The sequence below is a fragment of the Parus major genome, chromosome 2 (genome assembly GCF_001522545.3).
Source record: "Parus major isolate Abel chromosome 2, Parus_major1.1, whole genome shotgun sequence".
Lineage (NCBI taxonomy): Eukaryota > Metazoa > Chordata > Aves > Passeriformes > Paridae > Parus > Parus major.
This window is the reverse complement of record NC_031769.1, coordinates 4,097,699-4,160,349: the sequence shown is the minus strand read 5'-3', so window position 1 is coordinate 4,160,349 and position 62,651 is coordinate 4,097,699. Positions and strand designations below refer to the sequence as shown.

At 46.0% G+C, this 62,651-nt stretch overlaps 1 protein-coding gene across 2 annotated transcripts; it reads left to right on the top strand.

The window, feature by feature from the left end:
- Window positions 1–11,020: 11,020 nt before the first annotated feature.
- PLCD1 (phospholipase C delta 1) lies at window positions 11,021–61,636 on the top strand. 2 transcript variants are annotated; one of them, XM_015619183.3, is made up of 15 exons: window positions 11,021–11,311; window positions 23,297–23,461; window positions 34,241–34,469; window positions 39,332–39,461; window positions 43,228–43,456; window positions 44,591–44,792; window positions 46,690–46,834; window positions 47,812–47,961; window positions 53,722–53,883; window positions 55,185–55,341; window positions 55,609–55,725; window positions 57,144–57,322; window positions 57,826–57,958; window positions 59,605–59,754; window positions 60,102–61,636. In XM_015619183.3, exons 1-15 carry the CDS (start codon window positions 11,278–11,280, stop codon window positions 60,191–60,193), a joined length of 2,274 nt encoding a protein of 757 aa, XP_015474669.1. In that variant the 5' UTR covers window positions 11,021–11,277; the 3' UTR covers window positions 60,194–61,636. The 2 variants fall into 2 exon arrangements, with proteins under 2 accessions (XP_015474669.1, XP_015474668.1); XM_015619182.3 differs by lacking the exon at window positions 11,021–11,311 and adding an exon at window positions 18,954–19,206.
- The last annotated feature ends 1,015 nt before the right edge of the window (window positions 61,637–62,651 follow it).

Below are 62,651 nucleotides of genomic sequence, written 5' to 3'. Positions count from 1 at the left end.
GATAGAGTGCAGGTGGGACAATGTTACTCTCAGGCAGAGCAGAACAAGGGGCTCCCACTCCACTGACATATTCCCAGATCCCTGGGTCAGAGAGGGCTACTTCATTACAGAGTCTAACCTCCTTTTCTCAAAAGTTATTACCTCTAACCCAAAACAATTTAACCCAGTGACATCTTTTGTTAAAATCAGAGATTCTCATTTTATGCTTTCATGATTATATGGAGTTCCACCAATTATTTGTAAGTAGTCTGTGAAAACTAACAAGGAAATAGATTTGCAAGCCAGTATTTGGCTTCTTCTTACACATATACCTTTTGTCCCCAAATTAAATAAGGCTAGCATTTTCACACTCCAGAATATTTTCCTCTGTGATCATAAAGACTCTACTCAGTGCTAGTTTTGGTAGAAATCCATTTCTTGGCACCTGGTGATGGATCGCAGTTTTCATCTCTTCAGATCTTAAAAGATTTTGCTGTAGAAAAATGTTTAACTGATGTTTAATAGTGTTCATCCACCCTTCAGGGTCATCACTGGGGAGATGTCTGTACCCCAGACCTGCACTGCAGATTAAACTGCAGTTTAAATATACATATATATCTACACACACATGGATTAGGTTTGTGTGAGCCTCTTCTGTCCTGGAAGCAATCTGGCATGCCATGGCAGAACTCCACAACAGCTAATTTATGCTGCTGGGAATAACCCAATGATTGACACTTTTTAGTAGGAAATATGGTTCTTTCTTCCCTTCTGGGTTTCAGTCCTTTTGGAAGTTCTTTCTACACAGCAGCCAGGATTTCTATAAATGCAAAAGTAAACCTCAGAAAAGGAGAAACTTTCAGTCTGTTCTTTCTGCTTTCCTCACCACCCTTGGGAGCTCCTGTTTGAGATCACCCTTTTTTGCCCTTGTGATTTACCTGTCTGGGCTCATTCATCCGAGCTCTGGCTGTCAGAAAACCACAGCTTGGGCCTGTCTTGTGCTTTGCCAGTGCCTCAGTACTTTACCAGGTTATTCCTCTTCTCCTGTAATCTTGTACACAAGGAATTAAACTCCCTTTTTCTTTTTATCTGGCAAGTCTTTTTTCAGCCTCCTGTCAGCAAACTGTCAGACTGGATGGGTTTGCACATATTCCCCTGCTCTCCTGGTTTGGGTGAGTGAATCAGGTGAATCAGCTAGAGGGAAAAATGCAAATTATTCTTCCATGCCTATCTGTGCTCCAGGTGTCTGTAATGTGAGGATGTGCTGAGCAAGGCCCTCAGCTGATGAAGGATGGGGTGAGGTCTGAATATTTGGAGTAGAAGATAGAGGAGATTCAAAATCTGCCTTCAGTAAGGTGTAGAGCAATGAGGAACTGCCACCTAACTGAGATGGAAAATGAATCCCAACCCCTCTAAAAAGAACATCAGGAGAAAAGCTTTTTACATTTTACCTTGAGTTATTTTCAGCTCCCAGAAAACTGCTAATTTAGGCCAAGCTTCAAACAATATAATTCCTGGCAATGTTTCAGGGTGATGAATAGAGTAGGTTTAAATGGATTTTCATCCCCTTATTTCCAGGATTTTGGGCACAGCTGAGTTAGGGCTGCACAAGTTATCAAGAACATCTTGCTCGAGTTTCAAAACATCATCTCAAGGAGGCTATTTATTCACTTGGGGGCAACACAAGTATAGCTTGCTAGAGCTATTTCCAAAAGCCCTTGCAAGGGTAGTTTGAGACATAAATAAATTCATCCCAGGAAACACCATGTCATGTGCTGCAAAGGGTTGGAGTGCAAGGAGAGGACAAGGAGAGGGCATGAAGCTGTTGCAACCTGGCATTGGTGACAAGAATGAAAAAGAAGAGATTTGGATTTACTAAAAAGGCCTGGTCTCATTTTTAATTTCTCCAAACTGTGCCCTAGCTCCTGTGGATTGGGAGGAATCTCACTGGAAATAGTGTTTGTAGGAGTCAAGATAACTCTCGGCATGAGAGAAAGAAAATCTCTCAAATGGGAGAGTGTGAGAGGTGGTGAGGGATTCCCTGAGGGCACACAGGGTCTGTCATCAGCAAAATGCACAGCTGTGTTATCACCTCGCTTTCCCAGTGTATTATTTCATTTTTGCTGGTAGGGAAAGATAAAGCTGGCTCAGGCTTGTATGTGCTTTTTCATGTGAGCCCTGCAGCAGATCAAAGGCAGCGAGTTCACCAGCCAGAGGAACTGGGACCTGCCTAGAAAATCAGCATCTTCTTTCCTGCCCAGGATAGCAGGACACAATCAGTGGTACCCTTTTACCATGCCCAGGAAATCATGAAACAAGGTACATGCTGTTTCCATTTAACTTCATTTAGTGCCATCTAACTGGCCTTCACTGCAGGCACTGAGACAAGGAACAGCCCCAGTGTGGAGGTCCCAAAATGACTGGTTTTCTCCCCATTATACCCTGCAGTAAATCACACCTAACAACCCATCCATTAAGCTGATTGTGTTTGTATCATATCTCTAGGCAGGCTAGTCTAGGAGCTACTTACATTATATTTTAACATTTTAGGGCTTATTTCTAACACAGGAGTTTTCTTAAGACTCTGAGTAAGGAAAAGTCTCCTGAGGGAAGCTTTTGCTCTTAGGACAATGCTGCCTATAGTTGCCCCCATGTCATGTAAGATGCCCAAGGATACTGAATACATGTACTAGGGTCTGGCAGGATCCACACATTGATCCAGGGGCTTTAGGGACTGGCAGCCTTGAGGAATAAAAACGGGTGACCAACTGAAACAACCTGCAGCACTTGAAATGACACGGAGGCTTCTGTGTTTATGCAGCCAAGCACTGTTTTCATAGTTGTTAAGTTCAAGGGGCAGCACTTTTCCCCCTTCCAGGAGCACCCAGAAATTGTCAGCAACCAATTAAAAAGTCAAAGTATGATCTAAAGTGTTACACTTTCACATGAAATTCATTACAGCGCTGATTTTGACCTGGAAAGAGACAGTCACCTAATACAAGAAGAAATGCTTGCATTTGGGGGCTCCTCCATTTTTTCCAGTATTCAGTGGAATGGGCAAATCCCTTTTTTTGGTTGCACTTGGCCTTAAAAATACACACTCCTGCATCACCTCAGCAGCACAGAATTATCCCTGATGCATTAAAAAGCACAAAAAAACCTTCAAAATCTCATTTTAATCCAAGCTGCAGCTGGCACCTTGGAATGAAATGCATCAGGCCTTCATCCTGATTGAAGAATCCAAGGCATAAACCAGTGAGAGCATGTCCCATCACGTCCTCCTGGTGTGTTGGTGTGCTGAAACTCCACAGGCTTTCAACACTTTTAAGTGAAACTGTTCATTAAGCAGCCAAAGCTGGTTTATCGGGTTGTCTTATGTTTTGGCAGAGCAGCCCTTTTTTACCTTTCATCCAAAGGAGATCCAACACCTATAAAAAGCAGGAGTCTGCCCCCTATTTCTGTAGAAAAATAGATGCCTGATGGGGATTCTTCCCTTCTGCTCCACCAAGCAAGTGGCCAGAGACAGCAAGGAGGGTGAAGTTTTCACAATTCAAGCATCACATGGTGGGCACAAGGAGAGGTGATGGCATAATTCAGACTAGGTGGACGAAGAAAGCCCTGGGGAGCTTAGGGAGGTGCCTGAGGTGCCACAAACTGAAAGGCAAAGCCCAGTCAGCAATTGCAGAGCTGTATTCTCTGGTTCTTGTACAGCCCACAGGCTCGGAGCTGGGATCCCACCAGCAGTGCTCAGAGCACTGGGGCAGCTCTGTGTGTGACTTTCCGGGAATTGTTCCCAAGGCACATCCGTGTGCAGTTGCACAAACCAGGGCTCCTCCGACCGGAGTGGGGACGTGTCTGTGGGAAGGATTTGATGGTTGAGGTGCTCGACAACAGGAGCAGGAAGGAAATGAGTCATTCAACCTTTCTGCTTTGGCTGCACCAGGCTTGCAAAGCTGATGAGGAGGCACCAAAACCCAACAAAATACTTCCTCAGTGGGCAACTTGTGTGGTTCTTTCTACATCCTGATACCCCCTTGGTGTTTTCTTTTCCAAAACCCAAATAACACCACTGGCCAGAGGAATGTGGCTGCATTCAACTCTGTCAAGTGTATAAATGTGTGATTTCAGAAGTGGCAGTTGTGCTTTTATATCTAAACTTAAGTTCTACTTTGCATTTAAAGCAAAGGTTCATTATTCCCTTTGTAAGATATAGAGTGTGATCTCAGACTTAAATCACCACCTCTCTGAAGGACATTTACTCTATTTTGAGATACTTCAGCATCTTAATTTGGTCTGCTTCATCCTTTTCAAAAGCTCCTCTCTCTTCAGTGACAGTTTATTGAACTGTGCTCCTAACTTTCATCTTATGAAATGAAACTAGATCCCATAAGAAGCTAAATCAGAGGTGAAGAATACTCTTTTTGAATACACTTGATGAGATTTTACAAGTTCATCCTTTTATTCATTTAAGAAATATCTTAATCTAAAAATTAATCTTTTAATAAATTGCTACCTAGTCTGGGTTGTTTTTTTTTTTCTGGCCCTAAGTTTCAGTTTGTGTCGTTCTCTTTGTTTCATGTTTGGCTGTTCAAAGGGGTTGGCTGATCATAAATTAATGCCAAAAATGGCTGTCCATTAGGACCAGGGAGACACAGGAATTCCTTGCATACCTTCTGCATAAGCATCTGCTCTGGAGATGTTAGGAGTTCAAGAACATTTTCTGATTCTGCATGATTTGTTCAGGTGGAGGTGGAGGGAAGTCTCATTTCACTGTGTTTATGTGAAGCATAGTTTTAACTCTTTGGGATCAGAAATAAAAGTGCATTATTTGTAACATCCCCGATTACCCATGTTGCACAATCTGGAATCATAAGATTCTCATGTGCAGTTTAAACTTGTGGGGCATTCTTATATCTAGTAGAATTTTCTATAATATAGATGTAGTTCAGACTTTCCATTTTTTCTGCACATTTAAAAGTCACATGAACCGGCTACAGTGAAAAAAACTGCAATTAGGTAATGATCTGAACAATTGCATCTGATTATTGTGATTATCCCAGTTGCAGGGAATTAAGTTGACAGATGAAGTACATTAAAAAGAGCCATTATGACATTAATCATCAACCCTCCCCCATAATTAACCTGTATACCCCAGTGCTATGGGCTGGAAAGAGGCAATGGTGCAAGAAAGAAGAGACACATGTCAAGCATTCCTGACAGCAGATGATTTGGCCTAAGGACTGTGATCTTTCAAGGTTAGAAATTAGTTTGCTGACCTGGAGATCAGTTGTTGTGGAGCTTGGGGTCTGTGCTTAGCTGTAACCTGGGATCAGAGAATCAGTGTCACTAAGGGTGGAAAAGCCTCCAAGAGCATTGAGCCCAGTTGTTACCCCAACACTCTGTCCACCACTAAACCCTGTCCCTGCCCCCTGCTGCCACATCCACATGGCTTTTGAACACTTCCAGGAATGCTGATTCCACAACTTCCCTGGGGAGTCTGTTCCAATGCCTGACCACCCTTTAAGTGGAAGATTTTTTCCTTATATCTAATCTGAACCTCCCCTGCTGGAACTCGAGGCCGTTTCCTCTCATCCTGTCAAACATCAGAAGGAGCCATTAATGGATAAAAGCGGCGGGACCCTGGGACCCATCTCCTGCTGTTCTTCTTTCCAAACAGAGATAATCACTCCATGTAATATTTTCATTGCAGCACGTCTAGTACATCATTAGTTTCCCCAATTAGGTTATTGTTTCTCATTCATGCAACAATAACTCCATGTTAATGGTCAGATTCACAAAATCATTCACACAGTTATAAATGATAACATTGTGTGGCTGATCCATGGTGTTTACTGATGCACTGAACTGAGAGAGGCTGATGAAATGAATGCACCATGTTTTCTTTGACCTTCTCATTCACTGTTAATAGATGAGCTTTTCAGAGCTTTAAAAGAAGTCTCTAGAGTCCCCTCCCCCAAAAAAGTCTTCCTATAAGTGTTTTAGACTAAATGTACTTTTCTGTACAGCTCTCTGGTAAAGACATTTTCATTCTCCCAGAATCAAAATATTTAAAGTCAGGGAATTTAACATAAGAGGGCCTACTTAAACCTACATTTGTTAAAGCATGGAAATGCATAAAAATTACTCTCAGAGACTCATAAAATCTGTCCTGTAGTGGGAGAAATGAGGTAAACAAATGTGAAATAAAACTTTCAGCACAAAATTAGTCTGGAGACAAATTGGTGAGATGTCCAAATACCAAGCACTGTTGAACTGATGTAAAATTATTTAGCTGTCTCCTTTATACTGAAATTCCAAGAGTTATAATGAATGCCTTGGAAAAAGCAGAAGAACCTAGGACTTTAATTTCTAAATCTTATGCATAATCTTGCTTTTAATTCTATTTTCATATAATTTTTCAGCCTGGAATCAATGTGAAACTTGTTGAACAGGTAACCCTTTAAGTCTTTAATTGTGACCATACAGTAATAAATGACTCCTTTGATTGTTTTATTGCTTTATTTGGTGGTTAGAACTGCTCTTGACTTGATCTAAGTGGAGGGAAAACCCTTGGAGATACTTAAGATACAGTAAGTCAGGTAGACGTATTTCTGGCTTAGCAAGTCAAATTTATCTTCTGCTGAAGCAGAAATAGCTCATTAATTTTAATGGGACTTGTACAAGATTCTGCCAGCAGCAGGTTTAGCTTTACACATCCCAGCATCTGTTGCTTCCTTTTCCTGTGGCCATGTACAGCTCTCCTAAATGGGACTAACTGCTGCAATAAATGGTTTAAATGCAGATGTATACATCAATATCATTTACTCTAAAGGTACTTTGGCACAGCTGTCCATGGTGATAAACAAGGCATCTTCCTGCCCTTCCCATTCCCTGAGCTGCATGATACTGCTATTAATTCCATTCCAGCCTAGTTTATAAACTATGGTGAATTAATCTGTCCAGTGACTTGTCCATAAACCAAATAATTTCACTGTTCTCACAGTCATAAATCCCATTCATGAGCTTTTTTCAATTTATCTCCTAAGGGAACCTGTTTTCCAAAGGTGCTCCTGCAGATCCATGACTCTGCCCTTCCCCATAGTTCAATGTGTTCCTTGCAAGTGAGGGACCAGCAGCTGCTGCAAACCTGGGAGTGCTGGGAAAATTTACTGGTAGGTAAATATTAGGTGAGGCAGACTCAGTGGCAGGATCAGTCCTAGGAATCCCAGGCCTTGCACGGGCAGGGAAGTGTTAGCAACAAAATGAAATGAAAGACAGCACTGATAACCAAAGAGTAATGATTGCCTTTATGGCAGGTGAGTCACCAGGGCACCGGAGCTGGCCTCCCACAGGGGTGTTCAGGCTCCTTGATGACACTTCTGGCAGCTCCCAAAATGTAAAAGGGAACTGACAATTTGACATTTTGCAGTCCATGAACTATTTATTCAGCCCAGTGAAAGGTGTCCCTGCCCATGGCAGGGGTTTGGAATGAGATGAGCTTTAAGGTCTCTTCCAACCCAAACTATTCTGTGATTCTATGAATCTATTTATATGAGAGAAGGATTTAGAGAGACCTGATGATCTGAGGATAGTAGCACCCTCCATCTAAACTAGTAAACAGACTGGGAAAAATCATAAACAAAACATTTCTGTGAACAGTCAGACCATAAGTAAAGTGTTTGAGAATTCCTGTCCCACTTCTGCATTGACATGAACTCTATTTAATATGACATTTTCTTTTGTGTCAGTTTTTGTAATTCTCCTGCTAACAAAAACATCCCCACGTGGCTGCCATAGCTCCCTGCTGGCCCTGTAACCCCCAAATTCTTCTTACACTGTGTAACCGTGGCAGAAATCCTGAGTCCTTTTTGCAAAGCAAACAAAGACCTTCGGTGTTATCCTTTGGAGAGGTGGTTGGGAACATTTCAGTGGGGTGAGGAGGGTGTGTGTGAGATTTTGAAGGGCAGAGGGAGCCAGGAGGCATCTTCTCCATTGGAAACACTCGGTGTTCGGGCGGTGTAGCATTCCTCTGAGATGAAAAGCTGCTCCTTCCACTGTGTGCAATTAAGTCAACACTTGAGTCATGCTTTCAGAGTGGAGACAGGTAAACTGCTTTGCTTTAGGTTTGCTGTGATTTATGGTTCACTGTGGAATTGAACCCTGCAAACATTTTTGGCTCTGAGCTCTGTGACCTGTCTTTGCTGCCTGGGCTGGGCTGTGTGTACAAAACGAAGGAGGAGAATGCAAAGGGTGTAGGAGTGAGAGAAATGAGAGATCTCTTTGGCTTTGCAGGGCTCCAGCTGATGATCTTGGCACCTTTTTGTAGGGACATCTGTGTTGGAGGGTGTGTTACAGAGGCTCCTCAGCCAGCCTGCCTGACATTTAACTCCTTCCAGCCTCACCTCTGTGGCTGGAGAGCAAAGGGGATAAGTTAAGATGTGTCCTGGCTTTAGGCCATGTCCTTCAGTAAAATATCACAGCTCTGACCTTGTACTTTTCAGGTGGCAGCTTTGCTTTGGGAAGGCAGTGCCAACTCCCAGCCTGTCTCTAAACCTAGAAATGCCTTGAAATACCTTATTATTTGATAAGATAAATGCTTATCTATGAGCACAGTAGTGATGGTATGAATGAGAAAAAAAATGCATATTCACATGACATTCTTAAATTTCGATATTGTTCTTTGAATATTTTTTATTAGTAGGATTTCTGAGGCTCACAGAAGCTCCTCACATCCCTTTGGTTTCATTGTTATTCTGGATGTATATTGCTTTCAGCAGTGCAAAGGAAAGGGAATTCAAGCACATACAGAAATACAGCTCAAAGCACTGTAGCTTTCTGAAACAGAGCTGTGATGAGACCTGTGCTGTGGGATCTCCAGCTCTGGGTGTTTGCTGCAGCATATCAGCACTCTGATGGTGACTGCTGTACTTTCTGATGGATGCAAGAAGTGCAGGACTTTTACTGTCCAGCTTGTTCTGAGCACACACACATGTCAAGCCCATCAAGGATTTAGAAATGGTAATGACTTAGCTTAGGGTGGCAGAAAGGTCCCAAGTGTTCCAAGCAGCCTAAGTGGTGATGCTTCTGAATGTGCAGAGAAGCAGGGAGAGTAAATGCAAGAAGTGAAAAGTTGGGCAAGGTTTTGTGAGTCCTCCTGACAGCACCACTTGGATGTGGCACTTGGGGATGTGGTTTAGTGGTGAACATGGTGATATTGGGTTAATGTTGGACTTGATGATCTTGGGAAGTCTTTTCCACCCTTAGTGATTTTATGGTTCCAGCTTCTAATTCAGCTCTGACTGTGGAAAATGCAGCTTGGCAAGAAAGTAGCACAAGGAGATACAGTGGGCTCTCATGAAGGGGTAAATGCTGAGGATGATCAAGTCTCAAGGGGTGATGGCAGAGGAGCTGCCATTGTGTTTTCTCAGTGAATCCCTGTCCAGCCTGAGGCAATGATGGCTGTGTTCACATCAGATAGATGGTGCCATTGTACCCCACGCTGCTGTGAAGATGGTCCATGTCATTTCTGGGAGTAATGGAGCTCTCTTACACTGCTCCTGTTGCCACAGAGGGCACAGGGACACTGACCAGTCCATCTCTAAGTGGAGACTTGTGCCAGGCAGTGTGAGGACACAATGGGGTGTGACACAGAGAGCAAGGAAGGACTTTCTACAATGCCATTTTGTGTCACTACTTTCAAACTGCTCTTCTCTCCCATTCCTCTCTTGTGAAAACCACCATGTCCTCACCACCTCAGCTTTACTGGAGTTTCCAGTCTGGCTGGCTCCTCCTGTACACTCCCTCCAGTACTCTTCCCCATCAGCTCAAAGGGCGACAGGTTGTGAAGTGTCCTCCCAAAGTCCCCCTACCTTGAGGCTTTTAAGGGCTGTACCAGGTATCTTCTGGGTGCTTCCTGCCTGCCAGCAGCTGCCAGTTTGCCCCATCTGAATCAATGTCTGTGGGTTTGAAAAAGGAATGTTCCTTCCTGGGTCCTTTGGAAAGTGTCTAGCAGGACATGAGCCCCCCTGGGCCAAGCTGGTGACTGTGAGGTATGGGAGTGGACTTGGGAGGAGTCATGGGTGAAATCTCTGTTCTTTTTTTGCTCCACTTGTTTGGCTTTGTTAGTTTTGTCCTAGCATGAAGAGTTTTGCTACATTAGGGCTGTTTTCCTTGGGTGGTGGCAGCAGCCTTGTATTTGTGGACTGTAAAACTCTGAGAGCAAGGTCTGGGCTCTCAGAGGAGCAGCCCAGTTCCTGGCAGGGAGGAACAAACTGTCCCAAAGTATTTTTCACCACATGTTTTCTAGATCTGTCACCATCAGAAAGAGACTTCTCTCTTCTGTCAGTGGGGCTGCTGAGGAGAGAGGGCTTTGAATCTGCCAATAACTACATCAAGTGTTTGCATTGGGATAACCTAAATAACCATTACCATAAACAATAACAAACCAATTACTGAAAAACATTCAAATAGAGGAAAACTTTATTTTCCCACACTGACTTCCTTTCCTTTTCCTCTCCCTGTTTGCCATCACCATCTTTCTACCCTTCAAAGATATCTAATTCAGGAGGAGAGAACAGAGTGGAAGAAATCAGTTCCACTCACTAAAAGCCTCAGGACAGTGCAGATTTTTCTGTCTCGCTGTCTCAAATGCAAAGCTCATAACTTTTTTTTCTGCCCTAAGCTCATGCCTTTGTGAGCGTTTGTGGTTACAGTTTCTATTTCTACACTGGCAAGTTCTGAACTTTTTTTTTGGTTGTTTTTTTCTTTTAACTTGCTGAAAAGAATTATGCCTCCACCAGCATCTAAAAGCCCATTACCCCTAAACTCTGACCTGTGGCATCTGCTTAAGACCCTTTCCTTGGTTTGCGAGCCATCGAGGATGGATTCCAGCACGGGAATGCGGCAGGCACAGGAAAGCAGCGGCGCTGGGAAGCTCCAGCAGCAGCAGCAGCAGCAGCAGCAGCAGCAGGAGGAGGAGGAGGAGGAGGCCGGGCCAGCGGTGAAGACGCCAAATCCGAGCAGGGAGGAGCCAGGGCCAGAGCAGCGCTCGGCCGCGGTGGCTGCGCGGGGCAGGCGGCGGCGTGCGGATGGGAGAGAGATAAACGAGGAGTCATAGACAGGACACAATTCCAGCCAGGGGCGAGGAGCAGCCCCTGAGGAGGGAGCTGCTGTCGGGGATCGCTGGAGCGAGGAGCAGGGGGAGCCTGGCGGCTCTGGCCGCCGCCCCGCAGCAGCGCTGACTTCGGGGCTCCGCTGCTGCTGCTGCTGCTGCTGCTGCCGGCGGCTCCCGCTGCGGCCATGGAGCCCAATGGCACATTCCTCGCCTGCAACAGTAAGTCTGGGGAGGTGTTCTTGTGTTTCAGCTCGCTTATCTTCTCCAAGAGCTTTATTTTTCCTCCTCTCTTCTTCTCCACTTCCCCATTCTCTCACTTGGATGTAATGGGGCATTCCAGCGCTGTTACAGAGAGAGAAGACAGATTTTTCTCTGTTAGTCTGTGTTGGTAGGTAGGGAAGGGTGCCTTGGCTGGGGAAGCATCTGCAAGTTCAGAAAAGTGGATCCAGATCTCCTCCCCTTTATGGGAAACTGAGAGCGGATGGGTGCCCGGCTGAATAAACTCTGTGGGCTCTGGTGGAGACAGCAGAGCCTGGAGAAACACCTGGGCTCAGGGGCTGTCCCCGAGACACTGCAAATATTGAGTACAAAATAAGGAATGCTTCTAAAAAAAGAAGTTCTCTCTGCCCTTGCAGCAAGTGAGATTTAGGAAGATTCTATTGGTGCCAAGTCTGGGATATGAAATATCCCCCCTTATTCCCTCACCTGACTATATGTATTGCTTTGTTACCCCTTCATTGTATTTTCCTTACTCTGAGGAGCAGAAACAACTCAGGGCTGTGAGAGCTACAGGTTGAAATGGAATATTTTGATCCCCAAGAAAAGGGAAAAGCCTCCAGTACTTCTTTTGTTTCATGAAGCGGGTGCTTTCTTATTACAGATAAGCTATAAACAAAAATAAAGTGATGCAGCAATAAGTGATTACCCATGAACATAATCATTTTAGTGTTACCAGCAGAAATGTGAAAAGATTCCCCCCGGCTGATGAAATCTTCACTCTGATTTTCCCAGATGATAGAAATCCAACAGGAGGGTGAACCAGAGGTTAATATTATACTTTTTGTAGGTATCTCATTCATTATACAGCCACCGGGGAAAGAAAGCCGAGAAACACATCTGGAACTGTTAAAACATTTCCCATTTTGGCCTGTGAGTTATTTTTCAGTGAATATTATTTAGTCCTCTGGGTTTAGGAACCAAGAAAAATTCAGTGGCTGGTAATCTATTTTTTTTTTTGTCTTGAGCAGAAAAATACACAAATGTTGAATGAGCCAAGAATTTTAAAAAGTATTTACTGAAATTCCTTGACACATAACACACATACACACACAAGTGCCAAAGTCAGTCCAAATGCCAGACTACTTAGACAAGAGATGTTGTTCACATGTGAACTTCTTAGCAGGATCAGACTTGTGCTATGAATTTTGTCAGAAATTTCAGATACTGCGAGTTGTGGATATGCTTTGTCACCTGGCTCTATGTTGAAACTCATGTTCTTTCTTTCAGTTTCTCTCTTTTTTTAAATTTTTTCCTCAAAGTAGATAAAACTACAGCTGTTTTTACCATGTCAGAATTAATGTGGGTGGGTTAGTAATACTCCTTCTCTTGCCTCATGAAGTTGGTTTGTTCCTGAACTGTGAGCCCTTGTGCTCACAGATTGTAGAATAGCCAATTTGTACTATGCCTTATTCTTAAACACTGACTTTTCACCCAGGACACTGTGTACATTGTGAGGGGAATGCCCTCTGCCACAGTACAGATCAAGGATTTTACAGATCCTTGTAAAATCCTACAAGACAGGCCATTTCCTTGTTTCCTCTGCCAGCAGTTCCTCAGGATTAACATCTGTATTGAAATTTCCAAATGAATCATCTCCACCTGCCCTTGTGAGCTGGGAGCACTGAGGAAGCTCCTTCTGCACTGCAAGCTCCATGGGTGGAGGTAATTCAGCCTGGGATCAGTTGGGTTCTGCTCTGGAGGAGCTGATGGCTTTGATCTCCTTTCCTAGCAACAAAATGCTCCCAGCACACACCTTTGATGCAGGTTGTGCTTGATGCACTACATGGGAGTTTTGTGAACCACAATTCACCATAGTTCCCCACAGTCCAGGGGAATTTGGTATACTGACACATCCCATCACATTAAACAGTCAACATGTCCCTTTTTCAGACAGGACAAGTAAAATTCACTTTGGGACATGTTTATTTTGACATAAAAGCTGTTAAATTTGCCGTCTGAGCAATGTCTTTTAGTAAAACTAAAGCCCACAGTTGGTTCTGAGATTGCTGTCAGGGTGTAAAGCCCCATCAGCCCCAAAAGTAGCTAAGACAAGGCCAAAGGATGCTTGGGGGAAAATAGATTTTAATGAGGAAATGAGAAAGAAAGAAGAGGGAAATGCAGTCACTTGGACAAGTGCTGCAAGTAGCAGAGATGAAAGGATTCAGGGAATCCTTTTCCCAACTACAGGGAAAAGCAAAATGGAGAGGTGTGTGGGGAAGAAATGGTTTGAGTAGGAATGGAAACTCAGCTGCCCGGATAGGCAACACTGTGAGCCAAAGGTGTCAATGATTTGGGAGCAAAGTAGAGTTTCCTGTACAGGGATATCAATTAAAAATGGTATTTTGGGAGGAAAGATACAGATAAACACTTGGTGATTTGATCACACGGGGTGGGATTCAGCTGGGTCAGCACAGGAACCTCTAAAAAATTTTAGGCTTATAGGGATCTAGGCAGGAGGATTGTATCCTGTCTTCTCCTGGCCTCTTGTTAGCACTGTAGATAATTAAATACTGCAGTCTGCCCCCCAGCCATGTGTCTCTGAGGTCCTTCCCATGGGTGGAGGGTCTCAGTCTTCATCCAGCCAAGCCACCAGACCAGAAGGCAGCAGACCTTGGTCAGACATAGAGGTTTCTTCTTTTCTCTATGCAGGCAGAGAAGATTTTGACACAGTTTCTTCTAAACTGAAATATTTCCACACCTTAAATGAGCCAGCCTAAACACTGTGTGTGGGGAAGTTCTCACACCTCAGGCTTCCCCTCACATGGTACCTTTTAAAGCCCTGTATTGAGGTACCACACAACAAGTCTCAGTGGCTGGTTTTGACAAGAGTTACAGAAATTCCAGATAAATCCCTTAGGGGGGGGAAAATAAAAAAATTATATTTTCCCTAGTTTTGCATAATTCAGTTGTGCAATTTAATTTTTGCACAAGTTTTGCCCTGCTGCAGAATATTGAGAATGACATGCATTTTGTTTATGAAAGAAATTTCAGCTCCTGAAGAAAATGTTGAGAAAAGCTCCTAAGTGGCCTTTAAAAAATGAGGCTGGGACCCACCTACAACTGACTTTGGGTTTATGAAGAGAACACCTTCATGAGCATGTTCCCAGAAGCATGACTTGGGAGGTGGGCAGCTGAGCTGCTCGAGTGCTCCTGGCTGCTGATCCTGGTCCTATCTATCAAGTTGATATCCTTCTTTTCAATTACTTTCTTTCCACACCACCTACTGGAAAAGCTGTAATTTATGGCAAGCCAGTATTTTATTTTTTTTTTTTACACTCTCATTGCAGTCAAATCTCTATGTGCACTGTGATGAAGCAAACCAAACCTTCAGTCCAATTTTGGGTTCCCAAGCACGATGAACTTTAGCTGGGTGTTTTGTTTTACCTGGATTTCATCAAGAGCGCAGGGCAGTAGCATTTGATGGGTCACAGCCTATCCCTGCACTGATCCAAGCTCCCTGTGAGGAACCTGGACTGGCAGGAAGATGTATGAAGGCTTTCACAAATAAAGGTCATGATTTGTCTGTCTGTGAAATGTCTGAGCAGGCAGCCTGGCTCTGTTTACACAAAGCAAGGCCAGGGCTCTGCCCTGTTGAATTGCCAACACATTCCCCAGCCTGGTTTTGACCCACAGCAAGCTGACAGATGGCACAGTCTGGGTGATGGGCCTGCAGCCTTCCCACTGGGCATTCTGGATATAACCAGCCTGTTTTGGGGAAAGAAGGGCTGTGTGGACTTGCCAGAGCTGGAGGAGGGACCTTTCTCCTCGCAGAGATCATTCAGACAAGGTGAGACAGCCAAAACATACAGAGAGAAAGTGGGGCTGAGAAATGCTGGGCAGGGTGACAGTGCTGATCCTGTCACACAGCTTCTGGCCAGTGTGCAGGCACAGGGAGGCTTCAGGAAATGGTTTGAAGGACAACACAAGTCGAGACTTGGGAGAATTCCTCTTGTAAGAATCTTTAAGGTTTAATGTATATAGTTTCTGGCCCAGCTCAGCAGGACCTCTCAAGCACTCTGGAAAGGGAGAGGGCAAGGGAAGCCAATGTAAGGAAGAGGAGGAGGAGGAGGTTTGCTGCTGGAGAAGCCCGTTCTCAGTGTGACCACAAGGTGGAACTGGGTACATACCACATGCTCTGAAGAAGCACCTACTGGGAACAAGCAGCAGCATCCTTGGCCAGGGATGCACCCATGCATCTGGTCTCAGCACCCACTCCCTGATCCCCACTTCCCCACAGGGAGTGAGAAGGAAAATGCTGGTGTAGAGGATCCACAGGCATTTTTTGCTGGAGGTGAAAAGCTATGCTAACAGCAAGGCCTGGTCCTCAGAGGATGTGAGGTGTTACTGGGGAGAGCAGTGAGTGGTGTCCTGGAGGTGGCAGAGAAAGAGGATTTCTGCAGGTGGAATATGGCAGGGCATGGATGAAGTGGGGGAAGGACAGAGCAGGTGGGACCCTGCAGAAAGGAAGGCACCTTTCTGTCATATTCTTTAGTGAGAAGAATGGCATCATGTAAAACACACCTGTTTTTTTTTTTTTTTCTTCTTGGTAACAAATACAGAGCAAAGCAAATCTTTGGCCTCTTTAGGGGGAAAAATCTCTCCTGAACATGACATTTATTATTTGATACCTAGTTCCCACAGGCACTACTAGTTCTAATTTGCATCATGTGCATGATGTGATGAGGAAGTGGTGAGGTCATCACCAGCACAGGTATTCTTATTCCACTCCTAAATTATCACAAGTATGGGCAAATCAGCAGCTGAGTTTTGTCCTGTCAGTTTTGTCAGTGTGCTCTAAAGAGACTGTCATCAGAATTAGGGTTGCAACACTTTTGGCATTGCCTAAATATGATGGTGATGGGAGAACAAGTGCAGCCCTAATAAAGAACTCAAAAGCCAACCTGCTTCTCCCAGTGTGAAGTGGTAATAGTGCTTCCTTATCTCCTTTGTGAAAGGATGTGATGGAGATTGATTAATTTTTGGAAAATCATCTAAAGAGCAGCCTGTGGATTGTAGTGTTCTCACATAGCCCATTTCCTACCAGACACTGCAGGCACTCCATCTGCAAGTGCCTGTTTCCTGGATATTCAAGCACTTTGCAAACTTTGGGGCCGTGTTTTGACATCCTTGTTCCCATCGAGTTCCATTTGCTCTGTGAGTAATCCAGCTGGAATCAATAGGGTGATGAGCACAGCCCCGATCCTGGGCACGGGGACATGGATAACTTCACTCATGTGACCAGGGCCATTTATTTAATTGGGGTTGGTCATATGGGTAAAATTGCACGACCCACTGAGGTGCAGTTACCTGCAGTGAATAAGGCTTAAAGAATTTTTCTATGAGCCATTTGCAGGAATTACTTCCTCCCGTTCCAGACTGTGACAGTATCATGTAACATCAATACCCATGTCACACTTATCCATCAGGCTTCTTCTGTGAGTTGTGACATTGTCTTTAACTCAAGACCACAATAAATCCAGCTCAGTTGTTTACCAAAGCAGGGAATTTTTGTCCCGATTATCCCATCTTCATTTTAAAAACAAACTGATTTGAACATCTCTGAAGCCCTCACAACAGCAAAACTTGCACATTGCTGTTCTGGGGAGGTATCTAAATTCATTGAATGCTGACCCTGTGCTTTGTGTGTGAGCAAACTTCAGGGCTAAGTATGGTAAAATGTTCTCCAAGGGCATGGAAAGCTTTGAGCAGAGCTGTCACTGGCACTGCTATTAGGAATTAATGAGAAATTGAAGCACAGGGGCTCTGTGTGTCCCCAGATCAATCCCTATGGGATTCTGGTTGCTCCTGGGCAGGAGAGCTGGTGTGTAGAAGCAAATTGTTTTGCTAAGGCAATTACGGGAGACTTCCCCACTCCTTTGATTAGATCAGTCCTCTCCAGCACAATGTGAAATATGGGAAGTACTCAGAGACTGATAGCTAATAAATATCATCCAGCCATTACTTCATGGTGCTCACCTCCTTGCCAGGGCAAAAACAAAGCTCCCAGCTCCCAGGGGAGTGCTATGGAGATTACAGCTCTGACATCCAGCCCCTGTCTGTGCAGGGGGCCCAGGAAGGCTGGAGGTGTTTCCCAAACACCCACTGACAACCTGGCTAACATGTTCAGCAATGTATCATCCAGAAACTGCCCTTATTCTCCTTTGCTGTCTGTGATCTGCAATGGCTGTGTGTAAATAAAGAGTTATTAGATGTACTGCTGTTCAAGGCCGTGAAATGGCTCTGTCTTGTCCCCAGAATTTGTCACCTTCGGTGTTTGGCAGTGATTAATGACTCTGACCCTGTCCTTGTGCTGGGCAAACAACCCAGTCCTCTGCTTCCCTGTGAGGGCTGGGGGGGCTTCCTTCAAACTACAGAGAAAGAAGGGGAAGATGCTGGATTGACAGACACCAGAAACAATGTTTATAGAGCCTGTACTGAGTATGTTGAGGGGGTGGTGATGGAGAGCCTTCATTTAGGTCGAAAATAGTGGCTAAAACAGTGACATGTGGGTTGATGTCAAGTTTCTTGGGTATATGCTGATTCTACAGTAAGGGATCTTCACACCAGTTTGACCCTTTACCCTTACAGTAGCAACTCACAAGGGTAATGACAAAAAAAAACAACAACAAAAAAACCCCAAAAAACCCTAAAAAAATTTAAATATATATATATATATATATATATATATAAAGGTCGGTGACAAGATGTGTGTATAGCTGCTATTTTTCCCTTCAGAAAAGGTCATGGCTAGGGAAGAAATGGATTTTAGTCCCAACCATTGCTAAGACAGTGGGGAATGGCTGTGAGTTTCATCAAAGGAAATTTATACTGGTCATAACAAATTCTTCTGAGAACATCTGAGCTCTTGTATCGAAATTGGCTTTGGAGTCTCTGCCCCTAGAGATATCCAAACTTGCCTGGACAAGGCTGCAAGCAACCAGGTCTGCCTTTGAAGGTGACTCTTCACTTCAAATGGGTGGATGAACAAGAGAGCCCCAGAGGTTCATTCCAACCTGAATTGTTCCATGATTCTGTGTAATCAGTGACTTGTTAAATCCCTGAGGGGGCTTATTCCTGTACCACAGTGCAGGGTGAATCTGAATTACAAGAATAAACCCAAAGACATGCAGAAATGTGGGGTCAGTGACTCACCCAAGTCACATAGGAAATAGAAAAGTGGCAGAGAAGACACTCCCCACACTCTTAGGAAAACACTCTTTCCTAAGTGGAAAAGGAAGAGCATTAAAGCTCAGTTTCCGAGCATCTTTTGGGTCACATCTGCCCTGGCTGAGGGGGGTTTTAGGCACGGCGCTCAGTGCCCGTCAGTGGGAGCAGCACGGAGACAGAACAGAGGTGGAGCCAGGCTCGCTCGGATCCAGGCTGACAAGCCCAAGGCAGTGATTAGGAGCCACAAACAATATCTGCGACTTCTCCAGCCTTCGGAAATGATGTGTAAAATCCCACTGGCGAACGACTGGTGGAAAACTCGTTCCTTCTACCTGGGCAGCTGCCGGCAGGCTCCTCGGCTTAACTCTGCATGCAGCGTGTGAAGCGGGAGGAGAGACTTCCCCCAGTCCCACCCCCGGCCGGACTCTGCCCTCCCCTGCCGGGCTGTGCTGCCGCTGTCCGCGCTCGCTCCTTGGAGCCCCTGGATGAGCAGGGATCCCTGCGGGGGTGGCACTGCCCCCCAGCCCTCCCGACGGCCGGCTGCCTCCCCCGAGCCCCGCACTGGATCATGCAGTGCATCCGAAGGCAGCCCAAGCGCAGCGTGTCCCAGGAAAACATCCTGCTGGAGCAGAGCCGTCGAGTGGCCGCGCTGAATGGCATCAGGCTGGGTAAGGGACAGCTTGGGCACAGCCTCGGCACCGCTTCCTTTCTCTTTTCCCTGCTCCACCCTGAGCTCCAGGGTTAAATTCCCAAGGTTTCCTTTCCTCTCGTTTGCTTGTAACCACACGCCAGATGTGTGAAGCGCTTCGTTGGAGGCATCCAGGAATGCGGGCAAAGGCTCGGTTCCCAAATCTTTTGCTGGGCTCTCTGAGCTGCCTCTAACTGAGGGTGTTTGGGGAGGGCAGTGCCCTTCTCCTGCCCAGTTTTAGCCCTGCTCGGTGGCGTGCTGTCTGTTGTTGTAAGAACCCAGGGAAGCACACAGAGGCTGCTGATGAAAGAGGAAACCCGGGGAGTTTCATAACTTGTGTGCCTATGAACTCACTGCTGGTTCCTGTGCTCTGGAGGCACAGCCCGAGTGGATGAGAGTTCCTTGGTTCCTGGTGCCACAGAGGGTGGATGGAAGTGGGAAATAGCCATTTACCCGCCTGAGCTCCTTAGATTTTACCAGAAAGGCTTTCTGCCCATTTAAACCAGCAAACCTGGGTTAAGCCTGGTCTGTAAGCAGGTGGGAGGGGGAGAGGGGGAAGAAGGAGACTTGTTTTATAGCGACTGTAATTAAGTTCTGTCAGATCAGCAGATTTGCGGGAGCAGTGCAGCAATACGGATTATCACTGCCATCCTATTTCCTCAGTGAACTCAAAGCCCAGCTCCTGCCGTGACAGCTATTGTTTTACTGAGCTTCCTGCTTGCTGTAAACCTGAGCTAGATAAGCCAAAGGTTAATATTCCTGATGTCTCAATGTCTCAAGCTTCCTAGTGCAGAGTATTAACACGATGGTTATTGCAGTGCTGTGTGTGTGCTCAAGGCGCTCCTACCTTGGCCAAACATGATTTTTACTCTGAACATCACTGCACAGTGAATATATTCTGTTCAGAAAGTGTTTGACTGATGTTTTGCAAGTAGGGAGATCCCGACCCTTGCATGCTAAGTGTGTATTTGATATTTTACAGAGGATTCTAAACAAGACACAGTCTTGCCACATGCTTCAGGCAGGATTTGCACATCTATTTCAGTGCAGTGATTGTGCTTCTCACGCTAAATGTTGTTATATAGTTGGGAGTCAATATCCTTGTCCTGCTGCACGGAGTTTTTTAACTTTTAAATTATGTATGTGTACAATGATTCTGGTTTCTTAGATACAAGTTTTCATTGCTTTGAAATGGACTTCTGGACCACAAACCTCCTCAGCTTCAGGCTTTGAGAAATCTGGGCTAGTGGAAGTGTCCCTGCCTGTGCAGGGGTGTGGAATGGGGTGACCTGTAAGGTTCCTTCCAACCCAAAACATTCCATGATTCTCTGTGGGGTATTAGGAAGAAATCCTCAGGTTTCTGCAGGGAAAAGGTGGGGTGTTTTTATTGGAAAGCAGTTTAAATAGCCAGCTGAGAGCAATGTCCCACTGACACATCAGGGGTGTGTGTGTTTGTGGTTCCTGTATCAGCAGATCACAGTGTCTTACGCTGCATCTCTGGCCTAACAAAATGCAGGTAGGAACACAGAAATTCAGTGACTCACTCAAGAAAAGAGTCTGTGCCAGTGCTTGGTTGGGCATAGGAGGCAGAGCCTGAAGCACTGGGGAAGAAGGGTGTTTTGACCACACTGTTTCACTGCCTGGGTGATCATGATGAAGGGCTCCGAGCTCCAGCTTGTGTGTGAACTGTGTGCTTGAAGCCTGGAGGAGAGGAATCTGCCCTTGGCCACCACCTGTGCCCATCCAGATCAGTCTCTGTTATGTTGGTGCAGCTCTTTGGGATGTCCTGGTAGCAGGGCACATTACAGGTGCTGCATGCAGGGTCTGTAGAACAAAACATGCCTGGTTAAATGGATTTCTCATTCCACACCTGTGGACACAGGCATCCAAAGGATTTGGTGGGTTTCCTGCTTTCCTCCTCATGTCACCCTAGGATGACACGTCCTCCTCCTAGTCCTGTAATGATTCCTCAAGTGGTTGGGATCTGAAGAAAAAGAAGGAATAGATCTGGGAGCCAGAATAGAAATGTGGGTGCAGAGGGAGAAGGGAAAAGTTTCCAAGAACTGTGAGGGGAACCCCAGGGATGTTAGTGAAGCTGCAGTCTGTGCACTTGGAGAACCTTTGCCTAACAGCAGAAGCCAGCTCAGGAGACCAAGAACCCGTGAAGCTATTGTGGTGTGTGTCCTTCCATTTCCAGATGAAGTGGCCTCTCATCAGTCCCTGGGAATGCTGTCCCACATCCCATAGCTGGCCTCAACTTGTCACCCTTCTGTGTTTTGCAGGAGACAGCTTTTTTCCTTCTCTCAATGAATTTTTTTCTGTGGGGTAAGCATTCAAATTCCCCTCTTAGGAACCTCCAGAGCGCTCATGAGTTGAGAAGCCAAGCAGTGCTGTAGTGGGGAAGACAATTAATGAGATATCTAATTTAACTTTGAGGAGAGAGAGGGGCCAAAGCCACTTTTGCAGGATTTCCAGCTTCTACTCTGATGCTTTCAAGCCTGGATGTTTTGGCCTGGCTCAGGTCTAGGCATGCTCCTCGAGCTCTGCAAAACCAATAAATGGCGTGAACTGCTCACAAAGTGGACACTGGACACCCCTAGTATTTATCTCTGATGTAAATTTAGGCTTTGGCTGCCTAAAATTCTCTCTTTAGGCCAGTATATCCCAGCTACAAACTCGCAGTGCTGGGTTTTGCTGCTGCACCATGACCCACATTGGTGCTTTGTAGCACCTGTCACTTCAGTTTCCTGTATGGAGCGTCAGGACACTGGGAATTTGGCCACTTGGATCTCACATTTTTGTTTTTCAAGCAGGCCTGAAGTGATACCTGGTATTTTATTGTCCTGCCTTGTTTAAAAGCCAGTGATTCAAAGCAGCTGTGTCCCCCAGAGAAAAACCAACCCAATGCCACTGGGGACACTGCAGTGAAAAATGTTATTTGTGAGACTCCACGTCAAATTTGTTGAGTACTGAGGAATTTCCCTGCAGGTGAGTGTCAGGTGGCTGCAGGTGGCCATGTGGCTACCTGCATTGTCAAGGTGAGGTTAGAAAAGTTTCCTCTGAGTTGGGATGCTCATGGTCAGCACTGCAGAGTTAAATGCTGCTTCACCAGCTCTCAACCAGCTTTTCATGCAGTGTCACAGAGCTGAAGGTGCCTATTACAGAAAGCCCAGGATGTGCTTCTTGTGTTTCATGCTCTCACCCTCCTCAGTCTGCATGCTTCACATCTGTAATTAATGGTTGGTTTGAGGGACAGATTCTCCAAGGTGTTTAGGTATGTGGAAGTCATGCACTGCTGAGACACTCAAAACCATGTAGAATGCCAATTCTGTGTTTTTGGAGTCTCAGTAGGTGCCTGTTTCCTCTCTAGATGTCTTAAGTGCCTTCCTGAATCTAGGCTAAGTTGTGAAATCCAAAGTTCCCACAACCAGAAGGTTTGGTTGTTATTATTTGACACTGCATTGACCTCATAGTGTAAAAAAGACAAAGACCCTTCGGATGGTTGAGCAATGAGGAGATTGTGGCTGCTCCTTATTGCTGCCTTAGTGATCTGTTGCTGCCTGTCACCAAAATTCTCTTTCCTAAGCTTCATCTGATCTGCAAAATTCCCACGTGGATAGGAAGACACTGCTTGCCAGAGGAGGATGAGAGTTATCTTTGTGTATTCCTGTTTCCACAAAGGAAATTTTGTTGCAGAATGGATTTGAAATCACTTGAAAGTTCCTGACAGCATTCCAGTTACAAGTTATGCAATTTTCCTTTCTCTGCTTTTACTGTTCTCTTGTTGGTTTTGTTGCAGGTTTTGCATCCTAGCAGTATTTGCTGGGAAGGAGATATTTTATCTTTGTAAAACACCTGAGAATTATAATACAAAGTCTTCAGACTCAATCTGAGAAGTGCACAAGGCTTCATTCAGCCTCTTTTGTGATCATGAAGCGATGTGGAGGATTTCTGGGTCTCTCTGCTCTGCTCTCCTCCCCAGACCTGACTGCCCCTGTGGAAAGGAAAATTCTTTGAGCATCATTTCTTGAGCTGTCTCTTAAAACACTACCACTTCTGTTTCTCCACAGGCCTCAAAGATGACAAGGACCTGAAGTTCCTCCTGAAAGGCAGCCAGCTGCTAAAAGTGAAGTCAAGCTCCTGGAGAAAGGAGCGGTTCTATAAGCTCCAGGAGGACTGCAAAACCATATGGCAGGAGTCAAAGAAGGTGCTGAGATCCCCAGAGTCACAGATCTGTGAGTAAAGTTTGCTTTGTCAGAGGTGGGATGAGCCAGGACCATTATGTGGTGTGGAGAGAGGGTTTGTAGCAATGAGAGCAGGTTCCTTCCTCCTGTGACACACAAACCGAGTGATGCTGTCAGCTCTGGGAGAGCCACGAGGAATCTGCCATGTCAGGAATGGTCACATTGCCCAAGCTCATGAGCTGCTGCCTCAGATTGTTGTGGGGTGGGCTGTGCTGGTCTCAGCAGCCCTGCCTGGCTCGTTTCCTCCCCAAATTGTGCAGCTCACTCAGGTACCTGAGCCCTAATGCTCGGTGTGAGACATGGTATGAGCATTTCTGCCGTGGGGTGGTGTGTGGCTCTTGCTCCTTTCCTGCCTGCCAGCCCCAGGGAAAACTGGCATTCAAGCCTCACAAGGAAACTGCAGAGATGTGGAAATCCAAAGGTTTACAAGAGATGAGAAGGAAAGCCTGTTCTCATCCTTATCTTGGAAACCCAGGATCTACTCTGTTGTAAAAAGTCCAGATACTACAATCACCATTATATGGCACAGGAAAAACCATTCTGTTCCAGCAGCATCCAGCTTGGCACTGTAATTGGGACCCCAATTGAACCCAATTGTGCAGTCAAAATGGAATCAGGCAGGGTGTGTGTCTGTTTATATCTTTGTTTTCTTCTCATTCCATATTTTTCTGACACATTTCTCCATATTTTCTGACATTTTTTCTCTCTTATTTCACTAATCATTGTGGTCTTGTAAATCCAGGAGATAAATTAGTAACATGGAATATGTTTTATGGCATGTTGAAATGTGTTAATTATGCAATGATTTTGGAAATGATCACAATTAACTAAATGAAGGGTGGGTCTTTCAAATTACCTCCCTTCCTCCCACAAACAGTGATAAGATTTCCAGTAGGAGGAGTAAAGTAGCAGGGTAAAATATGTTTGGTTTGTAACCCTGATGGCCAGAGTCTTCTCACATGACCTTGGGCACCTCATTTAATCTCTTTGTGCATCCTTCTCCACACTTTTTCTTTCTCTTCCCTCTAACTGTAAAAGGCTTTGAATCAGAGAATCACGCAGGTTTGGGCTGAAAGGGGCATTAAAGATCATCCAGTTCCATCTCCCTGCCATGGGTGAGGATACCTGGACCAGGTTGCTCCCAGCCTCATCCAGGCTGGCCTCAGATAGTTCCAGGAATAGAGCATCCACAGCTTCCTTGAACAACCAGTGCCAGTGTCTTGTCACTCTGAGTAAAGAATTCACTATTTCCAACATCTAATCTAATTCTCTCTTTTTTTAGCTTAAAACTGTTCCCCCTTTTCTGCTATCTACCTTTGTAAAAAGTCCCTCTTCCTCCTTTTTTATAAAAGAAGAAGGGTGCAGTGAGATCTCCCCTGAGGCTTTGGGTTGGAGGCTGTCCCCTCCTGGGTGTTTGGATGCCCAGCCTGGTGGGGTCCTGAGCTCAGCTGAGCTCTTCAGGTCTCCCAGTGCAATAACCCATCATGACCACAGCAAACAGAAAGTCCTCAGTGAATGTTTGCTCCCTGGGAGTGTCTGCTCTGCTGAGCTCTGTCCCATATAAAATCAAAGTTCTTCCCCAGATAATGTATATCTTTCTCTATATAATATATCTTGCTGATATATCTTGCTCTAAATCAAATAAGGGTGTGAGTTGAGAAGAATGACTTTCAGAGCTCCCTTTCATGTGCTCTGCACCAGCCATTTCCAAATTATGGGGTCTGAGAACACCTACAGCAATAGTCCTGAGCCCACCTAGTCTTTGGAAGTAAATGGGAAGGATCCTTGTGCTGTGGCTCCAGGTACCCTGATGTTTGCCTGGAGAAGCCCTGGTGGATCCATGGCTGTGGCAAGGAGAAGGGGTACAGCTGTGACTATTTTATAGAGTGAGATCAAATCCTTTGAGCTGGGCTGTGAGCACAGGCCTGGGTTCTGTGTGTGTGAGTGTGGATCCACAGCACTCCAAATCCCCTTTGGTAACTGGGCACAGCCAGCATTGCCACACTGCAGGGGACAGGCAGTGCCACTGTGGGCAGGAGAACCTGCTGTGCCCTGGGAGTGACCTCAGTGCCATGTGGAGATGGAGTAATGTTACCTGATGGCTCACAGCACGTGCCTGCTCCTTGGTGCTTCATACAGGCACACCTTTCCCAGGAAAAGATTTATTTTTTCTTTTTTGTCATCAGGATAACAGCAATGGGGACAAATTGCAGCTCTGTGAAGGCAAGTTCTGGTCAAGCTCTGGTCAGGCTGGCTCTGCACCCTGACACCCATCTGGCTGTGGGAGCTGCACAGGCTGTGTCCCATGTGCTCCTGGCAGGATGTGAGCCTGTGCCAAGCTCTTGGGAGGGTTGGAGGAACACTCAGGGCTGCTTCCAGCAGGTGCTGCACACACACCTGAGCCTGGCAGACAACAAGAGAGATGATTACTGACTCCTGCCAAGTCCTAAGCCATGACATCAAAGAGATCCATTTTCATAAAATCATGGAATGGTTTAGGTTGGAAGGGACTTGAACATTTCCAGGGATGGAGCAGCCATGGCTCCTGTGGGCAGCCTGTGCCAGGGCCTCACCACCCTGGCTGTAAAGAATCACTGCCTGATAGCTAATCTAAACCTGCTTTCTGGCAGTGTGAAGCCATTCCCCTTGATCCCATCACTCCAGGCCCTTGTCAGAAGTCCCTCCCCAGATCTCTTGGAGCCCCTTTAGGTGCTGAGAGGGGCTCTAATGTCTCCCTGGAGCTTTTTCTTCAGGTTGAATTCCCCCAGCTCTCCCAGCCTGTCCCCAGAGCAAATGGCTCCAGCCCTTGGAGCATCTTTGTGGCTTCCTCTGGGCTTGCTCCAACACATTCACACTCTTGGAGGCCCCAGAGCTGCAGTACTGCAAGTGTATCATGAGAGCAGAGGAGAGGGACAAAAACACTTCCCTCAACCTTCTGTTCACGTTTCTCCTTGCCTTTCTCTTGTATTGATCTTCTGAGACCTTCCATTCTTGAGTTTTCAGAGTGATCACTGTGTTTGAGTTTTGTTTTGGGGCTTTTAACTTCACCAGGCTGCTTTGGGTTACCCCTGGCTCATGTTGTGGTCTCTGGCAGGCTCTGGTATCACATCTGCCTTCTCATTTGGTCCAGTGTGAAGGCTGTCACATCAGAGGAATAGTGCAGGGTCATGATTTGACACCCAAATCAGACTTCAGGGCAAGTCTCTACATAGGGTCACCCTTCCTTGTTAACAGACACTGACTTTCCAGGACAAAGCTGCAGATAAGCTCCCTTTTCAGGATGGAAAAAAGGATGAACAGAATGGAAACTGGGAGGTTTAGCAGGAGGTCTAATCTTATCTGCAGCATTGCTGACAGTGATGGATGCACCTCAGAGGAGGGAAGTCTGGGTAGGGTTATGTTTTTGTTTGGATAGTTTCTTGTTATTCCTGTTGGTGTTCTTACAACTGTGTGGAAAAGCTGTTTGTAAACCTGTGTGTGATGGAGTCCAGTAGATAAAGCTGGGCACTGCCAAGGTTAGACAGGAGAATCTCAGATGTTTGAAGTTCAAAAACAGCCACTTATCAGGGTTGTGACAGGAACAGATGTTGCCTGGATCAGATACATGGGATATAAGCAGTACCTTCCTCTCTTCTCTTTATTTTAAACAACTGGGAATTTAAATTAGATGATGTCTTCATAGCTGCATTACCCAAACAGGGCTTTGGGGATAAGCTGTCCTTCCAAAATGGTTTCTTGTCTAGTAGAATAATCCATTTTTTCCTTATTGTCAATAATTCCTTATTTTTCAGTATGTTCCATTTAGACCCCAGGGCACTTTTTTTTTTTTTTTTTTCCAAAAGCATTGAAGCATCTTAAGTCAGTTTTCCAACAAGCATGTTCTGCCCTGTGTGTCCTCTCTGATTGCCTCCAGCAGAAACACAAGGGTGCTGGGCACCAGGGGCTGCTCAAAAGCACCTTTTAAAATCCATTGTTCACCACAGGATTGCTCCTTCCTGTGGCTGAGCTACAGCCAGATCCACAAACAAACTGCTGCTCTCATGATCCTAACTGATGTGTAGGACCATGGGAGGTTGGATGATTCTTGGGCCCGAGAGGCTTTTACAGAGCTTTCTCCCTGGCCTCCAGAAAGAGAGTTAAAGTGGCTGTATTAAGAGTTTTGAGGCAAAGATTTGTGTGAGGGAGCTGGAAAACAGCTCATTCTGAGGCAGTTCACTGCTGAGCATCACTGTGGGGTGAGGAAGGAGAGCCAAAGGGGGCAGAGCAGCAGCCTGGCAGTAGCACTGGCTCCTTTAGCTGTGGTCAAATACCAGATCTCATGCAGGTGAAAAAAGAAAAAAAGAGCAAAAAGGCATTTACTGCTTTCAGTGAAATTGATTTCTGAAAGCATTTTTTAAATCAGCTGTAATCCCTAGTGTGAGCTCACTTAAGCCAGACTCAATCCCTTTAAAAACTCTCTCAACTTGGGGATTTGTGGGAATGGTTGAAAACTTTCCAGTGAATCATCCTTTTGAGCAGCTGGTAGAGAAACAGAGAATTCAAAGGCAGAAGGAAAAGGCTGAACGAGTCCATTAAGTTTAGGGGTGCTGCAGTGGGGCCCCAGAGATGGTGCTTTGGCACCTCCTGTGCTGTGTCTGTCCTGGAGGCTCAGGGAGGTGATGTTTTCCATGACAGCCATGAAATGCTTCACACACTGAACCAGGGATGACTCACTGGGGCTGCGTTGTTGAGTCATGAGCAGTGAAGTCAAGAGAGAACGTCAGGAGTTGTAGCTGAAATATTTCCATTCCTGGCCAAAAGATTTATGTAAAAATTACTATTGTTGGAATTTTTTTTCTTTTTTCTGTTTTTTGATTAAAACAGAAATCTCGGTTGCACTACTGAGTGTTGCAAGTGGTGACTCTATTATTACTTAAAGTCATGAAATGGATCTTTTGATCTAATGGTTAGTTATTGTCACTATTGAAAATGCACAGAATTTGTTTCTGTTCCTCTGGTTTCTGGCAGAGTTATAGGATATTCTTTGCTTGGTTTAAACATAGTACAAAAGGTTTATGTTTGTAGCCTAGTACCAGTGTTCAGCAGAAAATTTTTCCTTTGCTTTTGTCTTGCTGTGAAATTAATGAATATCCTTAAAATACCATGCAATTAACATACCTCACCACTTTAGTGGAAGAATAAATTATTGTCTCCATTGAATTATTGTCCTGAACTTGCTTGCAGAAGAACAGGAAGGATATAATATTGCTCTGTGTTTGCTCGAGTCAAGAAGCAAAAGCTTGAAATTGTTCCTGATAAGTGCCTAAAGTCAACAGAAACTCTCAGCAACCTGTGTGCACACAGCAGGTAGCTGGCTGCACCGACAGCTTCCTTCTGTAGTTTCTTGAGGAATCATTGCTTTTGTGGTCAGACATGTATTTATCCCTGGAAAAATATTTGCTGATGCGAATGCGTTATGCAAGGCAGCCATCAGCTCTGGAAACAAAACCATCTGTCTGTGGGTCTCATTAGTTTTTTATCAAAGTCGCTCAAGCCATCCTGCACGTCATTTCAGATGCAGAGCTGCCTGTTTCTTCGATTGAGTTTTGAATCAGGCCACCGCGGGCGTTGCTGGGACAGTTTTCATCACAGGCAGCACGCTGACACATATTGACCTTATTCTCCATAGCATATGCTAAATGCAAAGGCAGAAGTGTTGAGAGCCTCAGATCCAGATTTAGCGGTGCTGTGATGGCAGGGGAAGTAGGAACCGGTCGCCAAAATAGTTTGCAGGGCCCTGGTTGTGTGGAAGGAATAAATAGAGATCACTCTCTTTGCTTTGATGCCCCAAGCCATGATGGGGAGACTGAAAGACTGGATAAAGACCTTATATGAAAGGGTGTTTCCAAACAACCTGTAAAATTGCATGTGCATTGTATCACTGGTTGTCAGCTGCTGAACACAGGCCAGCGATGAGGGCAGACTGCTGTGCAGCAGATCTCGAGTCAGAACAACCTGCTGGGCATGTCGGTGGAGGGGGAGTGGAGAAGAGCATGGATGAGGAATCAGCAGCTGGGACCTGCTGTAACTCTCACACAGGGAGATGAAAGAGCAGTGCTGGCAGGGCTGGGAAGGCACGGCACAGCGGGGCTCGTGCTGAACCCACCTGTGAGTCATTCTGGAAAGGTGTTCCTCAGGGATGAGGGTGATGGGAGCCTTCACCCATCGCCCATCACTGGTACTCCCAGCCCAGGGGGCTGACAGTGCTCCAGCTCCTGCTGATTACAAAGGTCCTGATCCCACCTGAGTTTGGCCATTAGCATCAGCCACCCTGGAGAAACCAAAATCAGCTGAACGGCTCTTCCTGGGGTGAAACCAACGCAAGAAGCAGCGCATGGGGAACACTGGATGTGTTGTGAAATCTCTGCAGGATGTTCCTGGGGTCAGGCAGCAGCTTCCATCTGCTCCTGACAAGATGCTGAGCTGAGGTGCAGCTGGTGAGGGTCTGGCCTCTCTGCAGACATGCAGGATGGGGTGAGGGCTCTGTACGGCTCAGCACGTTTCTCATCTGCATTTCTTGACAGTAAACAGAGGTGACTTACTGAGCCAATTAGAGTGGGATGGAGTAATTCAGTGTGACTGAATGCCACATTGCACAGATCACCTGCTACTGACAGGGGCTAGCATAAGGAAATGATCTGAGGAGTTCTTCCCCCAGAGTGAAGAGCTGCCCCCATCCCTTAGGAGTGACTCAAGGAAGGCTGCTTTGGCAGTGCCCATACAGTGACCCTCCTCTCCCACTTCATCAGCAAAGGCACAAGAAAGGAGAAACACCTGCCAGTCCTTGTCCTTCACATGCTCAGTAGTTTGCAGGAGGTGCAGGTTCAATTTCTTACTTTCTCTCATGACCAATACTGTTGACAAAATGCCTCATTTGTAAGGGCTGCCTGTCAAGCTGGAGGAAAGCAAAGGGATTGTTTTCTGCCTTTGTTCCTCCTTTCCCTCTATTCCTTAGGATTACCAAAGAGTTTTACTGTTCATGCTCCCAGCATGGTCTGGGCATTTCGATTGTGGAGCAGTGATGAGAGAAGAGATGGAGAGGCCAGGGCTCCTCTCTCAGACAATTGCTTTCATCATTAGGAATGTCAGGCTCCTCCTTCTGGTTCTTCTACACCAGAATCATAGAGTGGCTTGGGTTGGAAGGGACCTTAAGGATCATCCAGCAGATTTCCTTTAAGGAGTGTTCCTTCTGCGTGAGGAGATGAGTTTGCAAGTTTAACACCGAGCTCCTTGAACGCTGTGAAGAGAGAAATCCAAATCAAGAGAGATACCCAAAAGATACATGTTGGTTGCTTGAGAATACCAAAAGCACCCCGAGGGCCTGAGTCATCCCTGCCTGCTGATGCCAGGGGTGAAAGAGGAGAAGGGCACTGGGCTGAAAATCAGCAAGGGAGAAGCACAAGAGCAGGAGCCAGTGATGAAAACTGAAAGGAGGGCTAGAAGGAAAGTTCTCAACATCTCCCTGAGAGTAGTTCAAAGTCATTGCACTGGCTCCAGGGAAGGCTGCTGTATGTCTGTGTCACTGGGGAGCCTTTGGATGTCCGAGCAGCGTGCACAGCAGCCAGGAAGGCTGACCAGGATGTAACCTGTGTGAGTCTGGAGGCCAGGAGAAACACAGCCTTCCTTGTGCTGTGCGTCATCTTTTGGGCTCTCTGCAAACCACGTCTTCAGCAGACGCAAACACTCAGAAGGAGATGCAAACTTTCCAGATTCTCTTCTGCTTGTGGTTATCTCCCCGCTGTGGCGTGATGGGGAAGGAACAGGGAGGCTGCAGGGAGTTGTGATTGATGGCTGTTTGCTGCCAGTGTTCCTCTGCTGTGAAACATCTCTGTCCCCCAGTTATTTTTGATTTCTCCTTGCAGATAGCTCGGCTGAACACACAGTTTGGGACTCTTAATAGAGTTCTGTCGCTGCCTGGGAGCAGCTGATAAAGTACTCATGCTGGGTTAAGATTTTCCAGAAAAGAGATAACTTTAGCAGATGGCTTGGGCTGAGTCCTTTGGCTTCAGCTTTTTTATTGATAGATGAAAACAGGACACACAACCAAGCTATGGAAAGCTATAAAAAGTGTCCTTCCTTACCCTGTGTTTTAACAGTTCCTGTGGTGATAGTTTCTCTCCTTTTCTCTTGTGTGACTACAATAGACACCAGTCCTGCTTTTCAGCTTTCCTTGTACCCTTCCTGTATTGAGGAGCTCTTTTATCTCCATCATCCTCTGCTCAGCATACTCTGAAAAGATCAAGGCAGCCCTTCCAGACACAGGTTTTCAATCCTTTTTTTTTCCTCCCACACAGCTTTCTTTTCCAGTGGATTCATGCAGTCACGTAATGGTTTCCAAAGAATCCATTCTAAATTTCCAATATTTAACATCAGATTTTCTGGTCTTGGAAACACGAGGCCACTGCCAATCCAAAATTTAGGGATTGATTGCACAAGCAGATTAAGGAGCCGTTCTGCAGGACAATAACTCTTGTGAGCCAAGCAGTGGTGAGCAGCTGGCAGGTGAGGAGGAATAACAGGATGATCCTTCCACTTCATTGCCATAAGCAGAAGAGTTCTGGAAAGGAGGAGAATCCCATACTTATTGACAGTCTGCATATGAGATGCCCAGCTTGCACTTCCCTTCTGGTCAAGGGTCCACTGTAGCCATGGATTAAGATTAATTTATTTTACCCTGAAGTTTTTGTGTGAATAGGATAGAACAGCTGTGTTCCAAAAGCTGATTTATTTCCCACTGGCTATAAAAGAAACCTTAATTAACTTCAGACTTTTTGATTGAACTGAATCTGGCCAAACATGGTAAGATGCTGTGCATTAAAGGTGAAATTCCACCTTAGACACAACCACTATAATTTGATTAATGTCCTGGTTAAAGGGCAAGGTCACCAGGAAGGCTCAGCTGTGGGGGAATTGCAGCCTTTTTGTCTTTTTAAGCTGGTTTTAGTACTCAAACCCATAAACTTTCACTCCAAGGTAAATTGGCCAGATAACATAATTCCACAGCAGCCCATCCCAACCCAACCTTTTCCTCCTCTCCCCTCAGATGATCAACTGTTGGCCTTTATGAAGTGATAATCAAAGACCACCCAGAGATAACAGCTCATAATTGTTGGGGAAGAGCTTTGCCAGCTCCAGAGAGCTCCTCATGGTGTGTTCTTGTACAGGAATCAAACCAGCAAAATGCTGTGGAAGGTGTTTGACCACCCCAGCATTTGAACTTGAAGCAAATGTTAAGTGTTGAATTGGAAAGTCACTGATTTTTGAAGACTGAAATTTTGGATGCAGAGTTTTGGGGTTTTTTTCCCCAGCAGCTGAGCATTGTCATGACTGCTCTGGGGGAAAATATGGAAGTTTTCAATGCTCTAATGAGCATCTGATGAATTTTGGATAATCCCAAGGCAGTCATGTCAAAAAATGTGCAGGTGGATACTGAGCTGGATTTTTCTAGTGTTGACTTTAAATGAACTGGACATTTTAATGGTGAATTGGATGTTTAAAAGCAAGTTTCTCCTATTCAGCTGAACTTTGGGGATATTTTATACTCGAGCAATGCTTTTTAACAAAGCTCCAGACCAGGCTGATCCAAGCCCTGTCTGACATGGCCTTGAACATTTCCAGGGATGGGGCATCCACAACTGCTCAGGGCAACCTGTGCCAGTGCTTTGTAAATGTGTGAAGTGACCCATGAAAGACAAAAAGAGGCTGTGGGTGCTGCTGGGAGCTCACCTGAGCTCAGCCTGGTTTGAGGGCACCAAGATTGCTCTCAAGGGTATTTTAAGGTTGTCTCTGTTACTTATATTTGTTTAATAAAAGTCTCTTCATACACTGCTCCTTCTGGATTGCCTTGTGTGTGCATTTGGCAAACTTGGAGTAACTTCAGGGTTCATTTCTCAAGAGCAGAGATGGAACTGGGGAAGGATCATCTTAAAAACAGTGTTTTGATTTCTTACAGCAAAGAGGATAAATTCTACCCTTGACAGGGGTTAGGATTGAGTATGGGTGACACCAGGCTGCTCTGAAGCTTTGGTCTTTGCCTCCTTAATTTGAATTACCATGACTGAGAGGAACAGATAGGATCTTAAATTTTACCTTCTCATTATTTTTGCAACCTAAAGAAGGAACAGGTTTGTTCCTTACCCTCCTCTTATTGAAGTCACCTCTTATTTTGCCCAGAGAGGCTGTGGTCTTCTCATCCCCAGAATTGCTCAAGGCCAGCTGGATATGGCTTGGAGCAACCTGATCTAGTGGAAGGTGTCCCTGTCCATTTCAGGACAGTTTGGAACTGGATGATCTTTAAGGTCCCTTCCAACCCAAACCATTCTGTGGTTTTAGGATTCTCCTGTGGGGTGATGTTCATAGGGAGGCACAGCTCCACTCTCCCCTTTCTCAGGGGGAATGAGTCAAGGGATGCTCCAAGGGCTTGGAACCAAACTCTTGGCCATGATTTGATTTTCATGAGCAGGACCTCACAGTATGGCACCTATGACATACTCTGCTTCTTTATTAAATAAAAAAAAAAATGGAGAGAGGGGTTTTCTTTTTAAAATTTCTTGCTTTTCCTGGTTCTTTTGAGCTGAGTTTTCTTTAGTAGCAAAGCTTTGGGAAGTGGGGGAGGGAACCCTCCAGAGGCTTCAGAAAAAGGAGAAAGAATAATTTTTTAACATCCCTCACCAAGCAGAGATAAGGCTGAGTGAACCCCTGCTGACAGCAGGCTCTGCTTTCTTTCCACAGTCTCCATTGAAGATATCCGGGATGTGAGGTCAGGCCATAAAACAGAAGGTATGGAAAAATATGCCAAGGATGTCCCAGAGTATCGCTGCTTTTCCATCGTCTTCAAAGACCAGCGGAAAAACCTGGACCTCATTGCGAGTTCAGAGGATGATGCCAACCACTGGATCGCCGGCCTTGGGAAAATCATAGCCCACAGCAACTCCATGAACCAGAAACAGAAACTCCAACAGTATCCTTTGCCTTATAAAGTGATTAATCACAGACAAAGATGCACTTGTCTTTCCCTGTGGGTGGGGATAGTAGACTAACCTCCTTTTTTCCCTATTGGCCCTGGGCACTGGGTTTTTCTCTTGCACTGATTTTGCACCCAGGCAAGCTCCCTGCTTTCCTGTGCTTTCCCCCCCTGTTTTACAATGGTACCAGCAAGAGTGGAGTCAGGCTTAATGTGGCTCCTTAAGCAAAGAATTCTCCCTTTCATGGAGCTCCAGATAAAACAATCATTATTTTTTTTGTGTTCTTCAGGGGTCTGTTTCACTCTCATTGCAGTAAACTGCAGGACAGGCACTTCTTGGCAAGGCATGAAAAGCCCACGCTGTTTACCGTGTTTCTCGGTAATACAAGGAGAGGGAACTGATTCTCCTCTTCTCACTGCCAAATTTACTCCAGGGTAGCTCCACTGACTTGAGTGAAATTGCTCCTTAATAGCCTCAGCATGAGAGGAAGTTTTGCCCTGAAAAAATCTGCAGTTGCTCTAGTGACAATGCAGAGATGAGAAAGGAAAAGGCACAGAGCAGGAAGGGAGGGTGAATTCATTATGAAATGGAGAGGGGTTGGTTATTGGGTGAAATCCTGGCTCTGCTGAATTCACAGGGCATTTTCCCCGAGGCTGCATTTCACTCAGTAAGTTCCTTTGCAAGCAGAGGTATCATGTATAAAAAGAGAGAATATCTGTGGGTGCAGTTTTGGGTGGATTTTCTTCAGTCCCTGTGTGTCTGGGACTCTGGACATTACATCTGAGACTGTTTGCTGATTTCACCCTGATTTCACAGAGCTGCAGCAGCCATAAAATATTAAGTTCCTTTAAGCTTCCCAAAGGTAGACATTCATCTATCAGAGAGGAAAAGAGGAGAAGAGCCATCTTTTGGGGAGAGAAGGCTGGGTGGGCTTCATGACTTGTTTCACACCAAACATCAGAGAGGAAGGGGAGATGCAAAATCCTCAGCTGGGAAGAATCACAAAGCTGGAGCTCAAGTCTGAGCAGGCACCAGGGAGTCTTGCCCTCAGTTAAGTCTTCATTCCATGTGGGTTCTCTGCTGGGTAATAATGTACTGATGGAGAAGGAGATGGTGCATAATGCTGAGCCTTCTTCAGGCTTTGCTCTTCTGTGGATTCTCTGAAGTCTGAGAAGCATTTTCCACAGCCACAGTGCTGTTCACTTAAAGGAATCAGACTCCATTATCTCCATTATATGTGCCTGGGATGTTCTCTTTATCTCCTGCATTATGAGTGTCTTTTTTGGCTGGTTTTTCAAGCTCTGGGCTGTAAGGTCACTCCTCAGCCACCCCACAGTGTGTAGGGGAAAATCTGGGCTACAGAAAGTTGTCCCTGGAGCATATCAAGTTAAGTATATTGCTGAAAAACTTGCCCGTAAGAGGAGACAACATTGTTAAGGGGGGAAAAATAACAATGACATTTGCAAAGGAAGAAGGCTGTAAATTTCCAGCATGGAAAAGTGCCTTTCTGTCTTTGGAAAGCAGAATTGAAGCTAAATAGGGTGGGTAGGCAAACCATATTTCTGGAAGAGTAATTACTGTGCGGTGCTGGCTTCCAATCTGGGCTTGTCTCAGGCCGTTTAACGTAACCTGGAATTACAGAACAGCATGATTTCTCATTTGAAATTTGATGATGTTTAATTAAAGCCTGGGATTTTAAATTTAGTCTGCCTTCACTGGGTTTGCTTGGCAGCGTGGGCTCGCTCAGATCTTTCTTAAACCTCAGGAGTGTTCTCCACATCTGTGAGCACAGAAGGGGAAGAGTCAGGAGATGAGAAGTGTTGTGTCCCCTGCCTGTCCCCCCTGACTGGAGAATTGCCTTGCAGGGTATCTTTTTCAGCCTCCCAAAGCCTTGCAAAACAAGTAAGGAATGTGCAAGTTTTTGAAAACAAGGATTGAAAGCAAAAACTCAGCTAGTTTCAGATGGGGCTCCTTCAGTTTGGAATTCAATGGAGTTGCCTGTGGTAGAAGGGGACTGGATTCAGTGTCTTATGTATTTTTCCAGTCCTATATTCCTACACAGATAAAGCTCCCACATGCTTGATGAGCATTTCTGATGTTCTTATACACAGAGTTCTGTTTTAATAAGTCTCAGATTCAACCTTGCAGCAGGCTGGCATAGGTTGTTTAGGAAATACTGCAGGTATATGTGCAGGGAGGACTTTGGACCAGAAAATACAGAGGACTTTTCATTTGAGCAGGGTGGCAGCATCTGCTTTGGTTCTGGGGTTTATGTGTGAGCTTTTCTTCTGGTTTGAAAGCACTTACCAGAATTTCTGCAGCATTTCTGTTCTGAGCAGATTCATGGGATATCTGCCAGATAGAAACCAAAGAGGGATGACTGAAACTAAGAGAAAACTGGTAGCCCTGGAGCTGGCATATCCTTTAAAAACAAGAGGCAAGAGGCAGGCTCTCCCTGGATGTGATTGAAGGATGAATGTATGTATACAGAATGGATACAGATGTATACAGAAATCTGTATTATGTATATTGTGATGTATACAGAAATCTGGATGTATACAGAAATGGGAGCAGCTTTTTCCTAGTGCACTCAAGCCCACAGAGGGGCAGAAGGTGAAAGGAAGAACCACAGCCAGGACTGAAAAATGGTGTTTGTAGCAGACAAGAGGACTTTCAGTTGGAGTGCTTTGTTCATCCAGCTGCTGTAAGCTCTCCCAAAGCTGAGGGGATCCAGATGGATGGGGAGTTTGGGTATTTTGGGGCCAGAATGCTGCTATTTACTGAGATCTCAGTTGTCTGGATTCTCCTTTTTCTCTCTTTGCTGCTTGCCCTTGCAGCAAGAGGACCCACTGTGTGTGCCTGGGCTCTTCCTGGGCTCTCTGATTTTCCTCCTGCATTTCTCAGCCTCTTAGGAAGGGATCTAAGAGAAAAGCATCCTCCATTCACAGGGAGGATCTGGGCATACTCTTTTGCCCACATTTTCCCTTCCAGAGAGGCCTTTGGGTAGGTGCATGACCTTTGGGTGCTCATTATCAGAGGAAATTATGCAGACTCTTAAAAAACATCTGGGTTTTTTGCAGTGGTTAGCACAAAACCAGCAGTTTCTATGCACAGAAGTGTAGTTTCTATCCACCCTTACTGCTCACCTCTGGCTGTGGCAGACTGGATTTCCCCTTGGCTCACCAGAGCTGGGCATTCCTCCTGCCTGTTGTTTTTAGGGAAGGCTGGGAAGGGGACCCGAGGTGCAGGGTCAGGTGTGAGTGGGTGGCACCAGGGTGACACTCTGAGCAGACCCCTCTGGAGCAGAGCTGGTGGAGGGGAGTTCTGCACCCCAGGGTGGGTGTGGTGTGCTCCCAGCACAGCATCCTCTGCTCATGGCAGCTTCATAACTCAAACTGGATTTTTTGGGAAGAATCAGTCCAAGCCAGACCCTGGTTCAGGGCTCTGGAGCGTCCCTGGGAAATGCAGCCTCTCTTTATTTTGGTTTCCATGTCTAAAGAAGGGGAATATTAATATGACCAGGCTAAGACAGATGTGGGGTGAGGTCATTGCTTAGCACCTGCCAAGACTTTTAAAGTCAGAAAGTTCAACTTTCCATGAGACAAACAATACTAACAGTTTACACATATCTCCATCACTAGGAAATGCTGCAGTGCAGGGGTAGCTCTGGTAAACATTGTTTCAGGGTTGTGTTTACAGCCCCTAAGGCTGTTAATACCCTTTTTTGGGGTCATTTTGAAAGACCCAGTTTAAATGTTACAACACTATATGCCTGAGCTAGTATTTGCTGATCCTGAGCTTTATTCTGATTAACATTTAGATTAGGCATTTTTTAAAAGATTTTCTGGAATGAGTTTGAAGCATTGTTTCCTATGTGAGACATGGAAGGTTATTCTTGGAGATCAAATTCTTACTTTGATCCTTTTTTTTTTTTTCCTATTGAAAAGTAGATATTTTTCTGGATGACCTTTCTTATTTGACAGTAGAGCAAATTAGACAGTCAGTTCCACGATGCAAAAAGCATGGGGTGTTTTGGTATTTAAAACTGCAGATTGTCTCAATTGTCAAACATTATTTTAGAGACTGAAAGAAAATGTGAGACCCAGTTCAAATTATCTGACATCACATTAAGATCATTCTTACAGCAGCTACTCCAGATCCATTAATGTACTAAAGAGATGGAAACTCAAGCTCTTATGCAAGAAGAAATATTAAATATTATCACAGTACAGTAGCAGACCCTGTGCATTTCTTCAGGGAAACAAAGGCAAGACCCACAAAGTTTGATTTGATTCCACTCACAATAAAGTTCTTAGGAGATAGAGGTAGAAATCCCTAAAAATATGCTGAAGGTCTGAAGGTGAGTTCAAAAATTATTATTGATACCTCTGGAGTTGAGTGTTCACCATAACACGCTGAATATTGAACAAATCCATGACAATGAGTTTACCAGGCTTGGGAGCTCTTTTCATTCTTTCCTTTATCCCCTTTGAACCGTCTGGAGCAGAATGTACTTTCTGTCATAAAAGAGAAATCGAACTGTTTCTGGCTGCGGCCAGAAACTCCTACAGGGTAAAGAGAGCCGATCCAGCCTTGGCCAGATGGTGAAAAGCTTCTCCCGGGTCACGCTCGGTTGTGTCACGGCGCATTTTCCTTCTGCCAAGGCAGCACTGCGCTCAGTGGGAGCAGAAGGTGAGGTTGTGTCAGCTGCTCAGGGCGCCCAGGCGGATTTACAGCAGCTGGAGAGGTGGCTCAGAGCCTTTAGAAGAGGATTTCCCCCCTGCCATGTGCAGCAGAAGGTATTTAGGTGTTTAGGCGAGGCGCTGACCTGGAAAGATTTCCTTACATCCCTCTGCAGCTGGATTCACACCTGCCTGCGGAAAGCTGACAAAAACAAAGACAACAAAATGAGCCTGAAAGAGCTCAAAGACTTCCTGAAGGAAGTGAACATTGAAGTCGATGACTACCATGCCAAGAAGATTTTCCAGGTAATGGGAGCAAGCAGAAAAAGGCTTTGCTGCTGGCTGAGGTCAAGGTGTCCCAGAGCTTTCAGCTTGGGTTGGGGACCTCACCTAACGTGAACTCCTGGCTTCTTTTTTTGTACCAGGGAAGGACTCTCAGGTTTTGGTGCTCAGTAATTTATTGCTCAGAATAATTGATTCCCACTGAGTCAGGCCAGCACAATGCTTTTGATGATGGTGTGTTAAGACCTTTTTTCATAATCAATGCCTAATTTTGCCACGAAGCAGAAAATGAGATGCAAACATGGATAATGCAAGAAAAAGGGAAACAAAGTTGAAGTCCCAGTGGTTTCAGGAGTTTTGTGTGCCACAGCTGCATGTCAATGCCTAAGTCTGGCTGAATTTTATTTGGTTACAATTGTGAACCTAGATCCTCACCTTCTCAGAGGAGGAGGGTGCAAAGTGACAGGTATAAACAAACAAACAAACAAAAAAAGTGCAGATTTAGGAAAAAACTTTCCAGATTCATGATAGATACACAACATTGCACCTAAGCCTGGACTAGTCTGATTGATTTAATGCTCCCAAGGCATATTTAATCTGGTTAGGGATGTACACTTCTAAATTCTCAAGGTTCAGCTTGCTGGCTAAGCCTATCAGAAGATGAGAAAGGGATGAAAAATTTCTGAGTTGTTAAGCTTTGGTTTCTCTCTAGAGAATCCATCCTGCCAAGGTGAGATAAAACATCTGGATAATTTCCAAACTTCCATCCTGTCTGAAGCAGGATTTGAATTAATGGGTGTGCAGTTTCAGAAATGTGTTTTCTGATCAGTGGTAAACACGTGGGTGGTTTTGGGCACTGGGCAGGAATTTTCCTGCTCCTCTCTGTGTTCTCCTGCTTCCCCCAGAGGAGGTCCAAGTTTCCTTATCTTTGCTTTATAGACATCTCCCTGGTAACTCCTCAGGAATTAGGGGGAAGGCTATCAGCAGATCTTAAAGAATTTCAGCTCACAAAATATTCCAGTTGTACTGCCTGCTCTGGCTGGTGTGTCCCATCCTTTATTCCCTGGCCAGGAAGATCCTGGAAGAGTGGAAATAAGGCTGGGAATCCACTGATTGAGTTGCATGTGTCCACTGGATGTAGTTGTCACCACTTCCTTTGCAGTCTGTGCAGGTGGAGCCAGGAGGGAGCAGGGTGTGAATCTCCTCATCCTGAAGGATACATCTCACAGAGAGGAGATGAATCCCTCCCACATCTTCACACATCAACAACCTGAAAAAATCACCCTTTGGTTTTTGGTTTATTTTTTTTTTAAATTTAACTTCTATTTTTTTTTTTTATTTTAGAGGTAAAGTTAATTCTTTAATTAATTATTAATTAACTCATTTAATGGACCTCTTCTGCTGTCACAATAGTTAAAAGGGAGCTCTAGGAGAGGAAACTTGATGAAATTAATCCTTTTTGCTTAAAGACTCTAAGTAATTGCTAAACCTTGATTCAACCCATCGAAATGCAGGGAGTTAGTTCAAGTACCATCATTAGGCAAGTAATTGTTAAGTTTCCTGTATAGCCACTGGAAAGAGAGGCCCTTTGGAGGTTAATTCAGATCTCCTGAGGGCTGATTTGCCCCCAGGAAGGGTCTGCCCTGCTCCTAAAGCAATTACATTTTAAGTTTGCATCCTGCCTCGGCTTAGATGGAGGAGGGCATTGCAGCTTATTAAAGGGTGAACTGTCTCAAAGAGTTTTCTTCATTTAGTCACAGGAAGGAAGGGTGATCAGGAGCTCAAGTGGGGGCTGCAGGGCATGTTCTCACATTATTCTTGCCTTTCATCACTTGACTCTGTGTCCACATCTAGGTTTGAGACACCTGAGTAAAATGTATTGCAATGCAACCAGAAATTATGCAAAGCTCTGCTCATTGCTTATTTCATTTCAACGTGAATGTTCATTCTGATGCATCAGGAAGGTGTTTTTGCTGGCAGGCCAAGGGTCATTCAGGACTCATGGCTTGTGATGCATACAGAGGAGGTAAAACACAGTATTTTGGGTTGAGATTCTCTCTCTAATTCGGACCTCTTGTAGCCAAAGCAGAAAGAACCCAGTTTTACACCATGCATCTGATCTGCTCTGAAGTTTGACTCTGGTGCCAGTGCTATTGCCCTGTTTTCATCACAGCCTTTAATGGCAACTAATGAATAAATTTCCCAAGGCACACCACTTAAAATGCCACTTTCCTAGAAGAAATACCTCGTCATTTTCCCTGTCATGTCTTAAAGAAAAGAGCATTTATAATTCACTACATCCCTGCCATCTTCACCAGCTGCTTTCCCTCTTTATATTCCTTCTGCAGTTGTTAAGCATCATGCTCAGCTTAGCTTGAGGGATCTGCCAGAGCCACAGCACAGGATCATGGACATGGAAGGCAGTGAGGAAAAGGCAGTTCTTGAACTCTCAAACCTATTTTGGAGTTGCTTGTAGTACTGAGCACGTCACAGGTTGTCTCATCCCTGAGATGAGCCCATAGCTCCTACCCAGCAGGTTCTGGAGTCAGGACAAGTTGAACTCTTTTTTTTCTGTCCCTTCAGTTTGTGAGATGCTAGGCATCATGATAATGTTCTTTGATTTTATATGTGCTCCAAAAACAAATAGTGAAGGATTTGCAGGAGATGAAAGTCCCTCATTATCATCTTGGGACACTGCCAAAGCCACCGTGGCCATCACTGAGATCACTGGCAGAGCTAGGTTGAGATTAGTGTGATGACTGGTGGAACTAAGACAGGCATTTTCATCATAAAAGCCAGGAAAATAGCTCTATCTGTCACAGGAGATCAAAGATGGAAAGCAATTTAATTCCTCTGGTTTGACAAGTTGAAGAATTCTGCTAGGAACAAACAACAAAATTAATATCAGGATTTGCCAGGAAAAAAAAAAAAAAGTTGTTTCTGATGAAAAATTGAACCTGGGAGTATTTTAAATAAACTGGAAAAACTTGTTATTGGAAAAGCTGTGTCCTTCATGGAGACATTAAACACGTATATCTCAAGCTTCCCATCTTTCCTGGTCAATCAAGTCCTTGGCTGTGGTGCTCTGTCAGAGATGGTATCTACTGGAAAAGTTCAAACCCCAGAGGAAGATGGGGAATCTGAATTACAGTTCCTTGTGAAAAGATTATATCTGGTTTGAAATCTGTGGGGATTTTATTACATGGCAGGTTTTGGATGAGAATGGAAAATTTCCTTGGAGAGCTGGATTTTTTCTTACCTAAACATGCACATGTTTAGCAGTTGTGGGGTTTTTAAGTTGTTTTTGATGCCATCTTTGCAAACAGCCCTACTGTGAGTCTTGACAGCCTCTTGAGGTCTGAGCCACTAAGGGATCAAAGGGAGGGTTCTTTTCACTTAACTTACTGGGTTTTTGGCTATACTCTCTATCATTATTTAAAATAGTTGATTGCTTTTCCCTTTACTCCTCTTGAAATTAAGAATTACATTTCTTTTGACCCTTGGTTTGTGCTGGGATATTTTTGAGCTGTCCTGACTGAAGCACACCAAGTGATGGAACTCGAGGCTGGTGTTTTTTAGCACCCTGATAATGTACAAATGCTAATTACTGTAACGGTTTGATGACTATTGGCCTTGTCAATGAGAACCATTGTCACTGCTCCTCACTCCCTGGCCAGTAACTCTTTGCAATTATTTTGTGTTCTGCGTTGTGTAGCCCTGGTGCAGATTACGGCTGGCCTATGCCAGAAGGAAAGAAGGTTTTCACTCCTTCTCCCCTCTACGTTTACAGCACTGTGACAAGTCCAAAACAGAGGCTCTGGAGGATGATGAGATAGAGGAATTTTACAAGATACTGACAGAGAGGAAGGAAATAGACAGCATCTTCCAAATGTACTCGGACCCAGAAGGGTTCATGTCCTGCCAGAACCTGGTGAGGTTTCTCTATGAGATACAGCAGGAGGAAGATGCTGTTGTTGCTGCCCCTGCCTTAATTCAGAGATATGAGCCCAACGAAAGAGGTAGGTTGAAAACCCTGTCTGGTTTGCTTCAGAATTTTTCCTTTTGATGACTATGAATTGCATTGCTGCTTCTTTTTTTTCTCCAGTCGTGTGTATTATTTTCTCCCCCCATCTGCTTCTGAAACACCCCTCTCCTAGGGGAACATTAACAGCTCTAGGAAGAGCTAGGAAGAGCTATTAAGAGCTCTAGGAAGAGGAGAGGCTGGGAAATCTCTCTTCAGTTTTATTTTAGGTGCACTGAACAGCAGGAGAGGGATTGATACAGGTTTGCCTAGAGGATGATGAAAATCCTGAGGGAAAGACTCAGATGGGCTATTCAGATGCCAAGACCTCATGTGGCTTTTCAAGGCTGAGAATGTAGCAATATTTGTGTTCTCCAGAAGCTGGAGTGGAGGCAGATGTCCTTGATGGTGGGTGCCTGTAAAGCCATCTGCAGATGAGATGTCTGAGCAGAGGCCAAGGAGGTGACAGCTGTTTAGGAGGCAGTCACTGCACTGTCTGTCTGCTCAGAAAGTGGGTGAATCATCAGTCTGGAGCACCTTGGAGGATGTGTTCAAAGAGACAACTCAGAATCATGGGCTGGTTTTCCACTATCCTGCTGTTCCTTCAGGAGAGGGGCAAGGTGTTGCAACTGTCAGGCTTTAGGATTAGAGATCTAGTACTAGAAACTGAGATCTAGTTCAGTCCCTCAAAATGGGAAATAATTTTGTATTTCCTCTTTGCAAATCCTGTATTTCACTGGATAATCTAGACAGGATTTATCTGGCTATGTTTAGACATCTGACAGCTTCTCTGGGTTGGCACAAAGAAACCTTGAAATGCTGAAATGGAGATTTTCATGCTGTAAATCTCTAGAGACAGATGAGGTAAGGTCTGTCTGACACTTTTAAGATGTTATCAAGGATGGTAAGTGTCATAAAAAGCTGCGCTTGCGAAAGGGCTTTAAAAGCATTTTCAGGCAGCTGAAGGTGTCATCCTTGTCTGGAGAACATCGATGTCTTTGCTTTTACTGAATGTCTGGGGACCACGTTTTGCCTCTGGGATCTCCTGGAGAGCAGAGGCACCATGGTGAAGGTGGTGGCACGGCCTGGTGGTGTCCCATTTTCAGTGTGGGGTTTTCTGTTTACCTGGCAGCCAAGAGGGGCAACGCCATGACCAAGGATGGTTTCCTGATGTACCTGCTGTCAGATGAGGGGAACATATTCAACCCCTCCCACCGAAAAGTTTACCAGGACATGACCCAACCTCTCAGTCACTACTTTGTGTCATCCTCACACAACACCTATCTCATGGAAGACCAGATCACAGGCCCAAGCAGCACAGAGGCCTATATCAGGTAAAGAGTTTGTGTTTGTGTGTGTTTGGGAGGTTAACCTCTTTCTTTCAGAAGACAGAAGTGTCTGTGCTGATGGATGCAAGGGATCAAGAAGCAATCTCCCACCAGACCAGGCAGTATGGGCTGGGCCATGTTTCCAGAGTGAGCCATTTCCAAACCAGGTTGGCTGTGCCCTCCTTTTCACAGCTCTTTGACCTGGGTCTCATCTGGTGTCCACCTGAGTATAGGATGTATAATTACTACATTTGGAAGCCGTATAAAATATCTGCAGTCACACAGAGGCTGGATTACAGCCCTCTGGCCTGGTGTTTCAAAGCATGATGCTGAGGGGGTGGTGCATTCCCAAAATATGGCATGGAAGAGTTCAAGGAGCCTGCAAGATGCAAAGATTCCTGGGATAGAGCTGCAGGTCTGGAAGGAGCCAAAATGATGCATAATGTCACGGTGCTTATGCTCTGTACTGCCTTTTGGGAGAGGCCCATGGCAGGGACTGTCCCCACAACTGTGCTGGGGTTTATTTTGGAGAGTCCTAGTTGGAGCAGTCACAAAAACAAGGTGGGATGTGTGCTGGTGGAGCAGGGTGAGTGATCAGGAGAACTGACACCTGGTCCCTTTTTAGCATCTCAGATATTCCCACAGCACAGAGCATTAGGTGTTGTCTATGTCTGCCTTTTACAGCAGCTGATGTCTCAGATGGGTTCAGTGACCTTTAGTAATTTGCACACCCAGTTTACATTACTCCTTGTTTTCCTCAGGTGAGACAGTGTTTCCTTGAGCCAGTCAATGGCTACAGTTCTGCCTTTGTTTATGATTTACCTGATTCTCAGGAGCAATGGCTGACTGGAGTCACAAGGTCAAAAGTGCTGAGAGTGAAATCTGGCACAAGTTGCTTCTCAGTAGCTCTTTGAATTCATCTTACAGAGTCTTAAAATTACAGATGCATGTTTTAGTTGTACAAAACAGAAAACAACAACAACAAAAAAAGCCCTCATGATTCTGCAACAGCTTTCCCAGAGATGCTGTGGGTGCTCCATCCCTGGAAGTGTTCAAGGCCAGGTTGGACAGGGCTCTGAGCAACCTGATCTGGTGGAAGCTGTCCCTTCCCATGGCAGGGGGGTTGGAACTGAGTGGTCTCTAAGATCCCTTCCAACCCAAACCATTCTGTGATTCTATTGCAATGAGTTAAAGGAGTTGTGTGATCTGAAATGTTTAGAGAATTACTGTAAAAGAGAAAAAATCACCTCCTAGGTAGATAAGGGGTCAAGAGTGGGGGTTATTTATTTATTTATTTGAAAATAAATTGAAATGGAAGTATGGATATGTAGAGGTGGAAATTTCACCTGGAAATTCAATCTGTAGACTCAGTTTAGGAAATTGGCCCTCAGCAGTCTCCTCAGCTGTGCTGGAGTTCCCACAGTTCCCTCCCTCCCAGCTCTGAGGATTCATCCTTCATATCATATCAGATCTAGATGAAGAAATCACATCATTGAAGCTTTGAGACCTGGCTTCTGACTGTCATTCTTCCACTGCAGCCACTCTTGATTTTCTCTTCTCTTCACCGTCTTTGGGGAAAGACTTGGGGCACAGTCATCAGTGTCCTTTCTCATCTGGCACTCACTATGTCTTATTCTTCAGATAATTCTACCTTGGACTTTCACTACCTTATTTGTCAGATCCTTCTGTGCTTTCCTTGCTCAACCTTGAGCTCTCTTTGCTGACACTGATTTCACCTGATCCCATCCTTTATCTGCTTTCCCGTTTTTCCAAGCTCCTTTCTTCTCCCTTGCTCCCTGAACTTCCTGCCAGTCTTCCCAGGCAGTGCCTGTGCCTGATGTGCCCTCACTTGGAGATGGAGCAGGAGGTGTAGAACCCAACCAGGTCCATTCTTTGTTTCCAGAGCCCTCACCAAAGGCTGTCGCTGTGTGGAGCTGGATTGCTGGGATGGCCCCAACTCAGAGCCCGTCATTTATCACGGCTACACTCTCACCTCCAAGATCCTCTTCAGCGATGTCATTAAGGCCATCAAGAACTATGCATTCAAAGTAAGGCTGAGGGACTTTTTCTCACATTGCACAAGCCAGGACTGGCTGTAGATCTCTTCCCTCTGAGCAGAGAGCAGAAGCAATGATGGCTTCACCTTAGCATTTCTTATGGGGACAAGATGTGTCCTGCTGTCCAGGCACCTATGCCCTTCTTCCTACAGAGATCCATTCCTGGGGGTTGCTGGACAGGGAGAGCATCATCCAAGGATGAGTTTGAACCTGTGCCAGCACAGCTTCATCCTGGACCCCACTGCAATGAAAATGATGCCCATAATCTTGAGCATACCTGCTGAGAAACACCAGCAAGCTCACAATTTGTGTGGCTTTGATATTTCAGGGTCTGTTTCTTGTTTAGAGGAACCCATTTGCATGTTTTGGATGTGAAGGACTGCTTTTATTCTGCTTTAAAAGCAATGACCAGGGCTTGCCTTGTATGGCAGCAGGCTCCAGAGAACCTTAGGTCTGTCCAGACTCACTGGGCTCTGTGATATTTTCCTTCAGTGCACTTGGGAGTTGGTGTCAAGTTTTGTTTGGGGCCATAAAGAAATGACAAGGACAGTAATGACAATGCCTTCAGCACACAAAATGACCTGGGGGGCACAGGGAACCAGATCAGGCCTATGCAGAAATGGAAGAAGGATTGATATCACTTAAAGGTTCGAGCAAACCCTATGATTTCAAAGCCCCCTTCCCATTCCTTCCTCTGAAGGTGGGTGGGAAGGTGCTCTGACACACAGTGCAGGTGGAGAATGGAGGCACAGGGAGTGCCTTCTCCATTGGACCATCATCTCTGGAAGGCATCAGCACAGATATGAGGAACCACTGCACTGCTAAATTTGTCCATTTTTAACAAATCCTTGCTTTAGGAGAAACTCAGACCCTCCTGTTGACACACTCATTCCCAGAGAAAACAGCACCAGGGGTTTGTACCAGTTGAGCAGAGCTCACTGATGGTGTGTGTTGCTGTCCTGTTCCAGACCTCACCATACCCCGTCATCATCTCCCTGGAGAACCACTGCAGCGTGGAGCAGCAGAAGGTCATGGCCCAGCACATGACCACCATCCTGCAGGACATGCTCTTGGTTGCCCCAGTCGATGGAAACAAATCCCAGTTCCCCTCCCCAGAGGTAAGCAAGGCCACTCCAGCACTTCCTGCCTTCTGAGGGTTAGAAAAGAGGGATTTTTTTCTTCTTGCTGAGTGCAAATCTGAAAACTCAAAGGGGAAACCACTGCAAGTAGCCTGCAGATACATTAAACACAAAGTGTCCTGCCATTGAGAGTGTTCTCGAGTAGGCACTGGGAATGGCCTGGGTTGGTGGGCATGGAGATGTCTTAGGAGGAAAAAGAGAAGCAGGAGGCTGCCTAGAGATGCCCCTTTTATTCCCAGGAATCAGGGCAGCTGTAAGGCTGGGAGCTGAGCCCTGGTCTTGCAGGAGGAAAGAGATACACAGCCCTCAACAGTGCTCCACCACTATAAAATCATTAGCTGACAGAAAAAACTGGAAATGGAATCTTGATGTGAAAAATATGTCTCCAAAACAGGAGCCAAAAGAAAACATTCATCTATTTCCCACCCATGTGGTTTGTGCTTGCATTCTGTCTTTCTTTTTTGTCTGTCTTTCTGTCTTAGCACTTTGCAGAAACAGACTCCTGTATGGTTAGCTACAGTTCCTTTTAAATTGCATTTCTTTGCTCATTTGCCAAAAATTGGATGAACATGACTAGTCAGAGCTGGAAGGAGTTTGTGGGTGAGATAAAGCTGGCAGTCAGCAGGGGAGAAAGGAGAGGAAAACAATCCACTCAGAATATCTTCTATATTTGTTCTCCCTCTTCCTTTATCTCCTTTCCCTTTCTGACTTTCCCCTTTTGTTTGGGAGTGTCATGCCTCGTTTGATACAATGCCTGGCACAGAGGGAAGCTGCTGTGGGCTGGTCCCTGAGCACCAGGGCAATAAAACAGGATTAATTGTAATTTTTACTGCTGCTGCTTCAGCAGGACCTTGGGTCTGGCATAGACAAGGAGCCTCCACTGGGAGAAGTGACTCTCCCAGGGTGAGGACACTCCCAGCACAGAGATCAGTCTTTGCAGGCTCTTACTGAGTTGGAAAAATATGTCTGCAGTGTCCCCTCCTGCCTTGCTATTTATCCTGGTGAAGGATCAGGAAAACTGCTGATTTTTCTGCTGATGGCAATGGCATGATGAAAGAAAGGAGAAACACCAAGCAAAGCAATGTGTGATTTGTGAGTGTAAGGGGATGACCCCAACTTCCCAAAGATGTTTTTTCCATGCCTGTGTTCATCCAACCTCCTGATTTTGATTGCCCAAACAGGCACATGGCCCCAGCTGATCACAATGCCCAGATCTACCCTAGGGAATGGATTTGGGCTGATCTGCTCCATTGCAGGGATTGATTTTGTTTAAACAGAGAAAAATTGCCAATGTTGCAGCACCTATCCTTTTCCTTCTGGCATTTTTCCTCTGCCTTACTGCTGTGTGAGGTAGGACAGTGCAAAGGGCTGAAATGCTGATTTTTTTTGTGTGTAAAGTACATTGAAACTGAAACATGAGGGAAAAACAAACAAACAAATCAGGAACCTCTTGGCTTTTCCACTCCCTTGTGACGTGGACATGAGGAAACCCGGGACAACAAAGTATTTTTTATCTCAGGAAAAGGGTGGGATTTGCCCCTGGGCAGAGGGCTGGAGGCTGTAAACACAAACAGTGGAAGGATTGCTGCCGATTGTGTCAGCAGGGCAAGGTCAGTAATTAAAGGAAGATTGACACGGTTTGGATTTGTGCTAACGATTCATACCACAGCCCGGGGCAGCAATCTGATTTATTAGGCTCCATTCAGGAACAGTGCTGGGCTACACAGATTATCTAAATAGCTCCCACAAGCTGATGTCTTTAGGTCCCAATAGAGAATTAAAGGCTGTTGGATGAAAGGCCAGAAGCCATGTAAAAGCTCCAGGCAGCAGCAGGGTTGTAGGGAGGAGCTGATCCGTTCTCTGCTGCTGGTGGGTTGTTGTCCTTCTGTCCCATCCCTGACCTGCACAGGGGTCTGCCAGGGCCCCTTGCCCCTGTCCCTACATCCCAGCTAGAAATGCTGCAAATTCACGGTCCTAGAATGAGATTAAAACTGCTCCTCCCAGTGCTGGAGTTATTCAGTGGACTGAGTGTGTCTGAAAGCCCTACAGTTCCTTGTTCCTGGAATTCCTTGTTCATGAGGAGAGTGGCTTTGGGCATCACCCACACATTCTGTGTCACTGTGGCTTCAGGTCCGTCTGCACATCTCTGTTTCTCCAGCCTTAGCCCAGCTTGTGTCAGTCTTGTCTGCAGTGCATCTTCTTGCCTGAAGTTCTTGAGTTTCATTTAATCCTCCAAAACCTCCTTCAGGAATGTGTTTCTTCCCTTTTCCTGGAGTCTCTCTTCATCCTCTGGCACCGCTCACTGCTGGTGCAACACTTCAGTTTGCAGCTGAAGGACACGCACAGATGGAGATGTGCTCTCAATTAGTGCATCTGATCATGAATGTGAACTTGTTATTCCCCACAGCTTCTCAGAAGTCTGGAGAGGTGGATATCCTCATCCTGAGAGTGGGATGTCAGGTGGCAGTGCTCAGACCCTGTATCCGTGTAGCTGAGCACCTCACTTTGGGCTCCTTTGGAGAAACAGTCAGAGGAGCTGGAGCTGTGGTCCAGCTCCTCCTCAATGTTTGTCCAGACAGGAGCAATCACACCCTGGGTGTGTTTGGTTTTCTCTGTTGACTCTGAAGGAGGTGTTGAAGCCACAGAAAGTTTGTTGAGGTGGATCACTTTACAAATCTTCCATTCCCACTGAGATGAAAACTGCAATTCAGACCTTGCTGTGGCTCTCGGGTTGCTCTTAGGGGCAGGAAACTTTCAGGTAGGATAAACCTGTGCATTCAGATTTTCAAAATCCTCTGCTCATTACAACTCTGCTGTTTCTGATAAAATCACTGCTTTCCTATAAGATGGTTTCCATATCCCAATGTTGTTAGAACCATTTCACCTGCAGAGCTGAGCTTGCTCAGTGTGCAGTGGAAAAGGTGGGAGAGCAGATGAGCTTCACTTCAGGGGGACTAAGAAATACCATTTATAGAGCATGTGAAGAAGGGCAAGAGTTGCATCTGTTCCAGCAGCCACTCCACTGTGTGTTCTCAGTGGAGTCCAATGTCCTTGAAGCCTTTCCTGAGGTTGCACTCCACCTTGGGCTTCCCACAGGCAGTTGGAATGGCTTTATGGTCTACTTGGAGAACATTTATTGAGTATTTCAGCTATTGCTGCCTCCCAAGACAAGGGATCTGCTCAACAGAGCTGAACTGATGGGCTGAGTGTCTTTTGCCTCAGGCTAGAAATACTTGATATCACATGAAGGGGAACCAAGAGAGATGGAGCAAGGGCAGGTGTGTGTTTGTGACTGTCTGTATCAGCTCATTTAAAACCTTTATAAAGAAGATAAACTCTCAGATTTAGGACTTTGCTTCCTCTTCAGGGGGGATTCACTGCAATGCTACTACAGGATAGCAGCTTTTGCAGGAAATGGGCATGAAAATGCCTCTCTTTGTGGTGAGTCTCACCTCTTCTTGTGGACAAATAAAGAAATGGATGTCTGAGTTAGGAGGCACATGGCCTGCTGTCCCCTGTAGGCAGAGGAGCAGTGTCCTGTGCCCATGGGGAGCATCTGCACCATATCCAAGGTTTCCCAGAGGAACCACAGGCTAGACAGGATAACAGCAGCACTGAGGACCTGCTGCTGGCAGCCCTGGAATGGGCTGTGGTGAGGACACACAGTGGAGGCTGTGTTTCTGTGCCTTCCCCTGTCACATTATTCAGCCATGTAGGATTGGTCTGTGCCAGGAGCTGCACCTCCCACTTGCTGTGCGGGCTGAATGGGAGAAACTTAAAAAGCTTAATTACCTGCTGATAATTAAGAATCAAGCAGGCTGCCTCAAGTACCTTATCCCTAGTTCTCCACTGCTGAGCTGTGAGGGGAGGCAGTAGCATTTCTTATGGGACATTAGAAAGCAGAGGCAGATAATATATTAAATACCAGGATGGTATCTGCAGTCTGGAGGGGACAAGAGGGGCTGCTCCCAGCCTCTCCTTACTGTCCCCAGTGCAATCCTTCCAGGCCTGTGCATCCCAGGTGCTGACCAGAGCCTAAAAGCTCACACAGAACTGGATTTTGTGGTGCAAGAACAGTGCAGAGCTGGGTGTTGAGGCAGGAGGCTGAAGTCAGGCTCTGAAGATGAGCTGGCTCATCTCCCAGCCGTGGCTGTGAAGAAGCAGAGCACAGCTTTGTCTGGAAGGCTGGGAGGATGGTCTGGGGATGGGGGTGAAGGTATTGCTGTGCTCTCACTGCTCCTTTGAGTGTGGCTTTTGTGTGACAGGGAAAGTGCCCCAGTGTAAACAGCTCATTTGTGATAGCTGAATAAAAATGCTCTTGGCTGCTGCCTCAGGTGCCAGCGTTGGATCTCTGCTCAAACCCAGCTTCATCCCCAGCTTTGCCAGGTGCTGAGGGGTGGGGCTGGTCTCTGTGAAGATGTGATGCAATTTGCTTGAACTCATAAAGGCTGCAAAGGGGGAATGGTGTCCTTTGAAAATGCCTGTGTTGCTTTATAAAAGATTATTGGTTTTTCACAGTCCTGTCATTTGAATGTGGTGGGGTTTTGTTGCTTTTGCTGTTGCAGAAAAGGTAAATATAGGGTGTTGCTGAGGGAAGGGGAATGTGCTACACAGTTGGAGGGGTTGGACTGGCTAATTCCAAGATGGCATTTTTCTGGAATAACTCATACCCTCCAAAGCCAGGAGTACCAAACAAGTCCAGGTGGCAGCAAATCTCCTGTTCCAGGGAGCTGCCAAGTCTAGTGGTGCTCTTAAGGCATAACCCACACACCTGGAGATTTCCCCCAGTCACCTTTCTCAATACCTCTCCATCTCAAGCATTGCTGCAGCCTTGTTTGGGCTCTAAGTCATCCCTCTCCAGGCTCCAGCCTTCCTCCCACAGCCAGGGCTTGCACAAAGGGTACATCAGTGGTGAGGGGTTCCATGTGAACCTTGGAAGAGGCTGGAGAGAATTGATTGAGCACAAGGAATGCTCCCTGGACTCCCTCTGCACCCAGCTGTGATGCTGCTGGCTGTGGTCAGCGTTGAACCATGGCAGCAGTGGCAGGAGAAGCTGTTCCCTGAAGAGGATGCAGCTTTGGAAAGGGTCTGGAAACTCCTCCTGAGGCTCTTAGCACCCAAAGGCTTCACCTGCAAAATGCCAAATGTATTAAAATTCCATGTCTGCCTGCATGAGGAGCCCATCCAGAACTGACTGGACCTCTGTCCCCATTAAAATGTCTGTGGAGCAGAGGCCACACTGCCTCAGCCCCTGCTTGGATCTCAGTTTCCAGAGTTGTGCACAGGTTTGTAACCACACACTGCAGAGCGAGGGGTGAATTAAATAACAGGCCACACAGAGGGGAAAAAATAGTGACACAAATTCCTTCCAGTAGCCCAGAGCTCCAGGCTCAGCCTTGTTTGCTGAGCAACATTTCAGCCTTGGGGAAAAAATGAAGTATATTTTAATTGTCTTTAACAGCACAACTGTTTAATCTGTCTGGTTGAGGGGATGGTCAGCTTTTTAGCAGAGGGGAATCACTGGGCTCTTTGGGTTTTCAGACTCATGGCTTATAGTCTCAGAGGCTGGGCAGAGGCAGGGCCTCAGTTTAAAAACAGACTTATTTTTACCTGTGTCTCTGGGTAATAACCAGTAACTGGTGCTACTATAAAAATCCTGGTTACAGCTGAGGGGCTTCTTCAGGATGGGCCAGAACCTTCTCTAACCACCAGGTATTTTGTCCATTTTTCCTTGTGCAGCAATTGAAAGGGAAGATCCTGGTGAAGGGCAAGAAGCTGAGCAGGCACGAGGACCCCTCCAATGGGAACAACAACCTGGAGGCTGAGGATGTCTCTGATGAAGATGAAGCAGCTGAAATTGAAGATGAATCTGTGAAGACCAAGGTAGAGCAGAAGGGGAAGGTAAGTGAAAGAAGAAATCACTGAGAAATCACTTTCTAAGTGGGTTTTGTACCACAACTAAAGAAGTAAAAAAGAAAAGCAGTTGAAATACAATTTTTCATGTGTTCCCTGCCAAGACAGGTCTCAGTGTGGTTTCAGCCACTCACCTGGGGGTATGTAAGGGTGAATTGTTGAAATTGCTGGGGCTGAGGATCCTGCTGCTTGCCCAGTTTAATGATCTCTGTCCCAAGCACAGAGATCTTGCAGAGCCAGCCAAGCACAAAGGTTGGCTTCTTTCTCAGAAATGAGATTGGAGGTCCTTGCAGCAAGGACAGACCATGCAGCATTTATGGAAGCAATGGAAGGGCACAATTTCAATCTCATTTCCAGAAATCTGTTTGGCATGGAGCAGTCATGACTTTGGCTTTTCCAGTCACATTTTGGGATATGCCTGCACCCTCACTGGCTCTTTGTTTCTGACCTGCAGGAAGGAGGGAGGGAAGATCTGTGGGGAAGGGGTGGCCAGTTACTAAAGCAATTTGTATGATGATTTCTGGAAGGAAAAGGCTGGCCTTTGCACAAGTGTTCTGCCCTATCATGTGAGGAAATGGATTTTTCCAGTGGGCAGGTCCTTGTGAAGCCCATATCCCTCACAGAGTGGGTTCATGGGTGACACAGACACATTCAGCCCCACTGATGGCAAAGCTGATTGCTGTTACCTCTGGATCTGGTCTGAACTATGTTTCCCTTTGATGAGTTGCTCATTCTTTCTGGGTCTTATTTATTTCTCTGGTCTCTAGTCAATAACATGTTCATTATTTTGACATCTGTCACTTTTCTTGCCTCTGAGGGAGCTGGGAACTCTCACTTGCACCAAGGTGGAGTTGCAGTCATCAGAGCATTGTGACAGTTCTAGTTCAAGGGGAAAAAAGCCCAAGCTCTGTGGAGGCCAAAACACCCTTCTCTTCCCTGTATTTCCAGGTTTGCATGCCTGGGACCAGGACAGTATGGAAAAAGCATTGCTGAGGCTCTGCTGTGAAGTTTAGCACCTGGAGATAGACGTGCTAAAATACAAATGATCCTGCAGAGAGCAGCAGGGAAGGGTGTCCCACCAACAAAGGGGGAATCCTTTTCCAACCTTCCCTGCACAGGGTGACACAGAGGGCACACCCCCAGCCACTGAGTGCTGAGAATGTGCATCTTCTTCTGGTGGAAGTGGTGGAGAGGAGAAGCCCCAGGGGTCATGTATAGGGAAAACACAATTACCATTTTGAGCAGGACAGCAAAAACACCCCACAAACCTCTCGCTCCCCTGTTTGTAGAGTGACACCTTGAAGCTGGCCAAGGAGCTGTCAGACACAGTTGTCTACTGCAAGAGTGTCCACTTTGAAGGCTTTGATGACCCCAACCATCCTCGGGCTTTCTACGAGATGTCATCGTTCTCGGAGAGCAAAGCTCTGAAACTGGCCCAGGAGTCTGGTACGTGTGCTCTGCCCCTGCTCCCCAAAAAGGGACAGCTGCTGGGGGAAAAGGCATCCCAAAGACGTGGCTTATGATCTCTTTGGTCAAGTATGTCACTGAGAGAGGTGGGGAGAACTTAATATCCTCAAGGCTGTTACCAAGAAGGGCATTTTTGCAGGTGGTTCCTGTTCAGCCAGACTGGAACACACAGGAGCAGCAAGAAGAAATAAAAGTAGCCCCACCACTGAAAGCACCATTTTCTTCTGTTCTCTCCTTTCTCTGTAGGAACCAGTTTTATTCATCACAACATCAGGCACCTGAGCCGTATCTACCCTGCAGGCTGGAGGACAGATTCTTCCAACTACAGCCCCGTGGAATTGTGGAATGTCGGCTGCCAGATCGGTGGGTGTCACTGGGAGGCTGGAGGGGGTCACCTGCCTGGCTCACCCATGACCTGGCCTTGGAGGGGGTCACCTGCCTGGCTCACCCATGACCTGGCTTTGGAGGGGGTCACCTGCCTGGCTCACCCATGACCTGGCCTTGGAGGGCCTTCAGCTGAGGCAGAATCTCAAGCCCTGTGCAGCCAGAGGCTCAGCGGTCACTGGGAGAAACCAGGTTTCCAAACAATACCCGGTGACTTTCCATAGATCATTTTTCTGTCTCACAAATCCCATTAGGAGAGGCTTTTCTGCACATGAATGTGCAAACCCCTGCAATTTCACAATTAGCAGGGTTATTGCTATTTAACAAAGGAGGAGGGAGGAACTCCATGGGTCCTGCAGCCCCCATGGGGGCACAGATAAGCAGTGCCCTGTTTGGCCTCAGGACAGTACTTGAGAGGCACCATCAGTTCCCTTGGGGTACAGTAAGGCCTGAATTCAGTATTTGGGCACCCAAAATAAGATTTTTCAGAAGCCCTGAGTACTTTCAGCTCCCAGGAAAGCCAGTTATCACAGTCTTGCTGCAGGTGGAAAAATAGGGGAGTGCCTTAAAATGCTCTCAGCCTTCAAGTATGACTGGGTATGAAGGACATGGGACCAGGATAAATTTCTGTGTCTTAAGAGATGTCTTAGATATTGCAAAAGAGTTTAAAATCATCCTTGAGGAAACCAAGGGAGCACTGAGGAGCTGCTGGGGTCCATGTGCACTCCCTGTGTGGTATCAGTGAGGCTGTTCACAGAGGCTGTTCCAGGTTTTACATCAATGCCTTTAAAAAAGGTATTGACAAATTGGGAAGAATACAAGGAATGTGCCTGGTGTTAGGGCAGCAGTGAGGCTTGATCTATTTTGGGCAGCAGACAATAAAGAGGTGATTTGATCACAGCTTCTGTGCTGCCACCTGAGGAGTTCAGACAATGAGGAGCTCTCTAATCCAAACAGAGGCATTGATGCCCCTTGGGATGGCAAATGAAAACAGGCAGATCTGGGCTGGAAAGAAGGTTTTATAATGAGGCTAAGTAGCCAGAGAAATTATCTGAGAGGGATTTGCTGGCTTTACTACAGGAGAGAACTCCTTCAGCATAGAAATGAAGAGGTTTATCTAAAAGATGCAGTTGCTATAGGTAGCATAAATTCCTTGCAGGACCATTTTTGATCCTGGGGAAGGCAGGATGGCTGTAATGGCTTCTCCTGTCTCTGTCATCTCTGAATGCAAGGAGTCCTCAGGGCTGGCAGGCTGTGAGGGTCAGAGTTTGCCACTGCTCTTTGAAGCGTGGAAAAGCCAATGTTTATGTCCATGAAGTGCAGTTTCATGTGAACAGAATTAGCATGAAAAGATTTCTATTGATTTATCTGAGTGACTGAATTTATTTATGTTGCAGTTGCCCTAAATTTCCAGACAGCAGGCACAGAAATGGATGTGTACCAGGGTCGGTTCCAGGACAATGGGTTTTCTGGGTATGTCTTAAAGCCGGAATTCCTCCGGGATGAACAAACCAAATTCAATCCAAAATCCATCACAGAAGGAACATGGGGAACAAAGAAGAAGCTCCTGCTTAAAGTAAGAATAGAAGTCTGAAAACATCTCAGTAACATCCACTTTTTTGGGGGGTGTGTAGGTTGTACCTTCTCCTTCTCCTGGTCCTACCTTCAGTGTTATCCTAACCCTACTGAATTCCCATGTCTGGGGGCTCTCTTGGACTTGGATCCTCCAGGGATCTGCTCACATGTTTCATGTTGGGCAATAGGTTAATGACAACATCTGCTGTGGTTCCAGAACCCTGCAGGCAGACATCAGCAGTCACCTCTGGTGTGCCCAGCTGAGCACTGTGGGGACAGTCAGAAAAGCTGCCTGTCCCAAAGCCAGCTGGCTGGGCTGGAGCAAGGTTCCTTAGGTGCTTTAGCTCATGACAGCTTCCTCTGAAGGATGTCACAGCACCAGCTCTGAAAGGGCAGCACCAGCCTCTCTCAGCAGATCCTGCACTCCTGGGGAAGGAGAGGGAATCTTCCAGGGAGCCCCCTCTCCTGGTGTTGTCCTGACCTCTTCCCCTGTTTCCTCCACAGATAATCTCTGGTCAGCAGCTGCCAAAGGTGAACAAAAGCAAAAACTCCATTGTGGATCCCAAGGTAACGATAGAGATCCACGGTGTCCAGCAGGACAACAACAAGAAGCAGACCAAAGTCATCGAAAACAACGGTGAGGGGGTTTCCTCCAAGCTCTGCTCCCACATGCAGGAACCTTTTCTGTTCCTTGGGAAGACTGCTGCCCTGTGGGCAGACCTGCCCAGGGCACCCAGTCCTGCCCTGGATACATGAGGTGTTCTTCTATTTTTTGGAGACAAAAATTCCCTATAAAACAACATCAGCCACATGAGTTGTTTGGGGCTGGCTGCCGGATTTGTTGAGCTACAGCTTTGGAAGTGCTCTTTACCTCCATGCAGTTGGATTTGACCTGGTGTGCAGGGGTTCTCACCAGGATCTTCCCAGAGAACACTTCTTGTGGGGCTGATTGTCAGAAACTCACAAAAGATTGATGTTGCAAGGAACTTCAGAGGTGTCTGTTCCAGCCTCTGCCTAAAGTAGGGCCATACAAAGTTTACTCAAGCTGCTCAGGATATTGTCCAGATGAATTTTGAATATCTCAGAAGTTGGAGGAGCATTCCTTACCAGTCAGACATGGCTGTGACTTCCCCCTGTGCACTGAGGGTTTGAATATTACAGCCTTCTGCACAAACACACACTCTGCTTTTCTGTGTGGAGTAAGAGCCAAGCACTGGAAAGCTGGTGCATATTTTCCTGCCTGCTAACAATGTTTCCCTTTTCCTCTTTCCTGTTTGAGTAAATCTGGCCTGGCTCCTAAAGCTCATGGCCATTTCCGTCACCTACAATAATTTTTACAGCCTGTCAAGTGAAAGTTGTGTTGGGAACATTTCAGACCTGTTCCTCAGGGCTGCTGAGCACTCCCAGCCCCATGGCCAGCCCTTCTCTAGCTGGAACAATACTGGAATGATGCTGGAATGATAGGTGCTGCCTTGTGGAAAGCAAATCAAGCAATAAAGACACCACAGGCCAGATGTAAGATCTCTGTCTCCTGCAGAATCACTCACAAACCCTGCATGACCAGCAGGCTCCAGGTGACATTTTGCTGTCCCTGGTCTCTGCTCTGCACAGGCAGTAGGGTTTCCAACAGGAAACTCTCCTGTTTGCTTCTGGGGGGTGGTTTACTGACACTGCACCTGCCATGGCCTGGAGAGGGGGCACTGAGCTTGCTCTACATTTCATCTATGTCGGTCTCAGTTTTGTTTGCTTTGTGATTCTGAACCACATGACCCTTATCCAGACTTGATGATGCCTTTTGTAATCAGACACCCCTCATTAACTTTTCTTGCAGACAGGCAAGACACAGAATGGTGCTTAGATGGATGTATCTCAAGCAGTTGGAGAGGCTTAAGTCCCCAGAAGGCTGTCTCAACACAAAATCACAGCTTGCTTCTCTCTCCTCCCTTGTTTTAGGGCTATAAAAATTTGTATCTGGTCCAATGGCAGCCAGAGACATCCATGTGCCATCCAGCAAGAGCCTGTGGAGCAGAGCTGAGTTCCTCTCCTGCTCCTCAGTCATTTCTAGGACCAAGGTCTGCAGTGAATGGCCCAAACTGAAGGATTTATTAATTCCAGATAGCAAATCACAGTTTCAAAGCTGGGAACCAGGCTCTTGGCACCTCCTGAGAGCCTTGGCCTAGGTCAGATGGGGTTGACAGTCAGGAAAACATCATTTGCAAACACCTCAGACCACCATTTTTAATGCTGACATCTCTGACTTCCATCCTTGTCTGTGTTCCCCAGGCTTTAACCCAAACTGGGATGAAGAGTTTACATTTGATATAGAGATCCCTGCACTTGCCCTGGTCCGGTTTGTGGTGGAAGACTTTGACATGTCGACCAAGAATGACTTCATTGGGCAGTACACCCTCCCCTTCACGAGTCTGAAGCAAGGTAAGGCCCTGCTGCCTGCTCCTCACAGCCACTGAGCCCTTTGAGAAGCTCCAGTGTCCTGGTGGAGTGGTCCAGATCCATCACAGCTCAGGTCAGAGTGGATTTTTTGGGCAGCTGTTAACACTGTCTCTAGGGGAGGGCCCCCCTTGTCACCAGAGGCCTTGGGCACGTTGTGTTGCCCAAGGTAAGAGTTGTGCCTCTGGGACCAGCCTGCTCAGGATCCTGTGGGGAACTGGGAACAAAATGCTCTGAGACAGGGAGATGTTTGTGCAGGGTCCTGGCAAACATCAGTGACTGCTTTTCCAACTGGACTAAAGGCCATTTTCCATCTGTGTCTCTGCTTCCAGGTTATCGCCACATCCATCTCCTGACCAAGAATGGAGACCCGTACTCCTCCTCCACCCTCTTTGTCTACATCAATATCCAGGACTGTGATTAGCAGCCTGGTTCCTCCAGGCCACAGTGAGCCTCTGTACAGACCTGGGAGGAATTCAGTGTGTGAACCCTGCCAGTGCCAGGGTCAGTCCCCAGCACCTTCCCCGGAGCAGCACTCGGTGCTCCGTAGGACCCCCGATGTGAAACAGCCATCGACCTTCTCCCTGCTGCGTGCTGGAAACATCCTAATGCTGCTGTTGAGATGAATCCTTTTGTACCTGTCTGACCAATCCAGCTGTGGTTTTAGTTCACTTTATTTCGATTATTTTTTTTTAAATGTTGCTTTTAGCGAGAGGATAGGGACCCATTTTTAGTGAAGTACAGCTCTTGGGTTGGGCTCCTTCGGGCAACTGGGCAAAGCACCCAACATCTGTGCAAGGAAAAGTCTCCCTCAGCACTGCAATCAGTGGCCAGGTGCCAGCTGACTTCTTGCAACTGCAGGTGTCAGCCATCTTTCACCATGTGAAGTCCTAAATGGGGACACAATTCCCCTCCTTTCTGTTACAGATTAAAAAAGAAAGCTGCACTACAAAGCCCCGTGTTATGTAACCCGAGTTTCCTTTTGTGTTGTAATAAAAAATACATGAGCACTACTCTGCCTGTGTGCCTGGCTCTCAGCCAGGCCACTTTGCATTCAAAGCCTGGCTCTCATCCTGTGAAGGAGAAAGAAGCTGCCCAACAGCAGATTTCCCTCTGACCCAAAGTGAAACCCACTCAAAGGGACCTCAGAGAAGGTCTTTTGCCAAAGACAGTGGAAACATGCTCAACTGCCAGCAGGGCTTTTCTTTTTGTCTTTTTTTTTTTTTTTTTAATACAGTAAAATTTTGTGTTTTACAGAAAAATGCTATTTTTTAACAGAGAGGAAGTAGATGTTGTAAGTGCTAGCAGGTCCCAGTTGCACTGTACAGGTAACCCAGCACAAGAGTGTTTTGAAAACAACACAGTATTTATGTCAACGAGTGATTTGTCTTCAAGTAGAACTACAGAGTTAAGGGAATATTGTTGAAATAAAATAATATATATTTTGAAGTGCCAACTGTGTTACTAACAGTATGTTAGACTATTAAAAGTTTAAAAAAAAATCTGGAAGTGTTTAATTACTTCACTGTTTGCCTCTTTGTCCTACTTGAATGCAACATATGTGAATTTGGAGCTAGACTGCTAAATTTCTTAAATTCTTCCTGGGAGTTTTGATTCCTGGTGGTGAAGATGGGGGGCTGATACCAAAAATGTTAATGTCCTTTTAAAGATATGCATTTATTTTTTTAGTCCAAAATAGCCTGGATTTAGTGATTCTTGGGCCCACTGCAAAACTGGGTTTCTTTTAGTCCTCCCTGGAGTTTGTTATGCTGCAGTAAACATTGCTGGACACGTTGATTTTTCCTCTTGACTACAATACTGTGTGATGTTGTAAACCATTGCCAGATTAAATGTGACTTAAACCCAACTCTCAAAGGCTGATATTGCATTAACAACCAGCCAGATGGAAGAGCTCAAGAGTGGCCAGTGAGGCAGAGCAGGGGGCCCTGCAGTGACAAGGGCTCTCCCAGGTCACCTCTGGGATGGGGCACGTTCTTGGAGACACATTTGGAGGCCAAGGATGGAACATCCTGGACTCCCACCCAGGGACAGCCTGAGTTTGGTCCCTGCTCCCAGTGTGCTCTCAGCACTTTGTTTTAGGATGAAAAGCATAGGTGAAGGTGGTAACAAGTGCTCCTGCCCCCTCGCTTGTATCAGCACCAGCTCTTGTGGGGTGAGTTAGAAAGAAATTCTTCCCTGTGAGACCAGTGAGGCAAAGGAAGAGGTTTCCCAGAGAAGCTGAGGATGCCCCATCACTGGGAATGTTCAAGGCCACTTTGGCTGGGGCTCTGAGCAACCTGGGCTGGTGGGAGGTGTCCCTGTCTGTGGCAGGGGGCTGGAACTGGATGATCTTTAAGGTCCCTCCCAGTGCAAACCATTCTGTGATTCTGTTCCTCTGTGAAGTCAGATCAGCCTGCTGGGTTGGCTGTGAACATACTACTTGCATTTTTTGTATGGCAGGATTTGATTTATTTGGATTATTGAGCTAAAGCCCTCACCTGTCTGCTGTGGCCAGCACTAGAGAAGTGAGTGGGACCAGGTGGCCAGGGTGGGCTTGGATGGATTTCTCAGAGAGGCCAGGTTTTCCTCTGCCTGTTTTGGACTTAAAGGTAGGCAAGATTCATGGGAGGAAAAAACATCCCTTATCAGGTAGGAATAGCTGGGGAAGACTACTATAGCCAGGTGGGAAAGGAGCTGAGATGGGATGGGCAGAGCATGATGACAATGCTGCAAGGTCTCCTCTCTTCCCAAAGGAAGGGATGTGGTCCATGTTGTTATCAAGTGAGCTCATCTCTGAAACAATTAGGATATGCTGGAGCCCCACTGGAGGGAAGAGGTCTGGGGAAAAGAGCAGCAGAAAGAGGACATGGCCACCGACAATC

What these genes read in the sequence shown, in the direction of transcription:
- PLCD1 (XM_015619182.3), top strand. Translation starts at nt 19,107, where the DNA reads ATGCAGTGCATCCGAAGGCAGCCCAAGCGCAGCGTGTCCCAGGAAAAC. An exon ending in CCCAGTTCCCCTCCCCAGAG is followed by an intron (nt 47,962 to 53,721) that starts GTAAGCAAGGCC and finishes TTCCTTGTGCAG; the next exon opens with CAATTGAAAGGGAAGATCCT. An exon ending in AGGTAGAGCAGAAGGGGAAG is followed by an intron (nt 53,884 to 55,184) that starts GTAAGTGAAAGA and finishes CCCTGTTTGTAG; the next exon opens with AGTGACACCTTGAAGCTGGC.